The sequence below is a fragment of the Chelon labrosus genome (genome assembly GCF_963514085.1).
Source record: "Chelon labrosus genome assembly, chromosome: 10".
Classification (NCBI taxonomy): Eukaryota; Metazoa; Chordata; class Actinopteri; order Mugiliformes; family Mugilidae; genus Chelon; species Chelon labrosus.
Window position 1 is genome coordinate 28075268 of NC_140360.1, and position 72089 is coordinate 28147356.

General features: G+C 40.9%; 3 protein-coding genes across 4 annotated transcripts; 1 reads left to right on the forward strand and 2 right to left on the reverse strand.

Moving 5' to 3' along the window:
- Nucleotides 1–617: 617 nt before the first annotated feature.
- Nucleotides 618–11932, forward strand: nr1h5 (nuclear receptor subfamily 1, group H, member 5; the record flags this gene model as incomplete). Its single annotated transcript, XM_084553992.1, has 10 exons — nt 618–883; nt 6313–6711; nt 6794–6934; nt 7034–7158; nt 8273–8371; nt 8465–8561; nt 10811–10927; nt 11054–11155; nt 11234–11347; nt 11730–11932. The coding sequence occupies exons 1-10, from the start codon at nt 787–789 to the stop codon at nt 11930–11932; spliced, it is 1494 nt and encodes a 497-aa protein (XP_084410118.1). The 5' UTR covers nt 618–786.
- A 463-nt stretch (nt 11933–12395) lies between these two features.
- Nucleotides 12396–22072, reverse strand: brpf3b (bromodomain and PHD finger containing, 3b). The gene is made up of 13 exons (XM_084552982.1): nt 21517–22072; nt 18919–20474; nt 18513–18669; nt 18234–18365; nt 17930–18058; nt 17021–17333; nt 16434–16727; nt 15155–15751; nt 14592–14670; nt 14418–14506; nt 14222–14316; nt 13977–14131; nt 12396–13742 (listed from the first exon to the last, which is right to left on the reverse strand). Exons 2-13 carry the CDS (start codon nt 20448–20450, stop codon nt 13559–13561), a joined length of 3756 nt encoding a protein of 1251 aa, XP_084409108.1. The 5' UTR covers nt 20451–20474; nt 21517–22072; the 3' UTR covers nt 12396–13558.
- A 1282-nt stretch (nt 22073–23354) lies between these two features.
- On the reverse strand, nt 23355–37125 carry mapk13 (mitogen-activated protein kinase 13). 2 transcript variants are annotated; one of them, XM_084553182.1, is made up of 13 exons: nt 36932–37125; nt 36455–36630; nt 34141–34270; nt 33966–34024; nt 32951–33056; nt 32471–32500; nt 29946–29993; nt 29642–29756; nt 28973–29044; nt 28337–28416; nt 27149–27227; nt 26537–26710; nt 23355–24184 (listed from the first exon to the last, which is right to left on the reverse strand). In XM_084553182.1, the coding sequence occupies exons 2-13, from the start codon at nt 36565–36567 to the stop codon at nt 24099–24101; spliced, it is 1092 nt and encodes a 363-aa protein (XP_084409308.1). In that variant the 5' UTR covers nt 36568–36630; nt 36932–37125; the 3' UTR covers nt 23355–24098. The 2 variants fall into 2 exon arrangements, with proteins under 2 accessions (XP_084409308.1, XP_084409307.1); XM_084553181.1 differs by lacking the exon at nt 36932–37125 and having other exon boundaries at nt 36455–36795.
- Nucleotides 37126–72089: the final 34964 nt, after the last annotated feature.

Sequence of the window (72089 nt, forward strand, 5' to 3'; positions counted from 1 at the left end):
TTCAGGCCTCGACTCCTTTCGCTCTGCCCTGGCCTGCTTAGCTGTCTGTGGGGGAGGCGGTCCCAGAGGCTGCTGTCCAATATTAACCGAAACACAAACAGAGCAGTGGTAAACAAAGGGCAGAGTAAACACACTCCCAAAGCCTGGAGGACAAACATGGACATTCACAGCACACGTAGTAAATAAAAATAGTAGTTAGGTTTGTTTAAAATGGAGGGAGTTTAATCAGATGATTCCAACAAAACAGTTGGAATCATCCGATTAAACTCCCTCCATTATGCTGAAAAACAGTCCAGCTGTTGCACCCTGGGATACAAACCTCTGCATACACTCATATAGACGCACACCATGAGGGCCGAGTGTGTCTCACTCTGTTCATGAGGGAACAAGGTCACCATCTTCCCCTCTGTCTTCTGATCTATGAAGTCACAGCGAGGTCCAGCTGCTTGGACCACAGTCCCGTCCCTGTCCTTCCTGGGTGTCCCCGCTTTCCCTTTTGTCTATCCCCCTGGGAAGTTTAAGCCCTCCTCTAGCACATCATCAGCCACAGAGCATCAGCTGCGCTCTTCCTCTTTGCTTTTTAAAAATAGGCTGGGATATCAGCCTGGACAGCTAAGAGACCTGGACATATCCTGGGGATTGAGGAATGTCTCCGCACTTCCCAGATCCTTCATATCTGTGTGAATCCTCTGAGTAATTGTCTCCGTGTGTGTTTATGTCATTGTGTGTGTGTGTGTGTGAAGATAGAGCCCGTATTACTAGCTGGAGAAAGGATTTTCTGTCCAGATGAGAGAGTGGACTGAGTTGGAGATGAGCTTTTCAGCGGGGGGGTTTCTCTCCACCTCGGACGGTTTCTGCTCCACAGAGCAGCTCCAGTACTACGGTGAGTCCAGTCACTCTTCTGCCACTTCCTCTTCGGCCGCTTCTTCAATTTCTTTGCCATTATTTTCTCCTTTGACTTCTGCTTTTTTTTTTTTCCCCTTTTCTAAATTTCCAATTTAGATCAGCTTAGAATCATTCCTGATGCTTTATCTCACCTAAACGGATGGCTTGAGGCATAGGTGCATTTAAACCAACACTTAAATGTATGTGACTGCAGGAAAAACGGAATACTCAACTTTTAGTGTTCATGACTTTCGTGGTTTGAATGTGCCGAGTCATTTCATTTGCATACCCATTTCTGCATTTTCAGCCAGAGAAGAGATGAATTAAGTCAAATGATGTTGCGTAATCGTCATTAGGACACAATCCTGTAGAGCATCTTTCTCATTTATTTCACATCTTGTCTTTCCGTGCATGAATGATACTTCTGCTTCATTTCAGTGTAATAATTTGCATTTCATCTGTGTCATCAAACTGTGTCTTTAACTGTATCTGTATCAGGCCTGATTTGTTTTTGCTGAAAGCAGTTACTATGGAAATAGTTCACAGTTTTTTTGCGCTTCACCTGAGGAAATAAAATTTATATGTGTTAGGGGAGAAAATATGTCCAGCTATTATCTGTTGTGACCTCAGTCTCAACCAAAGCGCTCATCTTCTACCTGCTCTTGTATTTGTACACACTGTCACTTCTATTTTTTTTTACGATGACTGTACTTTGGCTGCCCTCAGTGCGCCGTGACTGTCTTCTCATTCATTCTGATGGCTGATGAATGAATGTGAGCCTTTGACATGGAAAATCCAGTTGTTGAGGAGGCTCAGCCGGCTCAGTGCATTCACGGCACGCTGGGAGGCTGAGCGTGCATCCAAGGATCTATTTATACTGACGCGTATCATCAACAGATCGTCCCTGTTGTCTCCCCTCCTGCTTAGGGGAGGAGGGGGAGTCGGAGGGGGCGCCACGGGGGGTAGTTTGCTGGTGTTGTTTAGCTCCCTAGTGTGCGTGGGATGGAAGGGAGGCTGAAGAGTGTTTAGACAGCGTTCAAATGGTTTACAAACAGAGCGGACCACTGCTCTGTCACACGCCAAGAGAGCAAGGACCCCCCCTCACTCCTCGTCATCCCATCGCCGGCACAGTCTGGTGAAGACAGGAAACATCTGGAGAATGAAAGAGGAGAGAGAAAGATGGAGTTAGTCCACTAAAATCCAAGACGCAGCAGCTTTCTTCATGTACCCTTATCTGTCATTACAGCTCTCTGTAGGTCAACATCTGTAGGTCAGTCAAGAGACTGGAGATTTATGACTGATGCATAGACATTCACTACTATAAGGAGAAGCTCAGCTCATGTGCAGGGTTAGGCGTCATTTACTCTTGCCTAAAATTAAATCATCTGGGCCAATCAAGAGTTGGTCCTGCTGGGCAGTGGAATAATTATAACTAAAGAAGAAATATAAGTCAGAGAGAAGTATTGTGGGTGCCAGACCTTTCCATTTCCTTTTAACTTCACTGGATCATTGAGGGCACAAGTGGCCAAATGCAGATTCATTTTGAAGAATTCATACATCAGGATCAGTTTACCCACCATGGGAAGTTGGAGCTGGCAAAGAAAGAGCAAACAAAGTAATGTGATGCAAGTAGAAGTTAATTTAATCAGTGTCTCTCCCTCATAGTTAATGCCAGACCAGCAGCATCCAGGGAGCTATTAGTATTGTTATTCATTGACATTATCTGCTTCACTTACCACCGTGTCCTCTTTCTCTTTCTTTTTATCTCTCCCAGAGGGATAATCTTCTTTTCATTTTGAATTGGGCGCTGTTGTCGTACTTAACTACTTTAAAGAGTAATACACATGTAATGGACTGAGTGTGCAGAGTTGTGTCAGATAAGGAGGTCATTAAAAACTTAGCACTGCTGTAATTTAAAGTTTCTCATTCCTTTGTTCCCCCCTCCCCCCACTAGCCTGGGACTCCACAAGCAAGGCAGGCTTTCAAGTCTGAAATAGTATCCCAAGCGGTGTCATCAGCAGTGCTGCTGTATTTCAGCCTTCAGATAGAACTCATGAGCTTGAGGTTGACATGGGAAGTCACATTCAATATGTCAGAAGGCAGCGAGGCTAACAGTATAGCAAGCTGGAAGAAATGTAAAAGTTTAATGAAAGCACGAGGCTATAGGGAATATCAGCATTGTCTCAGATCTATTATAAAATGAGTATTTTATTAACTTCCCATCCATTTCTGAAGACAGACTCTTGAACTTACTGAGCATTATGGAATGGGTCCATGGTCACCCCAACCATTACTGGAGGCCACTGGCCTGGCAAGACAGTCACAGTTGTTACGTATTAATTGGTGACTTTTAGAGTCTGGTTGGTGGACTAATTCACTGCAGATCACTGCAGCTTTATATTCAGATATGAGGGGAGCATCAGTCTTCTAACCTCAGATTGTCCACTTTACAGTTTTTATCACACCCACCGAAGGCTAATATCTGAATAGCATACCCTTCCTGTTACAGGTTGTTAGCTGGAAAAGCCTGCTCAGAAATCATATGAAGCACTGAAAATTGACATAAACCCAACACTGTACAAAAGCAGAACACAAAGAACACATTTTTGCATGAATATAGATTTCTATAAATGAATCAATTGCAGAAATCTGTCAGGGCAATCTGTGGCTCAGTAGGTAGAGCGCCAGTTGCGTGGCACTGGTGTGTGAATGTGTGTGTGTGCTTGTGTGAGTGAATGGGTAGATGTGTCTGTGACTGTAAAGCACTTTGAGTACCAATAGGTAGAAAAGGCCATTTACCAATTACCAATCAATTGCACATATGCTTAAACATAATCAGTCCTGCTTGTTGAGACATTCAGGAAGAGGTTAATACTGTCAAAAAGAATACATTTGAGCTTATCCTGGTGATAAATTGTCAACAGTCCCCCACTGCTTCCTGACACATGCTCCAAATAGGTGTTTCACTCAGTAGAAAAATAAAGATGTATGTTGATAATTCATATCAGCATGTGAAACTGGTAACATGCCATTTTGATTTTATTATGGGGCGTGTTTCAGTCGATACTCTGTAGTAGATAGTCTAACAACCAATCAGAGCCATTCAGTTCTAATCAAATTCAACCCCATGGGACTCAGATGACGTGTATGACTCATGTCGCTGTTACTCTACTGTTCATCCCCACATAAAGTCCACCCAAACTATTTGATTGACCCGGCAGATCGTTGCTTGGGCAAAATCATTTCCCAGAGGAGTGACTCCAGGCCAACTTTCTCCCATATGAAACTTGTGGTCAGGGAAGATTGTCTGGTTTACATTCTACCCTATAAGAGGGAGGGGGACCTGGTCTCCACTATCATCGTGATAAAAAATAATTCAGGACAGTCCTGATTTTGTCTGAGCTTTGTGACATTTCAGCAGTAGTTTATGACGGTCAGTTCAGATAGCAGCCCTGTGCTCACATACTCTTGGGTCCCAGAGGTAGTGACAGAGGGGGCTGTCAAACAGTGTATCCATTTTCACTGGGGTTATCTCAAGCTATATCAGGCACTAAAAGGTGCAAAACTGCAACTTTTGCTACTTTGATGTTGATGTTTTTTTCTGTTTTACCTGACCTCCTGTGATTTTCCCAACTTTATTGAAGTGTCATACTGAGCTACAACCATGGCTCGGTTTCCTGTCTCAGATACCATATTTTGCACATGTACAGACTGATATTAGTGTCAGATCTCATCTCTGTGCAACATATTTCACAGCTTAAGTTTCCATCTCCTGCTGTCCCAAGACTCCTGACAGTTGGGTGGGCTCTCTGTTTAATCAGTGCATAACAGATCCCACAGGAGTCTCGGTCATACTGGTCCAGCTGTACTTTAAGAGGCTGCCAGTGGTCCCACATGTTTTCTCAGAGGAAACTGGACTTGCAAAACACAAGCTGCCGACGGTTCAGGCCGACCCAACACTGGACGGCCATTACAGAGTGAACGAAGCATCCAGAAAAAGGGGGATCAAAAAATCCTAAATGGCACTGGGAGCTCTCAGCTGCATCCTGTTTCAGCAGCCTGAACAAGTTCACAAGGTCTCACTCTCAGCTTTTTATTGTATCCCCCAAGAGCCATAAAAAGGGTGAAGTCGCACGAGTCACGTAAAGTCACATTCCTATGACGCTCTTTGACGTTAGACAGCGTTAACTCTCTTTTTTCAGATGTTCATTCATGTTTTAGGCATGCAAGTGCAATCGGTTTCCCCACATTGTTTTTACTTATGGTATTGACAAGATATTTCATTTGGGGGAATGATACCTGCTACACCTCAAGGATCAAAGATCAAGTTTGTGTTTACAATAAAATGACCCATTAAACTAATTTAAAAGTCATAATTAAGATTTATGTACAATGATATAGACAATCATTATCCCTACATATGTTCAGCTATTAAGGTGTGCCTTAATAAAGCATCTCTGGAGGACAGATCGTGCAAAACAATCTTTCATTAATTTCTCTCACACTTCCTTTTCATGGCTCACTTATTTCACTTGAAGATACACTGATCAGCCACAACATGAGAAGTGACAGGAGAAGTAAATAACATTGACCATCTTGTGACAATCCAGTGCGACTTCTGCTGGGAAACCTTTGGACCTGTGGACATGTGGATGTTACTTAGACATGTAGCACCCACCTAGACCAGACCAGGCCCCCCCACCCCATAGCAATGACACTCCTTGATGGCAGCAGCCATCCCCAGCAGGATGCAGCCTGACACAGACACACACACAAAAACGGTTTAGGAACAACTAAAAAAAAAACATGAAGAACAGCACAAGGTGTTGACCTGGCCTCCAAATACACTAGATCCCAAACTGATCAAGTATCTGTGGGATGATCCACAGAGGCCCCTCCCCTCAACCCATAGGACCCAAAGGCCCCCACTAACAACATTCTGTTGCCAGACACCACAGGACACCCTCAGAAGGACCATGTCCATTCTCTGATGAGTCACAACTGTTTTGGAGGAACAAGGGAGGCCTACACAATATTAGGAAGGTGGTCATAATGTTATGCCTGATCGGTGTAGATGTCTTTAAAATGGGTCACATATAAAATGTTTTGTTTTTAAAAAATGTCCTGGCATTTACCACAATGGCTGGGAACTGTAGTCTTTTAAGGATGGAGGATACAGGTCTTTGTCTGGGACTAGTTTCTCCTGTACATTTGCTCTAGTAACTTTTTTTACACCTTTATATCTAAATAACAGGACTATCCGGACTATGAAAGTTAAGTGAGTCAAATCTGAGCAAAAATTGTGCATTACAGGGTTCAGTGTTATTGTACATTTAATGTTGTGTACTTCTACAGTAATTTATCATCTCATTCATTTTTTAAACTTCCCAAGCTCTGTCTCTAGACTTTCATCTTCTTCCTTTCCAGACATGCTGGCTGACCCTCTGGGCTATCCCCTGCAGGACCCTGACCTCCAGCTGCTCCCTTACAGCCAACAACAGTACAGTCCTGCCAACCTGCCCTTCTCCCTCTATGGCTCTCCGCCCTCCTCCACCCCATCTCCCTCCTCTTCCTCTTCCTCTTCGCAGCTCTGCCACCCTCCATATTACTACAACCCTCACTGTTTGGAGCCCCCCTGTGATCCCAGCCCCGAGCCCCACTGTGGAGGGTTGACTCAGGGGATCGAAGCGGTGGGACTGCCTCTTGGGCGGAGGTCGCGGATGGGGTCGGGAGGGAAGATCAGAGGTCAGGATGAGCTGTGTGTGGTGTGCGGAGATAAAGCCTCAGGGTATCACTACAACGCTCTTACCTGCGAGGGATGCAAAGGTATCTCTTTGACCACTCTTTAAAATTCTTTCTTATCTAGGTATTTAAGTTTCAGTGGTCCTTTTTCTACCTTTGGCCGTAGGTTTCTTCAGGCGCAGCGTGACTAAGAAGGCAGTGTATCACTGTAAGAGTGGTGGCGGGTGTGAGATGGACATGTACATGAGGAGGAAGTGCCAAGATTGCCGGCTGAGGAAGTGCCGTGCTGTGGGAATGCTGGCAGAGTGTAAGTGATATCTGGTTCAAATACATGAAATGAACATTATTAACAACAACAATGTAATCAAGAAACGGAATGTATGTTTATGCCTGAAATATGCTGCAGGCCTTCTGACCGAGGTGCAGTGCCAATCCAAACGACTGCGGAAAGGAGGTAAAGGCCGAGTGCAGGAGGAAGAGGAGAACACAGACAGTAGGAAAGTCAGCTCTACCAGCAGGATACCTGGACAGGTACTGGACAGCAGGACTGACTCTGCCTCAGCTTGACTGGATGCTTGACTGAGAGGATTGGTTTTTAGCCACTTGGGATGTGGATGGCTGAGATCAGTAGAGAGAGAAGGACTGTGTGCTCGGTTGGTTATATTGTTGGGTATTTGTTGCACATTTGGTCATTGTGATGGTGTTTGGCTAGTTAACTAAAGCACTAGATTGATAATGTGTCATAGAGATGGTGGGATGATTACTTTTTTGACTTTTGATCCTTTTTGAATCAGTGCCTGCAGACTACTATAACAGATTAGTCACATTAGCCGAATTACCCAACTTCCCACGGTATCAATAAAGTATCTGTCTCATTTATCCAGTTGTTTACCTAGACTTCTCCTCGCAGATGTTTTTGCGGTTTATTCTATCAGTTGCAGGATGTTTGAGAGACCGTTTCATAACATTCGATTTGTTCTGTTTGATCCATTCCTCAGTGGATTTGCTTGTCAAAAGTCTTGCAGAACTCCAAAATTCCATCGACAGGATCTGCAGGTTGGTGTCAGAGTGCACGTGCCTCCAATCAGAGAGAGATCACACAAATTTGACCCACATGATTGGTGCACCAAGAAAAAGGAACACTAGAGCCAAAGAACATAGAGGCAAAGACCAAACTCTCTGGAATAATTTGCTTCGGACAGACGAATTAAAGACTGAGCCCAGTCACAGTAGACATGTTTGGTTCAGAACAAGCGTTTCAAGAACCTAATTCCAACTGTGAAGCGTTACGTGTTGGGGCTGCATCACCAGCCTCATCTGCCCAAAAGGTAATGTTGAAGTGCCTCTTTTAACCTGATGATGATGATGATGAAGCACACTAGTAAATCTAGTGCTGTTGTCACATCCCAGATCTGAATGTTATGAAACAGTTGTGAGGGATTTAAACAAGTTGTATTTGCAACAAAACCCTCCAACAACTTGCAACTGAAAAGAAAATAAATAAATTGCAAATACTTCAGCAAGCAGAGCTGTAAGATGCTTATCTCAAAGCTCTGTCCGTCTTGTAGTTTTGCCACAGGGAAGTGGTATTTTTAATCTTTTAAATGATTTAACCCTCTGCTGTGTTAACCTCCATCTCCTCCAGGCTCTGTCGGCCAGTTTAACCCGAGAACAGAAGTACATTGTGGACAGGTTGGTGGAGGCTCATCGACTGTACCAAGCTCAGGACAGCAGCAGCTGTAGGGTAGGTCCCAGCATGGACACACTGCATGTACTCCCACACACAGGTGAACAGTTTTCACGTCCTGCTTAAATTGATTTCTGTGTCTGTGGTCAGGTGTTTGAGTGGCCGTGTGAGGAAGAAGGGGAAGGCCTGTCTGATGTTTTATCACCGCACATACAGAGGCTGCAGCAGTTTGCCAGGACAGTTCCAGGTAAGAACGATGATCACCTTCAGAGTCCATGATCTAGTTTTCTACCTTAAATTTTCATGGATAAGTGCAGGGATATTGTTTATTTCTGTTCCTGTTGATAAAACCCATGAGACGACCCCATTAGGTCCCTCTCGTAACTGTCCAGCTTTACTGTCCTTATTGTTGTGAGGTGCAATTTTTTTACTCAAGAATAGCCACAGTGCCTGATCACAGTACTGAAGGAACATGTTTTCTGTATACAGAGTAGGTGACAGATGGGTAGTGTATACTCATCCAGGAGTAATGGGTGTAGGAGCTGGGAGATAATGTGACCTGCAGATCTGTTGAACTCTGTTGTGCCATCACCATGGTGTGTTCATGGTGATGAACACTAGCTTCTCACAACTATGGAGCATAAGGGAAAAAGCTACATGATAACATTCAGTGTATCTGAATGAAAAGACAAGAGGAGTGGTCGTTCAGGTCAAAGAATACACATACAGCAAAAAATAAATAAATTAAATTCCTTTATTATTATTACTTAATTCAAATCAGTTCAGTTCAGTTCAGTTCTAATCACTTTATTTGTTCCCGAGGGGCAATTTAAAAGGCCGTATGTAGCTAGAAACATACACAATCACAATCAATAAACACACAAAGACAAAAAAACAGCATGTACACACAGTACAGCATACTACTGCTGAATACTGAATATTTAATTACTTAATAGTGACCAAGGGATTTCAGTGTATAGATTAGATTGGATTAGATAAATGTATAAACTGTTAATAAATAAATAAATGATATTAATTACGAGAAATAATGTTTCCTTCCATTACAATTTTAGATCATGTAAAAAATAGATTGTACAAATCTATTTAAATCATTTTATGCAATGTATAAAATTCTGATAAAATCAGAAGGAGTAAAAAAGTGCACTGTGCGGTGTGCAATAGTCACCAGCAGTGCTTGTACAGTCTTATGCAGATTGTTTCATTGATAGGAGTTAGTTATTAACAGTTGTGACTGAAGCACAGCTTAATGGACTGGTTTGGAGCATTTAAAGCTTGTGGAATGAAAGGATCTGAGTGTAAAAGGCCGGTACAGTAAATACATCCCATGGAGCTTTATTTATAACAATGTTGAACTAGTAAACATTTAATTTTTAATAAAGATCATTTAACAACACCACATGCTAAAGTAGCTTTTTCAGTCATTTACTGAACAACAGTACTTAGGAACTGATATTGCCCCCTCAAGCTGAATATCTCCCTGTAGGCATTTTGCATAACTGTCCACCAGTCTCTGCACGAGCTTGCTGAGGTTTTTGCAATTTATTGTTTTCAGTAGCAAGACGTTTGAGGATTTCTCTGCACCAGTGTCTGAAACTGTCTCGCTTTTGAACACTTTTGCATGCAATAATACTGATTCAAATCTGGGATTTGACCGCTCCATAACCTTCCATTAGTTCTATTTGAGCCATTTCTTGGTAGATTTGCTAGTGACTGATCATTCTGCACTCATCAAAGCACTCTTTGAGAAGTGTCCTGCAACTGAAGCAGTGAAGCAAACCCAGAACTATAGTATTGCCACAACAGTTAGGTTGTTCTCTTGAAAGGTTTTCTGTTACTGTGGACAATCTCTCTATCTTTGCACATACTGCATGTCTCCTCAGTCATCCAGGTCATAGTATATCCAAACAAAACAAGCTGAAACAAGGACAAACTGACTTGTGGGGTTTCTCATCCTTCTTCAGTTCTAAAAGACTGGTCTAAACCCCGCTCTCCACCAAACAAGTCAAGTTTCCCTAGTTTCAGCTTTTTTGGGGTTCTCTTTGGACAGCATACTTCTATGTAGGTCAAATTTGTGTAAGCTCCTTCTGATCTTTGATACCAGCAGTTTCAGAGTTACCTGTAGATCTTGTGATGAAATTTTGGTGATTGTTGGGTGTTTGTAGATTGCTTTTTCCATCAAACAGTCTGCTCTTGGGCTGTATTTGCTGGGGGAGTCAAGCTTGGAAAAAACACTTCTCTTTTCAAATTGGTTTAAATTTTTTAAATCCTTATGTGGAATTTGCTGGTAAATACCTGCTATCTCTAAGCACTGGTTCTAAGAGGATCAAGTGTTATTCTTATTCAAACATGTCACAGTTCCACCTATTATGATATATGCTGTCTGTAGCAAGCAGTTATTTTAGGGTTGTTCTGTCATGTATTTAACTTTTTCAGACATGTTGAAATGATAAAAACTAATACCCATGTTCTCCTCAGGTTTTGACCTCCTGGATTTCTCAGACCAGGGCACTCTCTTGTCCATCTCTTCGTTGGAGGCCATGTTCCTGCTCTCAGCTCAGCAGTTCTCCCACAATCCCACAAGCCCCAGTCCAGGTGAATAATCACCAGGAAAGGAATGAAAACAAGGAGGCACACATGAACTTTCACAGTACCTACACACACACGGCAGTGCACTTACTATTCAGATTTGAAATAATCTTTTATTTTTCTCCTTATCAGCCCTGCAGCTTTTCAGTATGTCGACGCACAACTGGCTCAGAAATGTTGAGTCAAAGGAAAACATCCACAGCAGGACGATGATCAGTCCAGGCGAGTTCATGCGTATGCAGACTGTAAAAGGTTGCAAAATAAATGGTTCAGTAAATGAGTGAGGCATGTCCCGTTTACTGTTGTGAACAGGAAGCAGCGATGACCTCTTCGGGCCGGTGCTTAACTTCTTCCACAGCATGGCGACGCTGCGGGTGACGGAGGCCGAGTACGCCCTGCTCACTGCCACGGCTCTGCTCTGCTCAGGTCAGAACAGGAATCTGTGCTCTGCCGTTTGTGGAAGTTTGGTCTGAAATGATAATGATCAGCTGTTCAGCGAAGACGGCAGTCAATCATTATCAACATATCTGGGGCTCTTCTGCAAGTTGTGACATCTCTGAATGATTCACTCAAAGGTCTGACTGTAGACTTTATCAGGGCTTGAACTGGCTGGCTCTGCTGCTTTCACGCTCAAAGTCTGACAGCACTGGGCCCCCTCAGACAACACTAACGCAACATTTTTTCACACAGTCGCTCTTTTTCTAGTCCAATGTGTCTGTCCACGTGTGGCTATAAACACAAAGGAACAGACCAGGTCTGGGTTTTAGCGTTGTCAACATGTCTCATTCTCTGTGTCCCTGACCCACAGACCGGGCGTCGCTGCAGGCAGCCAGCTGTGTCGAGAAAATGCAAGAGCTGATCCTGGACCTGTTGTCCAGGGTGTGTGGGGCCCAGGCTGGAGCTGCGCGAGGGGGCCCACAGCGGTTTGGCCGCCTGCTGGGCAGACTGACGGAGCTACGGACCCTCCGTCACAACTACCTCCTACTGATAAGACAGCAGCCTGGACACTGATGGAGGGGACATGCAGGGAAATAGCTCCATGTTTTGACTTCACGTTGAGGACTTACTTGTACAAACGCCATCTCAGAAATGCAATGTTTTTTTTTTTTTATTATTATTTTATATTGACTGGACAGTGCCATATCAACAAGTTAGAATCTGTTGAAAAAGTACTATAGAAATGTACTTTTTCTCAGTTTAGTCATTTTAAAATAGGAGCATTCCAAAGGTCTGAAATGTGCGCATGGGCTTCAATTTCTTAGAAATACTTTTTATACCTTTGTATACAGCTACCATGCACACTTAAATTCTCACTTTGCTCAGTAATGTTAAAATAAAGCAACAGGTGAAGACTGTGCTAACTGGAGTTCATCAGAAGTTTCCAATTGGAAATAACATCATCCTGATCTAGAAGTCATTTAAGTACGATCTGATTTTTGATTTTAGAAAAACAAAACACAAAAATTCAGGTAAGTATCCCAAATGTTGTTTAATAGAGAATCTATTTCCCAAAATGAGGAAATACTGGTTACAGACAAAATATTTGGTGAGCAGGTAAAATATGCAGGTAGAACAAGCTTATGAAGGTGTATCTTTCCATTTTATAAAATGGGCCTCTCTGTAATAAATAGGATCCTCTGGGGGGTCAGCAGTGAGTGGTGTTGGTTGGTCTTGAGTAAAATCAACATAAACCCAACACACAACATCGTCTGTTAAAATGTTGGCTGCATGTTCTTAAAATCTCACACCATTTCTTTTAAATAAGATTTAATCGTCAATTTTAACCAATATAGCTTTATTTCTATAGTTCTTTCTTCCATAAATAAATTATTTCTCTCTGTATCAAAAAGAGAATTCAAATATAAAGAACAACGGCTCATTGTGTTGTATGCTCCAAACACACATACATACACACACGTGCACATACACACACACAAACGCGCGCACACATACACACCACAATGAAATTACAAGCTAAATACACTGCAGCAAGTCAGGAATTATTTTATCTCCACAAATATACACAGCCTCGCTTTGCCCCTTGTGGCTTGATTGCAATACGCATTTAAAAACAACAACATTAAATTAAACAGAGTCTGATATTACACATACATATGTACACAAAGTGTGCCTTAATAATATACAAGTGTCTCTGTAAAAGATTAAAATGTAAAAAGCTATTGTATAAAAGATGGCAGTGATCCATTCATTAGTCTTCTGTGGTTCATATAAATACGTCAAATCTCTTTTCTGACAGTTTGATTCCTTGGCAGTAGCATTATACAAAATAGAGGGGAAAATCTTTTACATTTGATCCAGAAACACAGCTTCAACACATTAGGTGGCGTAAGCAGACGCCGGCTTAATGACTGCAGCGACACGGGACCAAAAGGTAACTTCATTCACATCTGGAGTTTCAACAATGACACAAAGGCAAACACCAGTGCTCTGAGTCAGACACTAGTGGTTTGGTAATGAAATACAGTCCAAGACTCTGTGCTGCCGCAACAACCTCCTCAGACCACAGTGTGAATATAAATTCAGTTGGCTGTAGGGCTCGGCCCAGCTGCAGCGTTAAGACCAGAGAGAAATGCATAGTGGCTGACTGTGGGTGCACACTGGGCTCACAGCTGCCCTCTACAGGTAGTTGGAGGCCACAAAGCCGTGGCTGTGGCTGACTCGGCTCTGGTGGATCATGGCGCGGTCATACGCCACCTGGACAGACTTGCGGATGCTGGACTTGCGGCCCTCCATTATGCGCAGCTTGTCAGCTGTGTCATCTACACCCAGGGGTGTCAACTTGTCACGTGGAAGCCACTGCCTACAAAAGACATGAGAATTTAGACTGTTAGAGTGTACTTTCAATGGCTTTTAGTTGCAATTATTTGTATTTTTATTCAAATTTCATTTCCAGTAAGTTTCAAAATTAAAAGGAAAAATAACCGATTTACCTTATTCTGCATCTTATTTTCACCATTATGATCTGTATCTGACCCCTGACCCCTGTGGATCTATCAAGAGCAGTGCATAAACTCTGAGCATGTCTGAAACTCACCATGTCCGCTTGTTGTCAAAGAAAAGCACCAGGTAGAGTCTGTCATTGGTCTCCTCCTGCCTCTGCTCCCCCAGATGGAGGACATCTTTGGGTGGGACAGGGATGGGCACCCCATTGTGCAGCAGGCCCTCCTCTGGCATCTCTGGGTCGATGATCTAAGTCACACGTTTCATCAGAGAATTTCAATCTACACCATCTCTGGCAGCTCATATTAAATTGTCATAATAGGACAAATATGCAATTACCAAAGCAGGATATGAGGGATATCCCCGACACTTGGCCCACACCAAGTCTAGAGGCTCCAGCTCTGTCTCATCCTCAGATGTTTGACTACTGTTGCCTTCAAAACAACAGCATACACTCAAATCATTTCATGAGTACGAAGAAAACAAACGGGACAATAATGCATTTTAGTTTTGGGAGAAAAGAGGAAGAAAGTACCAGTGTAATCTGAATCTCCATTGACTATCTCCAGGAAGGGAACTTTGGAAAGAGCCGGTTTACCAAGGCTCCGTTTGGGTGGTGACTTGCTGTAAGACAATGGTTTTGTATTGTCAGTATAATGTCAATCACCACCAAAACCAGAAAAACAAACACAGATACACCAAGTCTTACATTTCTTTGTGGAGGACTGGGCACGGGCTATAATCAGAGTCAGACCCACAGTCTTTGTGCTTGAAGCCGTTGGTCAGCCCTGAAAGGGAAAAAAAGATATCAGAACAGCTGCTGAAGTTACGAGAGCAGGAAGAAAACAAGTCAGACAAGAGAAAATCTAAGTAACAGCTATCTTTGTTCTGGTGTCAGTCACAATGAAAACAGCCCAGAGAACTGAAGCAAGCAAAAACTATTTTCTATGCGTGATCAGGAAGCTTTGTTCCCTCCAAGGAATGTAGAATTGCTGAAAGTTTCATTTAAAATATGTAATTAGTATTAGCTTGTATCCATGAGCACGGTGAAAACTGTTCTATTGCGAAAGCAAGAATCTCTTTACATTATTTGTATTCAGGATATTGAGACAATCTTCTGCTGGCTCATAACAAATGTACAGTCAGCACATTCAAAACCCCCATCAACATGTGATCATTGGCTTGACTGGTCATTTCTAAAACAACTCTCTGAGCAGAAGACTTTGGGCTAAAAAGCTGAGTTTAGTATCTGTAACTAAGTGTACTCCTCACCACTTTCCAGTGTATGATTTGGCGTCTTTTCCAGCTCACTATCTGAACACGTGCTTCGACTGGGTGTCCATGGTTCATTGAGAGTGGGAGGTCCTGGGCTTTTCTGTGGCGTCTTGGTTGGAGTGGATAAAAGGTTTGAGGATGGAGTGCTGACAGTGGAAGTGGGCGTTGTGGGGTTGTTACTCTCATCCTGCAGTCCTTTTCCATTCACCAAAGTACCGTCTCTCTCTCTGAACACCTTAGCTCCATTCTTTGCCTTCTTAAACAATACGGAGGTTCGTCGCCCGACTCCCCCAGTGGTGGGCCGTTGGGGGATGCCGACTTCTGGTAGGCCGTTAGTCACCGCCTGCCCTACACTGTGCAAACTGGGAGGTGGCGACACAGACCGCTCTTGTCTTTTAGTGCAATTAATGTTCTCTATGGCACGGTTTGAGAGGTCACTGTCCATCTTAAGGCGCTTGCAGGCCCAGCTGGGGGACCGGGGCTCCCCTGTGATTGGCCGCAGCGTTGGAGGCTCCAGAAGTGCGTCCCCCTGACGTGGAGGAGGAGCTGGTCCTGTAGGTTCCAGTGTCGGGGGTGATGTGGATTTGAGGTCTTCTGAAAAATGAGGAGATAAATGACATTCAGTTTCACTCAGCAGTTATTTTGGATGAATGTCCACTTAGTATGTAGTGTGATGTGGTGGTGTAGTATTCACGCTGGAAAATGGGGTCATTTCATCATGATTTACATTTCATTCAAACACTCTAACTACAGCCCAAAGGGAGTTGAGGCATCCGGTAGATATGAAGGTCCTTATCAAGACAAGTGAATAAAGAACTTTGCTCTCACAACTGTACACCGTCAACATGGTGGCATGGTAGTTTTTTATGACTCAAATCACAGGTGCGCTGCTGTGGTCTTCTACGGTGGAAAAAGACCGTTTGACTGGACTAGCCTGTAGTCAGAAGTGGGATGATATGGCATGACTGTACGTGGCCAATGGAGACTGGTGAGTCCATGAGAGTGATGCACAGAAGAGGTGCAGACACAGAGTGCACTGGGAGAGAGGAGTTGTGAGGCAGCCATGGCTAACAAGACTCTGTGGGCCCCTACTTACTAGACTGGAGACAGTGGGGTGGTTGGGGTTGGTGCGTGGGGGGGACCCTGGCTCAATTACCTGAGGACAATGTTCTGTTAGCTTATGTTCACAACTGGTCTCATTGTAAAAACTGGCTTTTAAAGGTTCATGCATTGGCAATTTCATACTGTTGAAACGTCACTGCTTTTCACTGCCCACCTTTGTCCGAAGACGAAAGGCCGTTTTCTGGCTTGCTTTCTTTCTCATCCTCTTCCTCGTCATCGTCGTCCTCGTCGTCTTCTTCTTTTAGACGTCCATTGTGAAGGCTGTTGCGGGGGTGTTGGCCCTGCCTGTAGCGAATGCTGTTGATCTCGCGACGAAGCAGGCGGATGCGTCGAGTTCGGGCGCCACTGCATCGCATGGATGTGACAAAGTCTAGCTTTTCAAGCAGCTCCTTCAGCTGTTCATCCACTGACATGTGAAGCCGGTTATCTGGATCCAGCACACTGTCAACTGAACATAGGAAGGTGTTAAGGAGTGAAGCTAGCATCAAGATAGAAACAAATTCTTTGGTACTTGGCCAGTGACACATGATACTGGAGTCAGAGAAACAACCATACAAGAAAAAGATGAAACCGTTATGTATCGCTAACCCTATTCCAATACAGCTAATGTGGTAAATCTCACACCTCCATCAAACCTACCACTTCCCACAGGAAAAAATCTTCTCAGATGAAATATTCACTAAATACATCCATAAATACTGGAGACATTTAAGTGTCTGGAGTACCACCACTGTGACTTACCATCTTCCCAGGTGCAGCTGTAAAAGTCTCTTTTCTGAGGTGACTCTGGGAGGTGCATGCCAGTGTCCAGGTCCAGTCCAGTGTTGGTGGCTTGACGTTGGGCGTGCCGCAGTATGGCCCCCCCAAGGTCTCGAAGACGTAGCGCTGACCGGTGGAACACTGTGTCCTTGGCGTTGTACAGGAGACAGTTTGACACCATCAGGTTGAAGTCGGCTTCCAGGTCAGCCACTGAGCGGTAGGCATGACTTTCCAGCTTGGAGCACATAGTGGAAAAGTCCATTGGCTGGGTAATAAACTCCAGGTAGTCTGGGACCTGAGGACAAGAAACTCCAAACTTATTAATGGGAACGGATGTACTTTGAAAAGTAAGATATAAAACATTTTATGTGTAAAAACTGCTGCACACAATATGTACAGAGGGCCTCAAGCCCTTTACTTTATTGCATCCTATAAATTTTGTGTGAGGTGCCATTTTGGGAAGACTGATTCAAGTTAATTGAGCATGCTACATGACTCACATTAGGAGCTATGTTTAGTTCACAAGTGGAACTTAATTAAGATTAGTTAACTTGTTGCCTTGAATGGCATCTTCTCCATAGCAACAGTAGCCAAGGCTTATAGGTTTTGTAATATTCAGAGCTGCTGTGCTGACCAAAATGACAAGACTTTTAAAAACTGACTGACTTTTAACAATTAAAATTCCAAAATGAAATGTATGAGACTATATGAGACTATATGGATTTTTCACTGATGGAGGACTAATGTATCTTCTATTGTCTGAGGTGCGATGTTTAAGAAACGGTGAGTATGTCATTAGCAGCACACCACTGGGTCTACCCTCTTCCCAGCACTATATAAACTGTGCATGTGCATCTGAAGTCAGCGTGAGAAACATAACAAATGTCTGACCTCCTTGATGTTGACTGGCTCTGCAAAAATCTGGGCGGTATCCTTCTCCTGTAGTTGGTCCAAAGTGGAGCGGAGCAGCATCAGCATCGGGGTCAGCTGCATTTCCAAGGCTGCTTGGTGAACTCTGACCTGCAGTACAAATCAGATGATATGTATGTGATGTAGAAGTTGCAACCACAAAGAATTCAGACATTCTTCTTCCAGAGCAAATTTAAGATATACAGAACCTTGACCTTCCAGCATCTCATCTGAATAAATGTGAACCCATCCAAGCCTATAAGCATGATTCTTCAGTGTACATTACCTGCTCCCGTTTGAGTTTCTCCCTCTTGCGGATGAGCTCCACCAGCAGTCTGGCTTTTTCAAGGTCATGCCGAAGCTTCTGCCAGTATCTCAGTGCTTCTCTTGCAGCAGAAATCTTCTCATCCACTTCAGGCTACAAAGTACAGCACATTTTAGAATTTGTGTAAACACTCTCAGAGACAATTGGATACACTGAATAAATCATCATAAAAATTGTAATCATCAGAGTACAGACATAGCTACAGAGTGCCAGGATTGTAGTTGTGTGTCCTGCCCTGACCTGTTCAGTGTTCCTTTGGGATTGGATGTTACAGTGCAAACGCCGGACCAGTGGCACACCATTCCTAGACTGACGCTTCAGTAACCAGTAGTTGTGCAGCCTCTGCATGAACTGGTTTTTCCTCTGCAAGAGTATTCCTTTGCAAATGATATTCAGTCTGTGAGGAAGAGGAAGACACAGATTTGTCAACATGACTGAGTTCAATTTGGCATCGACACTACTGAACAGTTTCTGTAACGGCAGACTTGTGCTTCTTTAAATTTGACAGTAAATCCAAAAATCCCAACAAACAAAAATCAGCAATATGATTCGATAAAAACCCTCTCTGTGAAATGTTTAGCAAAAAATATGTTTAGTATTTGTTAACCAATAACAGAAACAAATTCAAAATAAAACATAATCTAACCTGCTTGTTGGTATCTGCGGCACTGTCACTTGTGGTGAAGCATTTTGTTGCGCTGTTGGCTCTGTATTTTTCTTCCCTTTCTTTTTATCCGTCTTGGCCTCATCGTCAGACTTTCTGCCTTTTTTCGGTGTAGTTGGACCATCTGTATAGGCACTCCGACCTCTACTAGCCCTTCCTCTGCTGCCTACCACTCGTCCTTCACTCTCCTCATCTGACGCAGTCTCTTGTCCTGGTGGAGAATGAGCCTCACAGAACGCTGTCTTCTTAACGGAGAATGTGGTCCCGTTGGTGTTTGTTTCTCGCACAGGGTCTATCTTCATAAACAAGCCAGCCCGCTGAGCACATGTGACATGAAACGCAGTGTAACAATTGGCCTTGTGGCACTGAATAGAAGCACCGCGGCCCTTCTGCTTGCACAAGTAGCATGTCAGTTTCCAGCGTGCTGGGGGAATGTTATTTACCCCTTCCACTGGTTCCAGGAACACTGTGTTGGCAAAACAGACTTCGGGAATCCATATTGCACAGACAACATGTGCCCAGCGGCCATCACTCGTTTGTTTAAAAGCACCGCCACGGTTTGGGCACAGAACACAGTCAACAGGTTTCTGAGGGGACTGAAGGCAGCAGCGGCACAGCCACTGGCCCTCAGGGATGTAGGGCACTCCATAACACTCCTGGTGCACAGCCAGGTTACAGGAGTCACAAAAGAGAATGACGTTGCTGTTGAGACACTCGTCATCCAGGCACACGCAGCAGAAGGCATCGTCGTCAATAGTGCTCTGAGAGGGTGCCCGGCTGCGGGCTTCTCGATATGCCTCCTCCTCCAGCCTGTCCACCAGCAGCTCAAATGTGTCTTGCGAGACAGCTGAGTAACCCTCTGATGTCCGGCCAGCATTGACCATCTGCAGCCAGACAGTATCCTCTTCATCCATGTCATATTCCGCCTCAGCTTCTTGCTCCTCAGTTGAGCGTTCAATGTAACGATAATATGCAGCAGGCAGAGGATCTGCCTCAACTGGTGCAAAGGTTTCCAGCACACGAAACTTAGGTTCGGGGAGGGTCATGTGGTGATAATGTGATGTGTTTAGCTTTTCAGGCGATTGAGGGTTGGGGCAGGGGTTCTTGGAAGGTGGTGGCGACTTGACAGAAGAACATTTGGATTCTTTCCTGCGGCCCCGAGGCGTGACAGGTTTGCGGGGTGTTTGCGCACTGCTTGTGGGAGGTGATGACTGCTCGCTGTTCTCTTTGTTGCTGTTACACTCGCTAATGTCCTGTGCCATCATCTCATCTTCACTAATGACCTCCAAAGGCTCCAGGATAGAAATGCGGTGGAGCCTACCATCCAGTTCCACTTCCACCACCTTCTGTGCCTGGGCATATGTCAGGGTTTCTCTGCTTGGAGATGCTTTGAGGCTGTAAGGGGATGGTGATCGCTGTCGGGCGGCCCCACGCCCACCAACGGTCCCATGGGACTTTTTGACATCCTCACCATCCCCTTTGGCCACTTGGCCTTTTCGACGTGGTTTCCTCATGGGCCACCAATCACACTTTCCCTCCTGTTGGTTAAAAAGGAAATAACATGAGATAACTGCGGCGGCAAACTGTAAAAAAAAAAAAAAAAAAAAAGGGTCACTATAAAAATGTATATATAGATATTAGAATATTGATTTGAGGATGCAACACAAACTCTTTAATTTCTATCTCTCCCTAATAATAGAACACACATGGCAATTCCTAAAGTTACAAATATGATATTTTGCTATTGTTTATTACATAAACGTAAGTAATCACTACTACAATAAGGCAATAAGGCAATATTATTGCCTTAACAACACAGAAAAAAATAGAACCAAACAGTCCTAATGTCTTGACACATTAATCAATTAAAATACTGCAGTGTGTTGATATTGTGGATGCTCAGTATCACCAGTAGTGTAAACATTCCTTCACACACCTCAAATTTGGAAACGTTTGCCCACCAAATACATATAAATGGATAACTCGGTGCATTGACAGCTGATCAACTATCAAGGAGAGGGTTAGTTTTTGCTGTCCAAACAAACATGGTCAGTAAAGAAACTCAATATATGTATTTGAGTTTATATATTATGTTGGTGGCCGCTAGCAGGGATAGCCACAACACAGCGGTCACAGCCAATCAGCTTCCAGAATTGTTTGACTGATCCATCCCAGAACCAATCAGCTTCAAGAATATCAAGGTCTCACCAGATCAGTGTCCTTATTTCTGGAGTAAAATGTCAGCCATATTTACAGTTTTAAAACACTACTAAAAGCTTTACTACAGTTTAAATCTTAACACTAGTTGTGTATGGTTGAAGCAGCGGATTTCATGTTCTTCAGTCAGCAGTAATGTCATGGTAGTCTGACATGAAACTACCGTGAGAAGTAAATATATCAGCTAGCTAGCCTGCTAAGTTTGGGAGATGAGCAGTAGGCTACTAACGTTAGCTGAATTTTTATTTTTTAACGCTGACAAGATGCAAAAGATAATAAACTGTTGGTAGCTAACATGGAGATCAAAGTTCGAAAAGGTTCAATAACAAAGAAATGGAAGTAGGGCGACGAATTTAATCTTACCTATTATGGCAACTGGGTGAGAAGAGTAGCTCGACTGCCGGCGGTCTGAAGCCGCCTTTACAGTAATGGTTGCCTAGCCAGGCGCCTTACTTGCTATACTCCTGAAGCTAACAGCTATCGGTAGCCAGCCACAGTTCGCTGCTACAACCGGTGTATTTCGCTGTTTTGCAGCGCTTCCTTTTCTTCACAACACGGCTTTTGGAGGGCAAGCAGATAATTCTAAAGGCGTACTGGAAACAGCAGCCCTAAATGTGCATTAATAACCTGAGAAACAGCTGCTTGTCGACCCAATTTTGCGAGAAGGAGAATTACTAGCTCCCTTCGGCTAGTTGGCTAGCTATTTGGAGTCCAGGGTATGCTAAATCGATATTAGCCAAAGTAAAAACACAGTACTTCCGGAAACAGATTTCAAAATAAGGTCCCATCACTAGTTTGAAGACGTAAACATTTAACTCCAGTAACACTCAATATTATTACATTTGAGTGTGGCCGAATACAGTGATGATCTTGTTGTTGTTCATGCGAAACACACCCTAAAAATGTAGTTGCCATTCAAAGTGCTGTAGTCATCAATACAAAATTTTGTATTGATGACTACAGCACTTTGAATTACTGTTTGCCCAGTTTTGGACTCATAATGTTTAGGACCCACACAGTACAAAGATACTACAGTACTTCATGTGCATTCCTGTGTTGTAACTACATTTAATTATTTGTTCCTGTGGTGTCTTATTGATCCCTACCGTGACACAATGGCCATTTACTGGCAATATCTGATCTTCATACAATCAGCCAAATTGCATACAATGATCAACGTTCAAAATGATCTAAATGATATCAAACTATGTTATTTATTTATCTGGAATAAACTGTAAAAAAAAAAAAAAAATTGTAAAAATGAAATAGTTGGGCAGAATGAGTTAACGTGTATATCATTTTATTTTGAAAGGAAGGACCCCACTTCCACTGTTATGGTAACCTCTGGGCCACTTTGCAAACAGCACATTGATACAAGTTCAGCTTGGCCGTGTCCTGCCCCCTTGACGTCACGAGGCCATGATTTTCGCGCGCAAGCTTCTCATCATGGTCAGTGACAGATGAGTGTGATCTTTATGCATCTATGCAACAACTCACAATGTCTACACGGCTTTCTTTGGAGTGGAAATGTAACACATGTCCTGTTACTCCATGCACACAATCAGATACACGTACATGCATGCTCAAGAAGACTTTATTGTGCTGCATACAAACATATAGAAACCATCCCAGCTTAAGGGAAAAAGCAGTATTTCATATTTGTATTTGGGCAGCAATGTGTCCAGAGCAGGATTATATTTCAAATGAACGGACTGCTTAACCCTTAAGAATGGATCTTGCCTCATGCACATGAGAAAGCAGTCCTTAAATGTACCAGTCCAGTCGAGTACATTTTTATGCAATGTCATTCTACAAATTTGGTGTGGGCTAAAACAATTTGTATGTGTAGGATGAAGTGTGTATGATGAGACAGCATAGCAGACATTTCAGTAAGTATGGAACAAAAAAAGTGATCCACCATGATCATCATACACACTGTCATGGGCTCTTATTGTAGCAAGCAATTGTTACATATTGCACATTCACACAATAGGAGGTAATCTTTTGGAGCATCTATGGCAAAATTCCATCTTAACAGCCATAAACTACATAAATATGTTGGCAGCATATCCAAATGGTTTTTTTTTTTCCATCTCAAGACTGACCTAATTTTAATAAAGAGATAGGTTAGTTTAATCTACCTGATACAGCACAAGTTCCCTTTTGTACCAAAGAACAAAACAAAAAAAGAAACCGTCATGCACTGTCTTATTGTTTAATTGGAAAACAGTATTACAACAACACAATTCACTGATATTGAATGTGTAACACAAAGGTCAACCTACGTTTAGGAAACAATTAACCTGGCATAGCAGTCTGGGAACACACCATTGGGATGATATTATGAGGCGTGTTTCAACCGATACAGAGAGAAAAACAAATCCTCTGCGTCATCTAACTAATCAGAGCAACAAAGTAGGTGACATTAAGCGATTAAGGCATTCTCAACAAATGACTTTATTGCTCTTCAACCTGTTAAGTTATTTCGCTGTCAGTATCTTCTAAAATGCAGGCGATAGCAGCCTTTTAAAAGCCCGCCTTGTAAACAAAACCAACTCCATGGCGAACAGATGACCTGTAGGACTACATCGCAGTTAATCTTCTGTCTATCACTGCATAAATCCCACTGAAATGATTTGATTGGTCCGGCAGATCTGCTGGAGTATAATCAGTTCCCAACAGAGCGACTCAAGACAAATTTTCCTCCACAAAAAAATTGCAGAGAAATTGGTCTGACTTTCCAGGCTAGAAAACAATTGCACATTACTTAATAAAAAGATGGGATAGTTTTTAAAATAATCACTCTTCCTGAACATCTACTCTAAATCTAAACATGTCCAGAGTAAAATAAAATAAAAGTGAATCCAGGGTTGGACCATACAAGGGCACCATTGGTCATACATTGTGTAGGTTGGGGCATCGTTAGTTACATGACATTCATTGGGTCATGGAGACATAGTCAGAGTGTTTTTCCTCTTGGAGTCCCGCCGGGGGAATGGCACAAAGCTTTTTACTTCTTTGAAACATAACCCTATAGGAAAAAGAGAAAATTTTTTTTACTTTGTGTGCATGTCTGCAAACCCAATAATTATTTAAACAAAAAACTATTTAAGATATATTTGCACATCAACTTTAATTTATTTTCACATTAGCTGAAGCCTGGCAACACAATGTTTGTGTAGTTGTAAATCATCCAATGAGGCCAACATGGCAAAGAGGAAAGCAGATCATTTAAAAAGTGTGATGGTAATATGGTAATACTGTTGCACCGTTCACCTTGTCTGTAAGTTACTAATCATTCTCATATAATATAAAGAAAAAGCTGTCATCCAATATTCTGGTCTGTAACTATAACACATACACCATGTGAGCTTCATTATTGACTGCACATAAATGATGTATTTGCACCCCTCAGAATTTTCTACATTTCTGCATAAATATGCATCAGCAGATCAGCATCATCAGCAGATTTTCACACAAGTCCTAACAGTAGACAAAGAGAACCCAATCAAAACAAATGAAACAACAATATTATGCTTTCAGGTATCAGATAGGTGCAAAATTAAGTGTACCTCTAGGATTACATGTTTATTTCAAGGCCAAATTAGAGTCTATCTGTTCAGAAGCAGGGTTTCAATGTTAATACTATGGCGGTCCGCTCGGGTCTAATTTACTCTGCCATGGTCTCACAACGAATTGGAAATATTTTTGCAGGTTTCAAACAGCACTTGTTTTTCCTATTGCTCCCAAAAGCATCTCTCCCTCCCTCCCCTCCCCAAAACCGTCTTCCCCCAGACGCTCCACACACACAAGTCACTCACCTGTTCTGTACTGAATTTAAACTGACGGAGAAAATGGCTCGGAAACGACACGTAGCATGTGAAGCTATTTGTGTTGTTCATTTATAAAAATTGACATTACCAGCACTTGTTAAAATCTGATGTTTGTGCTATCGAGTTTAGACCATGGAAATGTTCAATTATTTAAATAGAGTTGGTCAAAACCCAGAGACTCCAGACGTAACGTGAACTAGCTTAACTTTATAAGAGCTAGCTAGCTAGCTAGAACATGGAATCAACAAATCCACCATCAGAAACATTATGAACAAATGGAGGAGATTTAGGAGGAGTATTACCCTCCACAGGAATGGTCGACCAACAAACATCACTCCAAAAGCAGGACGTATAATAGTCTGAGAGGTCACAAAGGAACCCAGGGTAACTTCTAAGAAACTAAAGGCCTCTCTCATCTTGACTAATGTTAATGTTCATGACTCCACCACAGGAGAACAAACATGGTGTGCATGGCAGAGTGGAAAGGACAAAGACACTCAAGAACATTTCTGCCAAGAAATCTTGAGGACTATTAGGAATCTGTCCACAAAATGTTTTGTGGACAGATGAGACCAATTATTTGGCTTAATGTCAAATCTATATTTCATTTGGGGTCATGTCTGGAAATGAAACAACATTGCATTCCAGCATCAAAACTTCATCCCGTCCATGAAACTTGGGCTGGTAATGTCCTTGTTTGGGCCTGTTTTGCTGCATCTGGGCCAGAACACCTTTATATTATTGATGAACCAATGAATTCTGAATTATACCAGCAAATTCTAAAAGAAAATGTCAGGATGTCTGTCCATGAGTTGCATCTGATGATAAACTGGGTCATGCAGCAAGACAACGAATCCAAGCTCACAAGTCGTTTTACAAAAAATTGTTTCATTTGTATGATTGGGTTCTCTTTGTCTAGTAGAATTTGTGATAAAATCTGCTGAAGTTTTAATAGGTGGTTTAGAAGCTATGGTGAAAGTGCAGACCCTACGCAGACAATGCGCAGACTGTAGCGTCATAGCTGACGTGCACCTCCCCAGAAATGTAACTACATGCCGCAGCGACACAGACCGCAAGAGCTGTGATTAGTCCACTTAGTAGTAGCGTGTTTCCGCTTTAGTATTTCTGGCTGCTTCTCCATCTCCGCAATTTTCAAATTGATTGTTTGGGATCAATACAGATGGAACACATCGAGGAAAGGACTCGTCTTCAAAGAAATTTCAGCAAAAGTTTCAGCCGCCATTGTTGAAAGTGAAGGAGAAAGTAGAAATAAAAATGAACCCGACTGGCAACAAAGACGCAGCACTGACTAGTGTTTGGGTGGTGTTTTTACAGTGTGAGCCCGATTGACGAGCGCACAAGTATAAATGGCTTGCATCGCCACAGGCTATGTGTGTAAGTTAAGGCGTCTATGTCCCTCAGTACTCCAGAGCAGCCTTAAGTCATTTTTAAGCAGAAATGTAGAAAACGCTGAGGGATGCAAATACTTTTAAGCAGCACTGTATATCATTACATTCTAATAGTGTTTGCTGATTGTTTTTGTTACTTACGCCTCCACTCATCCAGGGTCAGTGTTGCGTTGTCATGGCTGTCATCGTATGGCGTAGGCTCAGGTAAGTCATCTGGGTCCCGTAGGCTGTCGAAGTATGGGTGCTCTAGAGCTAGTTCGGCCGTGAGCCTCTCGTCTCCATCCAGAACCAGCATCTTCTCCAGCAGCTCAATTCCTAAAAATGGTCAGTGGTAAACAGAAAACAGCAACTTGATCAAATATAAAAGCCAGCAAACTGAAATATCCAGAGAATGCATGTAATATATTTATTGATGTTAGTCATATGGCAGGTTGGTGCAACCTTTTCAGAAGACGAAGATTAAATTCTGTTGATAATAGGCACTGCCAGAGGTATCACTAAGCGAATTTATCTTGTTTTTGACCTAGCTGACACTGACTTTTTATAACAGTAAATGGAACAGGGTACAAGCAAAGACATTATCATCATTCTGACAAAGAGAATAGCAAAACTGACATTACATCTGAAGAAAACAGACAACGATCTCCTGACCCCAATCTCTTATGATGGACTGGCACGGTAGACACTAGCAGAATGTGTCTTTTGTGGGATAGTGGGTGAAGAGTGGAAAAAAATGGAAGCGGTTGAACTCACCCTTCAAACTGGCTCTGGGAAACAACGTTGAGAAATCTTTTCTGGGATAGCGAGGGAGGGCCTTCACATAATTTTTGGCCTGTTTTTAGAGATCGAAATTATGCAGAATATTTAATAGTTTAATTTCAGTAGACACGGACGAAAATTGTTTAATTAACATGCATTTCAACTGATCCACTTCTTTGTATAATCTTAATCTATGTAAGGTAATGCCTACACTGAATACAACAGGAAAACAGTAGAGCCTGAGATGTATATATATCGACCCATACTATTGGGCGTTATCGGCCTATCAAAGATATATGGGTACTTGACTCCAGTGTTTACAATACTCTCAGCGGTACTGTCAACAGAATCCTATCACAGCTGAGCAGATGGTGGTGTGGAGTCATCTTTACGGTAAGTTACTAAATACTTCCAAAAATACATTACTGGAAAGTGACTAAACAATGACCCCATCATTTTCCCTTTTCAATATACTTCTCTAAAACTCCTTCCAAATATCCTGTTTTGTATAACAGATCCAGAGAATTTAAAAGGCCAACATACAATCAGCTGAAGAAATAATTTGACAAACACACTGAAATCACCAGCCTGTCAAAATGACAAATACTTAATGTAGATTCTGATTTAAAGAAATCAACAGAAGCCCACACTGAGCCACTCATGGTGTTGTAATGCCATCAGCAGATCAGGTCGCAACCTAGTGCACATAATATTCCACTCATTACACTGTGACCTTAACAAATGTCTTTGTTTTGCCCTAAGAAAATGCTAACATCTAACATCAATTTTTATGTCTTAACACTGCCTTCATTGATGCCCAGACTTTTCCTCTAGTGCCACCCTCAGGGCAGATTGTACATTTCACTACCGGCAAAAAATTCCAATATGACATTACTGTATAATGTAATATATGTACCTGAGAGGTTAATGCTGGTTTCACAGGTTTCAGTGAACGATTTAGTGCAATGTGGTTCAAGTGCTTTCAGAGAGGTGAAGCACTTTAAGTCTCACCTTGGGCCAAATCACTTAATGCTTGCTGTTTGCCTAGTTTTTGGAAATTTGTCAAGTTTAAGATTGTGAACATGAGCAAAACTTTGTCGACCAGTAAAAGAGAAAGCTGTCAAACTCTACTGTCATGACATACCTGCATGTTTATTACACACATACTGTAACTTGTCCTACCTCTGGCGTGTCCAGCTTCTGTATGAACTCTGGTCCAGGCACGCCTGTCACTTTCATGATCTGAGTCAGCTGGTCCATGTCTGATAGTAAATGGGTCACAGTCAAGGATTTTCAAACTTGTCCTGAGGGTTCAGTGAGTAAACACTGGCCTCAAAGCAGGCCCATAAAACAGAATATTAAAGTAAAATGAAAGCTGCTTGGTGAAACAGTTTTATTTGCTGACAGCCCTTATAAATCAGTAAAATGCATTGGAGCAAAAAAAAAAAAGGAAAAAAGAAAACAAAGGAAAATATGAAAGGGATATAATGTATGTGATATAGGGGGAAAAAACCCACACTGGATGTTGCCTCAGGAAACATGTTGCTATTAATAATTGTAATATACTGTTAATTGCCTTTTGTGGTCCATTTTATGCCTGATTTATTGCGCTCACTATCGGATAAAACCTTTGCTGTTTAATCAAGCAGCTTTCAATCTCCTTTATTGTTACGATGGTTTTATGAAGTGATATTAAACCTCAATAGTGTCATTTGAAACTCATGCAGTGTGTTTGCATCTCTGTATAATGAAACTCATTATTTAATGTCACACAAGCTTAAAAAGTTGAGCAAAAAGGCCAGGCAGATGAAAGGATACAGTCCTTCCCTTTGAAAAGAGTTTTTCCATTGATCATTTCTGCCATGATGCAGCCCACAGACCAGATGTCCACTAGAATAAACACCAAAGAGACATCAGTGAGAACACAAGCAGAACACACACACATCACTAAGAGTGTTTTAAGATTAGCTGAAAGCAGTAGAAATGAGGAAGGTGGCATTTGTATGCCAGAGCTTAGTTCCTATTCACAATAGAGAATCAATCTGTTATGCTGCACTATCTGGTGAGTAATTCCTATCCAGGGTGTAAACATGTCAGAGCTGCTTTCTGTGCTACATTCTTCTCTGTAGAAAATGTTTACAAAATGAAAAACAGCTTTCTCCTAAAGAAACATAAATCCTGGGAATGTCAGCTTCATTGCAGTGACAATCCTGTCATTGAGTCTCAGCACTATCAAGCTGCTGTCAGACCCATCTGTGTCAACTGCTAACAAATTATAGAAAAAAGGCTTATTTTTCAGGAAGACAACTGTGCAACTTCAAAACTGGGCTTCTAAAACCCGCTGACCTACAAAGTACCATTCAAGCTACATGTAAAGTGTGATGTTGGGATGTTTTCACACAACAAACACCAAACAGTTACACCACCAACTTCTCAGACGATAGCGAGGATGGAGGTAAGAATATGAAACAGCTACAATTGTCTTGCCAGTCTGGGTGTAGTGCATCCAGTTCAGAATGACCTCAGGCGCCCGGTACCAACGCGTCACCACGTAGCCTGTCATCTCAGCGTCAGTACTGCGAGCCAGCCCGAAGTCCAGGATCTGCATTGGCAGCAAAGAAACTCATCACAGTCTGGAACATGTTCACAATATCTGTACACATAACACAACGAGTTTCTACATTGCCATTCTTGGAGCCACAGAACATCACCTGGGGATTCCTATTATGTTTGATGCTGCAGCTGCTCTATAATTTAAGGTGTTTTTGGTGTGATCCTTAGAAGTACATACCTTCAGTTCACAGTCTTGATTAACAGCCAAATTTCCAGGCTTAAGATCCTGCAAAACAAAATGAGTTGAGTGACGGTTACTTAGCGCAGATGGTAATTAACAAGAAATTACAGTGATTGTGCCGCTAATAGCTTTAGTGTTTGTAGTTCCTGTGGTCTAACAAGGCTCACGCATTTGCCTCAATGCATGAATACTCCTTTTAAATGGAGATTCAGTGGTGTGACTCAACTACAAGCTGACCACACTGCACACCGCAGCATTTTAAATACTGAGTCAAATACTGAGACATAATGTGTGATGAAGTGTGCCACCATCAGCGAGTATTGATAACACCTTAAATGCTATGAGAAAGAGTAATAGCAGGCTAACACTCATTTCGGCACTATTTGCATAATGGATTACTATGTTAAGATTAAGTATCAAACATGTAAAAAATAAATAAAAATAAAAAAAATAAAAAAATCTGGATAAATGCTCAGGACAAATCTTTATCCCAGAGTAAATATTAACCTTGTTGTAATACAAGGAAAATATTAAATAATAAGCCGTGTGGAGTTAAATGCTGCACAAATTAGGACTATAAGCCTTCCCTGACAAGAATAAAAAATAATGTACTATGTCATTTTTGTCAGTATTCATATTTGTGTCTCTGGGAGTCCAGTAGATAAAACACACATTAACATCTGCCTGATGTAGGGCGTATCTCAACTTCTTTAATGCATTAAAGGGCTAATGTGTAGGATTACCGGGACCTATTAGAAGAAATTAAGTGTAGATAAAAATGTTTTCATTCTTGTATAATCACCTGTAACAAATGTACCATTGTGTTTTTATTAGCTCAGATTGAGGCCTTCATATCTTCATAGGGAGCAGGGAGTCTTCCAAAGAGCCCGCCATGTTTCTACACTAGCCCAAACCAGTCAGAGAGAGGGCCTTTTGATATTTGTTCATTGACATGGTGGCAACTGTTGGCTCTAAACGCTTACAAAGCGTAGTGTGAAGTAGAGGTGTTCAGGTGCAATCCTCACGCAACATCCCACTATAGTCTACAGACTGGTTCTTTAAGACCTGGGTTACTGTTTGAATTTTCCAACTATAAATACGTGCGTAATTTTGTTAGTAATAGATTAACGGTGAGGCAGAGGGCAAATATAAGCAAGCTTTAGTTCTCTGGATATGAGACACTTTTTTGGGATTCTTAAAACACAACAGGTCCCCTTATACTTGTTGCCAGACTAGAGACTTCTGCCAAATCAAAATGGCAAATTAAGACATTAGATAACAGCTTTTTAGCAATAAATCAGTGACACTGATGTTACTGATATTATTATAAACAGTAAACATCCATTTTAGTCACAGCAGGACCTTCACTGAATGTACCACACTTCTAAACACTACTAAACACCACACTAAAATCAGCAGCGATTTTATTGCAAATATGTCGTAGCGGTTGGCTGTATTTATGTCACAAAAACAATGTACACTGTTCCTTAAACGGTCTGACAAGCGTCTATAGACTCATTAAAAACTGATCCAACCAGTTCGTAAAGACGCCGCTCAGACACCTGAAGTGCACGAGCCACCAGCACTTAAATATTTATCATTTACATCTCCATTTACACGTGATGATTGAGACTGTCCCATCACCTGCACAAATGACACCGCAGCATAAAGATTTTAAGAACATTGATTATAAATATATTTCATGGCAAAATATGTACTTGCAACTGGACACACAGGGACGATCACTTTCATGGACACCAGTAATTAACTATAATGTTGTAGATATTAGGAGATTACTCATGATACAGGTTTAAATTGAAGAATCCTTCTATAAATGATGAAAGCTGGTTGATGTTTCCTTACCCAGATCAATTCATTTTACCTTCATGGTGAATCAAAACCTATATATAAAGCTATAGTCACTGGATCTGTTATTTGTCTTGGTATGAAGCAGCACAAGCTGAAGTATCAAAGATATCAAAGATACGGTCTGATACTAGATTTACTCAAAGAATGGTCTCATGTATCACCACTCATGGCTGTCCTGAGATAACTTCCTGCTCCTCACAGCAGATATAAGAGCTTTGAGTTGGCCGTCCAGAATGAGTTCTGGGTCAAGCAGGGATTAAGCGACCAAGGCAACTGGAATTCACCAAAAATAAGTGCTGGTATAACCCTACTCTACTTTCTCATGAACAAGTCTTGGCACTGCTGCTGAAAGGTGCGGCTTAGCGGTTCTAGACATGCAGACAGACATCAGGGGAGTTATCTCATCCTACCTGTTGGGACAGGGTTATCAATGACGAATTAAATAAACACTTCCAAATAACAGGACGATGCGCATGTCTCCAGTTTGAGACAGAAGAATGTGTAGTGCTGCACAAAGTACTACACACTTCATTATTCTCTTATTCCCTTCTCTTCCCTGCACAGATCTATTCATCAGTGACCAAAAAACAGCTCCCAAAACATTAGAACTCAAATCTCAGCTCTCTACAATGACATTTTCGACTTGTACTCACCCTGTGGATGATTCCAGCTTTATGGATGTACTGCAAAGACAGAAATTTAATAACACATTATTTATGGCATTTTGTGTGTATTTAATACACCTGTTTATATGACAGTTTCAATAAAATGTCTGGTTGCACTACAGGCTTGCCTGACAACGCAAACAAAGACAAAGACACTAAATTCAAGATAAAGCTTTGAGAGGAGTTAAAGCAGTAACCTACGGCATATTATTTTGTTATACTGAAGTGTATTACGTGCTTTGTTCCAAATGCTTCTACATTATTTCATAATTCTAATTTAAAAAATGACTAATTTAAGGCGCAGCAGGTTGGCACTCCACTGCACCCTTCAGTTTTTTTGCATGTAATTATTACAGTAGGATTCTGGCATTATTACCTTGGAACACATTCAGGGGCTATAATTATACTTCTCTTTGAATGTTATTTGCATGAATGAAAGAGTGGGAAAGGTTAAATTCTCTGGCTCACCCTGAGGCCACAGAGCATTTGGTAGACGAGAAACTGGACTTTGTCTTCAGAGAGTTGACCCCGCACCTTCGACAGGTCAGTAAACATGTAAGGCATCACCAGGTAGCTGAGAAAAAGAGTCGGAACGAGGCGATATTGAGACAGACAGTGAGATGATTATCTCTGTCAAACAGTCCCAGCGCAATAAAAGAGGGCAGATCACAAGGAAGGCACAAGAAAGATCCGCCCTTTTACTCGACAAACCATTACTTTTACTACTGTTCCTGCTCACACCCTGTTAATGCTCTAATCCCTGCCTTGTCCTATTTTCAATGAGGAGATTAGTGTGATTGTGTATGCTGAGATAATTCTCGATTTATGGTGTTATTCTTTCTACCAAAAACAAGCTTAATAATACTAATTCCCCATGTTACATGCATTGATATTTTTATTGATAAATGAGAAATTTTATTATTGTACTTCATCCAGTGTCTGTAAACCTTAATCACAGTTCACCGATAAAATGAAAATTTCTCTGGTGGAAAAATCAATAAGATTAAATTATGACAGAGAACCACAAAACTCACATCAAACTATTTCTTCTGTTCACTGTGTAATTATTTACAAAATTAATTAACCGTAAAGTGAATTATCTACTTTGGACGTCCCTGCCTGGTGCAGTTATTCAATTCTTCAACATTGATTTCATTAAAGGTACATAATACTAGAGTGATATTTGACAGTGTTTCCAGACGGAGGGCTCTGTCACTGGCATATTAGTACTTTTCCTGAAAAGCAAAAGTTCAAATACATTGTTAAAGTTTTCTTGAGTCATAAAATGTTGCAGAGGCATGTCACAGCATGTCAGAATAACCTGATCTGCTCCAAAGAAGAGCATGTAGGCTTCCAGCGCGGTAAAAAACAAAAACACACTGACAAAATTTCTTGTTCTCAGTCTTCTATGAGTTCTGCAGATAAGTCTTCAGACCATGCCTTAGCCAGAGGGGTTTGCTAATATGTTCAAAAAAATACTCACAAGTCCTGGAAGCCATCCAGGCCTGAGGCAGGAGTAAACACGTCAAGAAGTCCTATCACCTGGTTGGAATGAAAGAAGAAGGTGACAAATACAAAACATGGAGGAAATGACAGCACACAGTCATAAAAACAGTAATGAAAGTAAGCAGGAGAAGTACTGGGTTCAACCTACTCACATTTTCATGCTTCATGTGTTTGAGAAGTCGGAGCTCTCGGTAGGCCCTCTTAGCAAAGATCTCTGACTGGAAGGGCCTGTGGAGCTTCTTGATGGCCACTTTCTCTTTAGTCTTCTCATTTGTTGCTGAGCTGTGGTGAATGATAGCATAACAAGTCATTAGCTTGGTGCTGAGTCTGCATGTACTTTCTAGTTTCACTCCATTTTTTACACAAAGTAGTCAGAAAGCGACAGACAATGGGTGATTTTGTGGTTTCACTCTCAGCTAGAAGCTTTGCAAATGCTAAGCAAAGACATTCTGAGACAGAACTGTACTGTACGTGAGAATCTCTCTTTCTGACTGAGTGGTGGTCTGTTGTAGCCTGTAAATGTTTGGCTACTGGCAATGTGCACGTTTGCGATGATCTGCAGGGCACCAAATCGTAGGAGGAAAAGCTTGTTAGGCTATTTGGAGCCACATCCACCAACACACATTACACACATCCCTTGTGCACAGTGCAGTTGACAACAGTGATGCAGAAACGTAGGATAGTTGTACACGCAGCAGCTGATCAGTGCCAGACACACATCTACAATAAATGCAATCCATAAAACTGTGATTATGTTTCTGTTCATTATTTCTTTCTGAGACTGCAGTATCCCACAAGACATGCAATTTGGTTAAATTATAGTTAATAGCAATAGCACTTCATCAGATGGTGCTTCTTTTAAAGGTCAGCCATTTTAAACTTTGACAGATTATAACTCCCACATTACAGGGCTTAAAACCTTGGAAACATAATGTGCTGGCTGAAATAGGCAGATCTAGCAACAAGAGCTCAAAGGGATTTTTTTTTTCTCTTACGAAAGGACTCCTAATTTTCCCTGTAAATGGAATAAAAAACTAAAATGAAGCAAGGCTTTACGCCAAAAGCAAACCATAACTGATTTCATTCAGCATCGGTAAAACGTTAATATCTTTAATGTGGTTTGATGACAAGAAGAGTTTGTATTTATATTAAAACACATATTACACATGCTTGCTTTTTAAGCGTTGTTTTGCTGTAGACTAAATATCTTTTAAAAAGAGGTATGCATTGCAATTATCAGATTTGACAATCATTTATAGTGGTAATATTTTAGGTGGTAAAATGTGACATTTTCAGCTTTTAAGACATATATGGTATGTATGGTTGGGGGCAAGTTAATTCAGTTTATTCATCAACAGTTTTACTACAGCCTCACTGCAGCTCACTTTAGATTAGAGATAAGTCTAGGGGGGTGGTCTAGGGGGGTGGTACAGGTCTACCCCCCAGACCAGGCACCCCCACCCCATAGCAACGACACTACTTGACGGTAGCAGCCATCCCCAGCAGGATGCAGCCTGACACAGACACACACACAAAAACGCTTTAAGAACAACTAAAAGGTCAACACCTTGTGTTGTGTCGTGGTACATGTCTAAGTAACATCCACATGAATGCCAGGTCCAAAAGTTTCCCAGCAGAACATTGAATTGTCACGAGATGGACAATGATATTTTCTTCTGCTGTCAGTGGTTTTAATGTTGTGGCTGATCTGTGTCTATAATATTAAAGTGGACCACGTGAACGCTTCCCCCCAAAAAAAATTTTTTGTGATGCAATATTACCAATAAACTCTAACACATCAGTCACAATATCACAACTATAATACAAATGTATCAATCAATAAAAAGCATTAGATGACTTAAAGATTTAGTTTATCTCGTCTTAACAACATAGTAGCTAATAGGTAACCTTATGACTCAGCATCTCATCCCCTATATCTGTGTAGGTGTAAAATGTCATTCAATTTCTGTATCATATAAGTGTATAAGTTATGAACATGTAAATACACATCAGTGCACAGACCAAGAAAAATATATGTTTCGTGTATTTGCACAGATATTATTAAATGTGCAAATCAATCTTTTCTGTGGATTTCACCGTGTGTTACTGCACCTTACATGTACACATGTAAGTGGAAAGTGGCCATCTTTAATACAGAACTTCAAACTGCAACATCTCCTCGGTTACTGAACAGGTAAACACATGGTTGTTATGGGATCTAGGGGCTAAATGAGCACTCATGATCTTAGGATGTGTGATATCAAGATGCCAGGTGCTGACTACAGTGTTGACAGTGTGTTGGTGCACAGGATAGAAAGCAGGCCCACCATAGACGTACGAGTGCACATGCTAACGTCAATTTCTGCTGGGCTCAAAATGAGCTCCGTTTACACACAGCCCAGTCCCAGCTACGACACACATACACACACACTGCATGCAGCGTACAGTAAACGACAAGTCACTCACCAGACTGAGCCGTACGCCCCTGTGCCTATCTGTTTGAGACGCGTGTATTTCTCCGGGACTTCCCACACCGTGCTGTTGATTTCCTCGCGGTAATAATGTGGCTGAGCCTCCATGATGAAGAGGAGAAGGCGAAGCTACAGAAAAAACTTCTGCACCCTCCCTCTGTGCGCCTGTCACTTTATCAGAAGGTAAAGCAAACCACTGCTCAATTACGTGAGAATATACCCTACATCCTGCTTCCGGCAACGGCTTTCAAAATAAGATGCCGTAGGAGTTGCGCGAATAGCCAACGGCTAACATGTTAATGCTGTGAAAATGAACTGTAGTCGTCTCGTATGACTAGTTGCTGTTTGTTTTTTCATCCTGAATTGAATAAATGCTAAACATTTTCTGTATATGTATTATACCAGGACTTACGCTATGTTTTTAATTTTTTTGTTTTTCAGATTTTGTTTTACATAAAACACGGACTCCAACCTTTAAATTGAAGGCCAATCTCCAAACTTCCTGTCTGATCCTGTTGTGCACTTTACACAGCACCTTGGTTTCACGCTGTCTGTAAACAACAGTCTGTCTGTCCTTAAGATAAGTAGCCTGGAAAACTACTCATCATACATCCTTATGCAGGCTTCCATTTGCAGACAAATCTTTCATCGTCCAAAGTTCCACACACCCCGAGGAAAATCACTTAAACACTCCCCCAATGATGAGATTCAAAGAGTGAAAAATCCGACGGCTTGCTTGCTGAAACATGTCAACATGACTCGTTATGCTGCCACCCACACATGGTAGGTGTTAGTTGTTATGAATAATGGCTGTACGTTGCCAGAAGTTTATGAATCATGACAGCCTACAGCAGGGCATTCACACTTACAGGCATTGACAACATGTAGGCTACTCCCGTTTGGAAAATGGATTCATGAAGAAAAATATCAATTTTTGTTATACTGCCTTTTGCTACACAACAGTTCTCAATAAAACTCTGAAAATCCAGAAAATCAACAGATATCTACAACGTCAACAAGGTATGTCACATGGAGCTGCTCTGCTGCCACTTTGTAAAAGACAAACCTTTTGAATTTAGCGCTTCTGAATGGGATGTCATTTATTATCTCACAGTGATACTGACATATTTCACTTTTCAGTATTGTTCTTATCAGTTCTGCTTTTTCTCTGAACTTCTGTGGAGCTTTATCTATCTGTGTGTGAGATAACAATGTTGCCTCAGTTTCATGCGGGCTTTAAACTGAATCTCACAACAAATGCACATTATGTAAGAGTGTGTTTGGAACTGGGTGGGTGTTAGGGGGTTATATGAGTGGCTAAAAACGGCAAGGTGGATGACTTAGTGGTTACTTTGAAAGGGGAATTTGGATTTTTTGTATGTTTTGTATTATATAAAAAGTTTGTCCATTTGATGGGAGGTTGTGAACAATAGGATTCCTTTATGAAAAAATAAATAAATGCATGCAGTTTAATACAGTAAAACTAATTGATCTGTCCTGCTTGATTAGGATGAGTGAACACAACCCTCATATTTTGAGAGGAACATTTAAAGTGTTTACGGATAATGTGACTGTTTTTAAGTGGATGGTACAGAATTGCCATGACATATTTGTGATGGTTGAAAGGGTCATGGATTAATGGAAATGATTCAGCCGTTACTGTCAGCTGCTGAGCTTTCTTGCTTTCAGAACCCAATTATCGGCCTCCGTTTTGGAGCTAAAACATATACTGTAGTTCGAGACCTCATCACCACCAGGGTTAAACTTTTTGTTTTTGACATTTTCAGCATCCCAGGCTGCATGATGTGAAAAAATGAACAGCTGATGTTGTCTCCACCATGAAGTGAGAGTGTTGAGTTAGTCAGTGACAGACAGAAATGTGTAGGAAGTAGGAGTAAGAGTAAGAGTGTTGTGTGGTGGCATGTTGCATCAGTGTCTACCTAAAATATAAATCTAAATACAATACAATTCAGTTGAATTAAATGAAATTACATTTTATTTATATGGCAATGACAACCAAAATGGTCTCAAGATGCTTTACAGAACACAGAGCTTAAAACTGGCAGAGCAGGTACTAAGACAACAGTTGTGAGGAAATACTGGGTTTTCAGTGTCACTTTGGATAATAATATTTTGACAATATTACACAGATAAAATATGAACTGAAATGTGAAATATAGGGCTTATCCCAATCAAGTATAACAAGGTTCCTCACAGTAGTACTGGTGGCCAAGGTAATGCCATCCAGAGTGACTGGAAAGTGAATGTCTAAGGTGCTTAAGGTGAAATACAATGACTAAAAGACTGATGAGAAGGCTATTGGTATTGACTCTGGAGCAGCTAATCAACGAATCAGCAGATAACAGAAAAAGGTTTCCAACTTGGTACTTTATTACCTGTTGATCTGAACATCCACCATACATAGCCTGGTCTCTATGACACTATATGTACCATCATACAGGAGTTGTAGACTAGTATATAGACAATACAAATTACTCCACTGAGGGAAAAGAGAGAGTTACGCTTACAGCAGAGAGTCTGTAGTAGCGATACAGAGTGAACTCTAACCTCATCACAAAACAAAAGGAGATGCCATCTTGTGGCGCTATGTACCATTTGGTAACATACAAAACCTGGTTGTTACACCTTTATGTCTTCAAAGTATGCTTTGCACTTGATTAACAGTTACGTGTGGTTTCATGGATAAATACAGCTGGGTGTCATGTGCATAGCACTGGTAATTTATGCAGTGTTCCCTAATAATATTGCCTAAGGGAAGCATGTATAATGTGAAAAGAATTGGTCCTAGTACAAAACCATGTGGAACTCCTTAATTTACTTTTGTATAAGTGGAAGAATCATCACTGACATGTAGAAACTAGGAACGATCAGAATCGAGTCTTCCTTTAATCCTGATCACACTTTCAAGTCCCTGGAGGAAAATACTGTAATCAGTAGTGTCTGATGCAGAACTAAGATCTATCAGGACAAGTACTGAAATAAGAAATGAGGAGTTCATTATTAACTTCAACCAGTGCTGTTTCTGACTGACAATCTTTAAACAAACTGTTACCGTTGAAATGGTCAAACAACTGATTAGCAACAACTTTGTCTATTATTTATATCTGTCTATAGTTGGCTAAAACATCTGGTTCTAGAGTAGTTTTTTTTAATAAAGGCTTAATTAAAGCAGCCTTAAAAGACTGAGGCACATATTCTGTTACTAAAGATACACTGTCAGAGGAAATTATACGTCCTCTCACAGCAAGAGTCTGAATTTCAAGGTTAAGTTATAAACGAAAACTTTGGCCTATAGCTTGAGGGGATTATCCAATTTATTACGATGAATATGCACAATCCCATGATAATGTAACAGATATTAAGTTATAAATGTGTTATGAATTTAATTAGTGGGAGACCACCAACAAAACAAACAACTACTACTATTACAACTCCTTTGGTCTAGACCTCCAACGAATGTACCCTCATGTCCAGACTGAGGACCAAGAATAAAGCAATAATGCACCAAAGAACATTATAAACAATGCATACATAAACTCATGTTAATAACTATATTAGATTAGATTAGATAGATACTTTATTTATCCCATGGGAGATTCGGTGTCCAGTAGCTTCATTGCATAGAAACAGATATAAAAGATATTTAAGTTGTATAACAATATGGATATATAATGCTGTGTAAAAAATATGCAGTAGTGGCAGAAATTACCACAGTCAAGTTGTTTCCTCACAGGGAGGCGTTGTATAGTCTTATGGCCTGAAGAACAAACAACCTCTTCAACCTGTCCGTGCGACAGAGACTGAACTGAAGTGATGGTGGTGGTGGTATGAGGGATGGCTACAAGCCTCTTATCTGCAGCAGTGACTGTGGAAGGTGGGGGTGATCGTGAGGGTGAGGCGCTATTAAGTCTGGTGTCAGCTAGCTGAGCCAAAACAGAAAGAGCAGTAGAGGGGAGTCGTCAAACTGGTTGGCCCTCTCCTCATCCCTCTCTGCAGTGCTCTTCTTCTTGGAGCTAAAGTCAGTGATGGTCTTCATGCCGTCCCATACCTCTTTAGTGCAGCAATTCTTCAACTTTTGCTCCACCTTAGTTCGGTATTTCTCCTTTTCCTCTTTCAGCCGGACCTTGAGTTCCTGTTGCTGACCTCCTGGTTACCATCGTTATAAGCCCTCTTCTTCTATCTTTTAAGGATGGTGACCAGGATGGCCTTGATGTCGCTGGGGATCCAGGGCTTATTGTTGGGGAAGCAGCGCACAGTTCTGGTGGGAACGACAACATCCATACAGAAATTGATGTAGTTGGTGGTGCATCCAGTGATCCCCTGTAACTCCTTACTGTCGGCCTCCTGCAGCACTCCCCAGTCCGTGGTTTGGATGCAGTAGTTCAGAGATGCCTCTGCCTCAGTCGACTATTTTCTGAAGGCAGAGATAGATATCAAACTGGGTTAAAGATCATACATTTGAGAATTTCCGAAAGTTAAGTTTATTACAGTTGATTATTCTATGTAAGGTAGTAGGAACTGGAGCCAATTACAGAACACCCACAACATTCCAATCAAGAGACAGAGAGACAGAGATAATTTTGGATTTCGAATTAAACTGGACCATACAGCAGAAAGCTGAATCTCAGTTCATAAAACGCATGGAAGATCAGTGTTATAACTCTTGTGTATTCGGTTTCCAATAGATTTTCTCTTGTAAAGTAAAATTTAATTAATAATCTACTAATAGCTGGGGCCTATGATCTTCATGGACAATTTAGCACCTGGCACAGACTTAGCTCAATAATCTAACTGTAAAATTAACAGAAACTCTCCTTCTCATTGACCTTGGCCAAACTCTAGAAACTTTAAATATATTCTGGCAGACCCAGACTCCCTCTGTCCTTCAGCAGATGTACATTCAATTTATCAGATTCACCCTAGGCACATTATAAATAAGTCTGCATAGTTTGCATTGTTCTCTATAATTACTTTAAAAACTGTCTGCTGGCTAATGTATCCAAAATTTAGAAACTAAGTTTGACAGACATCTGTAGTCTATCTGCTGTTGCCAGTATTGATCATAAATCCACTTGTTCTTCTCTGTTTATTTGCATTTTGTCAATCTTTCGGGGTCATCTCCAAAAATAGTTTCCATCAACAGCTCAGAGAGAGGGCCACTGTCACTTCTTCTGGGTAAATGTCAGTGAAATGCCAAAGTCTCCAAGACACCATACGGAGGATTTTGATTAAGTTCTAGACAATAAAATGTATTGTAAATCATTATATAGACATAAAATTATGTACGGTTGATGCCAAAAGTGTGAGAGACATGTTGGTTACAGCAGAGCGAAGGAACTGTGTTATAAGTTTTGTCAAAAGGTAATCAGTTTGCATTCATAATATCACTTTTCTTCCGACTATAATGATTGTCATTCCATTTCTCAGTCATATATAACATGATGATTTAAGTAAAATGAGGCTATTTTTAGTTTAAACAAAAGGACTCATCCGATTTTCAATGGAGCATCACATGGTCTTCAAAGCTTAAAGCCTGTTTAGATATGAGCCATTGGTGGTGTCACGTGCTCCTGCCACAAAATGTCCCTGACTAATTGAAGCTTAGTTTGGCTGTGTGAGCAAAAGCAATATATATTTAGGAATCTTTGGAGGTCCAGGCCGTGGCTCAGTATTTTCTTGAATTTTCTAAATAAAGGCCACAAGATGGAGCTAGCATCTTTCAGAGGTCCACAGGTTGAATTGAAAGGTGGATTTAGGCTACTGAAACAGATCAGCAGACCACCACAGCTTTGTTTGGTCCTGGCAGTGTGCATTGTTTAAATCTGTCCATGCCTTATCTTGAAGGACAAAATAAAATCAAAGTCATGTGGACATTTGATTACTCAAAGCCTGCGCTGAACAGTTGTAGTCCATCATTTTCCATCAGTTTCATTTAGATGAGTTAGTTTTTGTGGATGCTGCTGTTCTCTTTCGGCAACTGCTGATGCAAACTAATGTTCACAAATGTAAAATGCATTCCTTCCTCTGTGGATTAATCCCAAGAAAGATCTTCAAAACACTGACTGCTTTCATGGATTGAATCATTGCTCTGCTTTAATAATTGGCAACAAAAACAAAGAGACTGAATGAGACAGTAGTTGATGACACATTTATTTATGTGAACATGTCACAGAGTATTATTTTAAAAGTAAAAGCCTCTGGGTGGTACATTGCATCAGCTGCTTTCATACGTAGCGTAGATTGGTAGAAAATAAGATAACTTGGCATGTCCTCTATTTTTGCTTGTGATGCAGATGCACTGGCGTGACTGGTGGTCTAAATGTGAACATGACAGAGTCAGACACAAACGGAAACATGTACTATACATATACATCATGACAAACACAAAAGCACACACACACACACTGACAGACTGCATCATCGTGCAGACACACTCTCTGAACCTGCGTGTTCTGTCCCTCTTTAGAGGGTTCAACCCATCTGCCAAAATCTCATCAAGCAAAATCTGACTTGACATTTTCCAACACTGAATCAGCAGCCAAAATAGGCTAGCATGTAGTTAGACCGACATAGGAAGTGAAAGGAGGAGAGCGAGGGGGGGTAAGCACCTTGTTTCACAAAAGGCCACAGCTAGAGGAAGACATCTCTTTGCCCCCCATGCTACCGGAGCACACGATGGCATTATCCTAATGAGTCTTTACATAGTAATTAAAGGTTCCCTACTGAATGATACTCTGTGTCGTTCTGTACCTAAGGAGAATTAATTATTAGTATCAATCAATGATGTTATCTGTGGGTGTTACTTGGTTAAAAAGGGAGACGGGCAGACAGTGGCATTTAGCCGTGATTAATGAAGTGACCTTCCCTACAGCCTTGGCTGAGATCTTGAAAAATCTATTCTATTTCAAAGTGACCTCCGGGAGTGGATGGCTGGTTGGAACACCCATACACTCAGCATCCAAATGCATCAAAACAACACACACATATACACCCTTCATCAGAGACTGACAGACACTAGACACTAGTCACAGATGCAAAAGTTAATGTCAGAGGACTGTGGTTCCTCGTATTCCTCGTGATTGAGGATTATCATCATTGAACTACAGTGAACTGATATTGTTCCCTAAAGACTTAGCTGTAGAAGTGGTGATGATAATGATATTAATGAGTGCCCAAAGACTTTTCAGAAATTTCCATATTTTGTCTCATGGGCCTCACTTGGTGGAGCATGACATTAACATTTTCACATTGGTACCATTCCCACTAGATCAGGACAAGCCAACTATGTAGGCTATGTTCATTCTTCACACTAGAAAACAGGACGGTAGAACTATGTTTTTAACATGATTTGAAGGTGGTAGCAGGTGCAGACTTTATTCATACAAAAAAGTACAAGAGAGTTAACTTAAATGACTACAGTTGATATACACACTGTAAGTATGGGCATCCCGAAAAAACATACATGTATATTTTATGGAGAACAAGGAACAGTTTAGCTTAAGTCTGTTAAGTCTAGTTTAATTGCAAACATGTATCATGTCATAAATGAATAGGTCCATGCTGTAAATGTGTGCACATGATGTTCTTACACAGTGCACAATTTAAATTACAGGAGATAATGAGGAACATATTAGACTTTCACAGCCACAGCACTTTCATAGCTACAAAACTCTTACATTATTTTTTATTATACCACAGGAGCTGTTTGGAGGAAATTGCTGGATGTTTTGCGCTTTTATTATATGCTATTTTCTGCATGTTTAAACTATACAACGATACAAACTGACAACGGCTGGAGAGAAGCTGAGGTAGAATTAGATAAAGTGACTGTGTTCAGAGAACACAATAAAAGAAATACAGTTCATATGGCAAGGACATGGGTAAACATAATGACGAACAACTGTTGTTTATACCTTAGTTTTAAACAATAATATAACATAGCTAAATAAGTAAAGTTAAAGCAACACTGATGCAAATACCAACCAAAATACTCCTGTCCCACTATCATATATTCAGGTATACTAAGAGTAGCCTCACACACATCCAAAACACCCACTTAGAACATGCTATCGTTTTAAAATGTATTAGTCTTATGGTACCCAACACATGTTATTAATATTTTGGGTGCAGTTAAAGCTTCTAATAAATATCTGAATTGTCTTTTTGGCATCAGAGCAAGGTGACTATTGTTACTATAATGAACTTGATTGATATATTCACTAGCCATTGCTCCCAGAAGAAAAATGGGCAATATTTTGAATTGTGTTTTGGCCACCTGGCAAATTTGCATCCAATAATAGCTCTCCTTTTAGCTCTGCTTTGGTCTATACCAAGTAATGAGGTAAACATCTGACTCTCTTGCAGCTAAATGCTCTATTAATTAAGTTGGAAAATGTTCAACAGCGAGTACTTTTTAGTGCATCAGAAATAACAAAAGCAGTTGCGGTTTGGAAAAGCAAAACAACAAGTCAAGTATCACTACAAGCAGTCCACCTGTTTCATTGTTATAAAAATATTCAGTAGTCCAGCATTCAGTCCTCTGTTTCAGATTACTGAACACGTTTTAAATGACCAGTATTGTAGCGCGATAAAGTAGTGCAATTAAATTTGGACTTGGCCATGGCCGCTTTCATTGAGGATCAATACTCCCATCATCTGTGATGATCAGTACCCAGATGATGGATGGTTTACAATGCCAAATGTGTCCATTCCATTCAGATAGCCACCTGGCTCCCCTTCCATCTCGCCCAACATCAGGTCAGCGCAGATCACTCTTTAATGAGGATGAAGAGGAAAATAAATCAGTTAAAATAACTCTCTGAGCCTTGCAGATGTTGCGTTTGTTTTTTTCACAAATTAACTTTTGCTAACAGATGGGTAACACATCTGCATGCACACAAACAATGCCATCAATAGCTAAACGGCTAAGCCTGGTGCATTGCCCAGACAATGACAGCTTCTAGTGCAATACAGGAAGTCCCTGTGGTGCCACTTTACAGAGCCTTGGAGGCATCCAAGTCATTGTGCCATGTTTTATCTCACCCACTCATTAATGATGGTCACTGGCCAGCACATGACAGACTTAAGCTTTTCCACTGTTTGTCTGCTGGCTGCCTCTGCTGGAAAGCCAGCCAATTCTAATAGTATACATGGCATGTAATTGCAGCATTTCTAGAGCATACGGCAATAATGGGCTATAGGAGGCTGTTACTTGGGTGACCCTCAGCATAATGGCCGAACATATAAAGTATTCAGGACATTGACTTTTCATTTATGAGTGTGAGACTGAGGGAAAAAAAAAGATATACTAATAATGAGCATTAGCCAGGCTAGTGTACTCATTTGTGAGAATGATGACCTAAATAGTGACAGAGGTTGTGGGGCTGTGTGAGTGAGGGGATGTATTAAGACAGTTGTCCATGTCTGGAAAACGTTTCTGTATCTGTATTCAACACGGTTTATATGGCTGTTTAATTTCAGCAACAATGTGATGTCATTTGTCTACTCTAAGAAGAAAAGAACAGCTCGTGCTGATCAATAAAATTTTACAATCAATCTTAAATTGCCCAGGTAGCCAATGAAGTGAAGCTAAAATGGAGTATTAGACTGTCTTCTCCACTTAGCAACACCAGGAAAGCAGCAGCAGGATAGTGGATAAACTGTAAACTGGATATAATCTGCTGGGTTCAACAGTTTTCCAGGGAGGAGTAATGAGGAAGAAGCATGGGCTGCAGTTTTAGCTGTGAGTGTAAGACAGAAAACCTCTGGTGTAGAAGTTATGGGCTACACAACAGCATGGTTTAACACGCTCCTCTAAACTTAAATAAGAAGATTTGTCTGGTTATGTTTGAACCCCATTCACAATTAAATTACATATATTAAGATATTAAGATTTAAGATAATTAACTGATAAGGATAATTTAAGTTTATAACAGGTAATTTTCATATATTTGGTCATAATTTAAAGCAGATACACTACCGGTCAAAAGTTTTAGAACACCCTAATTCTTCCAGTCATTTATTGCAATTCAAGTCGTGCAAGTCTAATGGATAGCTTGAAATGATACAAAGGTAAGTACTGAACAGCCAGAGGTTAAATAAAAAGGTTTGGTTACCCAAAACTGAAAAATAATGTATTTTTCAGAATTATACAAAAAGGCCTCTTTCAGGGAACACGAAGTGGGTTAACAATTTAAAGCTGTTCTGCAGCAATGAAGGTTGAATCAGCCTTGAAAGGTGGTGCTACTAATTCCTACAGGTGTTCCAACTTTTCTTCATTACTTACAACCCCCTCTGTCTGCATAAAAGCAGAGCTGGAACACACTGTGGTACCAGACCCTCATGAGCATCAGGTGAACAGTATTGTACTGCAGAAAGTAGTGTGTTGCTACAAAAATGGCGAGAAAAAGGCAATTAACAATGAAAGCGAGACAGACCATCATAACACTCCATGATGTGTAGGTCTTTCCTCCAGGAAAAGAAAGTCATGGTGTCAGTGAGTACAGTTTTCTTCACCATCAAAAGGCACTCAGAAACTGGGGGAAACTCTGACAGGAAGAGGTCTGGCAGACCCAAAGCCTCAACTGAATCAGAGGACAAGTTTCTGAGAGTTAACAGCTTGCATGATAGGCGGCTCACAGGACAACAGCTTCAAGCACAGCTTAATAATGGTCGTAGTAAGCAAGTCTCAGTTTCAACTGTGAAGAGAAGACTTGGAGCTGCAGGTTTGACAGGACGAGTTGCAGCAAGAAAGCCATTGCTAAGATGTCAGAATAAGACAAAGAGGCTCGCCTGGGCCATGAAACACCGCCATTGGACTACTGAAGACTGGATGAAGGTATTATGGACTGATGAATCAAAATTTCAAATCTTCGGTTCATCACCCAGGATCTTTGTACGCCGTCGAGTAGGCGAGAGGATGGTTCCACAGCGTGTGACATCAACTGTCAAACATGGAGGAGGAAGTGTGATGGTCTGGGGCTGTTTTGCTGGATCCAGGGTCAGTGACTTGTACAGAGTGAGAGGCACCCTGAACCAAAACGGCTACCACAGCATTCTGCAGCGCCATGCAATACCCTCTGGTATGCGCCTAGTTGGTCAGAGGTCCATCCTACAGCAAGATAATGACCCAAAACACAAGTCCAAGCTATGCCAGAACTACCTCAGGAAAAAAAGAACAAGATGGTAAGCTTGAAAACATGTAGTGGCCAGCACAGTCTCCAGACTTAAAACCCCATTGAGCTGGTTTGGGATGAACTGGACAGAAGAGTGAAAGCCAAGCAACCTACAAGTGCCACACATTTATGAGAACTTCTGCAACAGACTTGGGAAGAACTTTCTGAAGAATATTTGATTTCTATTGTAGAAAGAATGCCACGAATGTGTTCAGCTGTTATATCTGCCAAAGGTGGCTACTTTGATGAGTCAAAAGTTTAAAATACATTTTGGTCTATAAATTGATTCCATGATTTCTTTTTCGACTCAAATTGCGTATTTGTTCTATGCTTTCATTTCAGAGTGCAATGAGACACTAAACTGAATAATTTTCAGTAAAAAACTGGAAAAAGTATGGTGTTCTAAAACTTTTGACCGGTAGTGTATGATAACATTGTTGAGAGCACTATAAAACCTGGGAAAAAAAAAAACATGATCAGGCCAAGTCAGTTTTATTTATATTAAACAACCCACAGTAAATACAAAGAGAAAGAGAAGAGAAAGAAGAGTACCATTAGAAATCCTCATTCAAAACATGCAATGAAAAAGCAACTCTCACTGTGAACTAAATGCCAAAAAATAGACATTTTAAAACAAGATTTAAAAACAGGGGCTGCCTAACATGCAGAGGTAAGGTGACCCATCGATTGGTTCACACAGCATTGTGTACACTCGAAGCAGTGGGCAGCCACCTATGTGGCACCCAGGGAGCAGTTAAAGGGTTAGCTGCTTGCTCAAGGCACCTCAGCCTTACGGTATCAAAGCTGCTTCTCTAACCACTACTCCATGACTCTTAGGAGATCACACGGATAAGTTGGAGCCAGAACATTTAGTGATTTGTTGGCAAAAAGAATAGTCTTGAAATCAGTCCTAAAAAAGAGCCAGTGAAAGGAAGCCAGTATAGAGGAAGTGTTCTTGTAATAAGGCAAGCTGCAGCCCACCAACTGCAAACATGAGAGAGAGGCCAGCAGAAATGGCATAACCGATAACTGGAAAAACATTCAAACTGACCACTGAAAAGTTTAGAAAGTCCAAGGCCATTAAAGCTTTGAAGTATTTGAGAGAGGTGGTATTAAGAGTTAGTTACCTTCCATTTCAGTGGCATGTAAAGTTGAGTGTCGTCTGCATAACAATAGAACAAGATGTTGTGTTTACTAATTCTGGGCTCCTGTGAGGGATCGGTCACATATGAGGTGTGATCCAATCAAGACAACAGTTTACTAAGGAAATTTTGCCACAGTACTGCTCAAGAAAGAAGTTATGAACAAAGCAGTTCATAGTAATGTTACATTTTCACACCGTCAGGCTCTTTTGTTTTAAAAAATTAGAAAATAACTGACTGGGGCTGCACATGGCCTAATGTAGAACTCTGTAAGTACCTGTGCAGTATATGTGCAAAATATACAAAAAAGTAATGAAACGTATATAAATATCTCTTGGATTCTTTTTTTTTAGTTACAGTACCACAGTCAATTAATAAATGTGTTGATGTGAGTTTTTGTTTGTTTCATGGGTCCTGGCACATAGCAGACGGTGTAAAATTTCAATTCATTAAAAGCAAATGAACACCGTACAGTACAGCTGTAAACCAATTTAGTCTCCTCACAAACAAATGGCTCATTACGTTGACAAGTCTGCATTCAACTTAAGAAAAGCTGTTACACCCAGTGGTGAAACACAGCATCAGCATAACAACAGTTTAACATGTGTGTAAAATCAGCATTATTACTATACCAGGATACCTCATGTGTTTTAACGAGTTACAACTTTTCTGTAATATACTCTGATGTCACAGATGTTTCCTAAATAACGCAACATGCATCTGTGAGCAAATACAGAAAAAAATAAAATAGAATTTATTTAAGTCCACTTGAATTATATATTACAGACAACACTCTTTACACCATAAAGTCAGTTGTTCTTCTATTAAAATTCAGCGTTAGGGTTAGAATGACGCTAATGAGTTTCATCATCCTCAGGCAAGTGAAGCTTAATGTTTGACTGTAGAGGTAGTTTAATAATTGATCAAGTTGGATGAATACTATCTATAGACTGCTTCGAAAGAGAAGGTCATCAGAGTGTGTATTTCAGGTTTCATCTCTAAACACTAATTGTTCATTCTACCATGCTTGTACACTACCAGTTTTAGCCCTTTTCCCTTGTTCGCTGCCCTTTTCCAGAAGATGACTCCCTTTTCATCTACTCTGTTCAGTGAGTGGCAAAAAGGAACAGCACTGCTGATCACACATACACAGATGGGAATTAATGTGAAACAAAAAAATAATAAATGACATTCTGTGGCTTTTACTTTTCTTTATAAGTGATGTTTTATATTATTTATAATATTTTATATATATTTTTTTGCAATGCAGGGAGGATAGCGTGTGTGACTGATGCTCTGAATGGCACAGAGCTCCGCAAGGGACATGAAGAGAAAAAAAAGGGATAAATAAAGGTCAGCTTTGATAGAAACTTAACAGCCAGTAATTTTTTATTCTTCGAAATAAAAGAAATCAGCTCGCAATCATGTATTCTGAACATAAATGAAATAACCTACTGTGCCATGCTGTAAAACACTTTCTGTAATGTTAGTTTAGCCACCCCTTTTTTAGTGCCCCACCATTAATTAACAGCATTTTGAGCCATGGTGCATTACATGGTGCCTAACTGTCTTGGAAGACAAAAATGTAAAACCTCTCAAAAGTTTCTAGAGGTGTCAAGATCTATATCACTCCATGTCTCTGCCAGGGCTCCACAAAATATATGTTGACCTTGTCAAATCCTAATAGTCTATTGTTATAGCTACAAGCAATATACATGTTATAGCCCTATATTTATGTGGATATCATCAAATATTCATTGATTCATTGATTAGACATTCGCCAAGCATCATTCCTAATCCTGATTCCAGATATTCTGTGAAGTGTGGAAGGACTATAAAAATAATCGGCACAATAAGGGGATACAAAGAATTGCAGCGTTTAGTCTCAAAATGATTACCAACAGAATGATGATATGCATAAGACAATGTGAAGATTTCAAGGCATTTTCTTGAAATTCTGAAATTCTGAGTTTCTGAGTTTGCATTTGCATGAGACAGAGTCCATTAGCTTTCATTATACTTCTTGATTGATTGAAGTGTGTGGGCTTTTTTTCCCCAAAACTGAAAATTGGTTAAATGAACCACTGACTTCTTTCTACACCAAATACTTTATTTGTCATCCCAGTAAGTGGTGTTACAAACACATTAGAGGCGTCATATCCACATAGAAACATTTCACAGGGCAAGGCTGGCTGTGTATCACTGACAAATATGCAAGAGGCACCATTCCAACATGTTTTATCCGAAATCATCTGCTTTTTACCAAAAACTTTGTAGGATGTCTATAATTAGTGTAGAAACTCTAAGTGGTGAGTGGGCAGCCCGTGTGTTAGAGAGCATATGTCACAGTGTGTTAGTGTCCATACTAAAACGTGTTACTTACGCCTGTCATGGCTGTCCTAGCCGCCTATCAGACCAGCCGTGAGGTGACAGTGATGTGTCTTGTCTGTCCAGCTCAGTGACCCAGAAGACCTGTAACCTGTCAACACACACACACACACACACACACACACACACACACACACACACACCACACACCCACACACACACACACACACACACACACACGCCCACACACACACAAACAACATTTTCCCTGACTGACAAACACAGTAGAACACACAACTACAGCATGAGCTAGTTAAATTCCAAAGTGTTTGCATGGAGTCTTTTGTTGCCAAACAAACCTGTGTTAAAGTGTTATAATGTAAACTGACGGCTCACCTGTGCGTCACTCAGTTTTCACTTTATTTTGGTTCCAACCAATGCCTCCAGTCATCTGCCCTTGTTCCAGAAATTCTCATCATGACAGCAGACACAAACACAATCACCTGCCTGTACTCCATCACCATCCATTCTCATCCGCTTATCCAAAGTCAGGTTGTTGTGACAACGGGCTAAGCAGGGAATTCCTCTCCCCAGCAACGCATTTCAGTTCTGCCTTGGGGGATCCCAAGGCGCTCCGCGAGATATAATCCCTCATATATCTGACCAATCAAAAGCTAATGACTGATTCTAATAACAGGAATTAAGTGCTGAATTCTTCAGTTTAACTTTACCCTTTACAGGGCACTCACTGAAATACTTTCACTTCAAAATTTCGGCCCTAGACTGTTATTATAGGGCATAAGAAGACTTTAATTTTTCTGGTTCCTTGTCCTTAAAGGGGAACTACTATTTTTTACAACCCAGACCTTATTTTTTGGCATAAAATACGATAGTTTACTCACCTATATAACTTTTGTGTAATTTGTAGTCATTCGGGAGATAATTAGATCAGCGTATATCCATATAGTGGGAGTGACTGGGGCACCGAAATGTAGCCTCTAAATAACGTAATATCTGCCACTCGTTCATTTCACCAATATTTTGTTATCGTACGATAGTGCTATTTCCCATTGAGTCCAGAGTTAGCTGTTATCATCATCTGGGGTCTGTAGATTGACCTACAGACCCCGGATGATGTCTTCTGACCTGGATGATGTCATCTCGGAGCGTTGCGCACACCCGTGACGGTTGGCTTGTTTACCTGTAATTTGCTACTGCCATGGTTCATCCACAACTTCAGAATCGGAAAAATATTCAGCCATGTTGCAAAAAACTAGCAGTAGCAAATTACAGGTAAACAAGCCAACAATCGCAGGTGCGTGCGACGCTCAGAGATGACATCATCCAGGTCAGAAGACATCATCCGGGGTCTGTAGATTGATCTACAGATAACAGGTAACTCTGGACTCAATGGGGAATAGCACTAGCGAACGCTAAAAATATTATGTAAAAAAAATATTGGTGAAATGAACAAGTTTCGCTGCAGATAATGCGTTATTTAGAGGCTGCGTTTCAGTGCCCCAGTCACTCCCACTATATGGATACACGCTGATCTAATTATCTCCAGAACAACTGCAAATTACACAAAAGTTATATGGGTGAGTAAGCGATCTTATTTATGCCAGAAATAAGGTCCAGGTTATAAAAAACAGTAGTTCCCCTTTAAGTGGTAAAAAAAGGGTAAACATGTATTTAGACCATTAGAACATAAGTGCTGATTCAGGCACTTGTCAACATTATCACATTAGACAACATTAAGCCACTTCTTTGTGGTACCTAATAGAGCAGTAACGCTCAGCGTTCATGCAGAGGTGGACCTTGTAGACCACATTTGACCTGAGAATGTTGCCTTGACAGGGACGCAATTTAAAATGTGTGTGGAAGTTACCAAATATGGTTTCTTGCCTTATAAAGAGTTACATGAAACATTTCAGCTGCTGATGACTCTTTTTTCTCTATGAAAATAGTCAAAAACATTACCCCAACCTTAATCAAAATCACTTAATATCTTAAGTGATTAACCGTAAAATCCTAAGGCTGCAGTAATCAATGTTTTCTATCAATAATCATCAGATATATATAATGTGATAGTGAAAGTCTTGAAATGTCAAACCAAAGTCTCAGAATGAATGCTAATACTTCTCTACGTTTTCAGAATGTAACTGTTTACCATGTCAACCTTAGATACATTTATTCATCTGCTGTAACCGTTTGTCTTGTGAAGGGTCGCGGGGGAGCTCAAGCCTATCCCAGCTGTCATTGGGCAACAAGTGGGGCCTTAGATACATTGTCAGATAGTTTTTTTCAGTGTTTTTTTTTTTTCTTTTAACCCTCATCAAAATGATTTGTTTTGTGTCTGTTAGATGAATAAACTGATTCTCATGTACATCTTGTTCTTATGTGTGAAGCAACAGTAATAGCTGTGCCAACTATTTCAGTTATCTGTAATCACATAATTTAATTGCTGTGTTCACTATTTCCGCATTCCTTTCTGGAGCTGTAATTTGGTTTATCCCCTAATTCACCCCGATCTTATTTTAATCCTTTCGAGCTTCACTGTATCTAGCTATCTGGAATAACCTGTTCAAATAGGAGTCACTGAGGTCTCCTCTTATCTTCTTTCTTCTCCATCTCTCCTCTGTCCTTTGTGATGGACCTAGTCCATATCTCTGCCTTCCACCCTGCAGCACATGACCCAAGCAACACTCTCTCCGTCTTTCACCTCCTTCCTCATCTTCCTGTTTCTCATCTTCCCCTTTCTCTCATGCTCTCTCTCCTTTCTTGTGTGTTTGGGTCTCTCTCTCTGTCTCTGAGGTTCAGTGTGTTAGTGCCAGATGACCTGAAGCCACCCATGACTAGTGGTCCACATCTAAAACGATAAGGCAGGGGAACCCATCTCCTTTCCCTTTCCCCTTTTCCTTTCCTTTCATTTCCTTTCCTTTCCTTTCCTTTTCTTTCCTTTGTCCTGATTTGGGCTTAACCTCTCAGAAACACAGTCTTCTAAACACTGATTTTGAGATTTGAAAACATTAACAAATAAATATAATTTATTTCCAGTACTGGATCAAATAAAGATAGCTGAATTCGTCTAACTGAAATTGAGGTTTCTTTCCTTTTTGCAGCAATGTGTTTAATTATTCAGCATTACATTCATAATATAAATATGCCTGTGATTAACATTTTTGTTCATAGTCAGAGTCCTTCATCCTTTTACAAATGCTACATTATGAGGTAACTCAAAAAGTTTTTCTTAATCCTCTGTGACTGATCTGAAAACATATTCTTTTTTATATTTCAGCACTGATCTAGTTTTGGAGCGAGGGGGGCTCAACAGCTTTGCATGTCTGTGGCAATACCCATGTGAGTCTATGGGAGATCTATTTATTTTGTCTCCATATCAAACTGTACGACTTCTCATGCAACCTAATAGAGCGGTTTGCAAATGATTTTGGGAGAAATGGCCCGTGTCCCGATTGACTTTGACTGTAGCTTTTCAGGCCCGCGCTGGCTTCCAGAAACCCCAGAGAGTTTTGATTAACCACATCTGTTCCCACTCTTTATTGGAATTCATCACTGCAAACTCTTAGGTAATTAGAAAGACCGTCCTTCATGTCAAATCAAATACATGACTGATGGCTATTTGTAATCTTATGAGTGCATGTGTGTGTGTGTGTGTGTGTGTGTGTGTGTGTGTGTGTGTGTGTGTGTGTGAGCACGTTGGTACTATGCAATAGAAAAATCTGATTAATGATGCTCATCTCGGCCTCCCTTGGCTGTCCAAATGTAAACAGAGGACTCAACTGTTTGCTTGCAGTGTAATTAGTCAGCGGTGACAGGCTTTCTCTCTCTCTCTCTCTCTCTCTCTCGTTCTTCCTCGCTGTCTCTCTGCCCGTCTTGTCAACAGGACAGATACGCACCATGCTGTCAACAAGTCCGATAGCCAGCACCGGTGGAAAGGTTAAGATTTACATAAAATATAGCAACCTGCTTACACACACTCCACCTCAGACAGATTTCCCATTACTGTGCTTTTTTTTCTTATTCTATTCTTTCTGTGCTCCCTACGTTTATTATTTCTCTTTTCCAATGCAGTCTGTCGCTCTGAATGACTCTCACATACCGAGGCGAGAATGCATCCATGATTGAGTGCACATACATACACACCTGCACTCATAAACATCCCTCTTTGTTGGGCAGGTAGACAGGAGAATAACGATCATCTGTCACAGCCAAGGTAACGTAATTCTGGTGCACACTGTCCTACATAACATTATGTACAATATATATGTACCTTATTGTTTCATTCTGCAGGCACTGCTGACATTAAGTTATCCTTGTCAACAGCCAGAACAAAAGTGCTCCATGAAAGTCAGAAATGGATTCAGCAATAAAGGTTCCCTGAAGTCTGCAAATTCAAAGAGCAACATTTCCCAGAAAAGAAGAAGAAAAATGTACCCTGAGATAAATGTACTGTTAGCAGCGTATTGCCAGCGTCCAGAAAAATGTTTCTTAGCTACTGGATAAAAGCAGCCAACACACAAAGCCTAACAAATACACTTAAAAAAAGAAGAAGAAGAAAAAAAAAGAAAAGACAAGAGTAATTCTCAATTTGCATGAACTGTGGCTCTGATATAAGAATGAAAAGGTTGCATTTGGGTTCACGGGTCACCTTGTTTCACCAAAATGTCAACTTCACCATGTGTGAACACTGCTTGTTCTCCTATCTTGTGCATTTGTGTGCCTCTCTCTCTGAGGTCCAGTGTGTTAGTGCCAGAAGACCCGAAGCCACCCGTGACCAGTGGTCCACATCTAAAACGATAAGGCAGGAGAACCCATCTCCTTGCCTTTACCCCCTTTCCTTTCCTTTCCTTTCCTACAGTTAAAACTAAAAGTGGTATGTATTCTGATTGGTCTCAACCAGCCGACACACAAAACAACAACAAAAACACTTAAAAAAAAAAGAAAAAAAGACAAGGGATAAAAGTAACTCTCAATTTGCATGAACCCTGGCTCTGATAAAAGAGTGAAAAGGTTGCATTTGGTTTGACCGGTCACCTTGTTCCGCCAAAATGTCAACTTAAGCATGTGTGAACACAGCTAGTTCATTTTCACATTAAGCCAAACTTGCCCTTGACATTTTGAGATACACCGTGTATCCCCTTTAATGGGTGAGCCTCAGCATTGAGAGCTCCTTACCCGACAGTCACATAGGAATAAAGGCTTGCAGGCCTGCTGGAGAGGTCAAGCAAAGTGCAACTGACAATAGAATTGCCCACTCTGACATAATCTATAACAAAAGGTCTGCTGGAAGAACTAAATATCCAATAATGCATACGGTATATACACTCAATTCTTAAAGTTAAATCAAGACGGCGGTAAAAATGAAGAAAATGAAGAGGATAGGGTGGATTTTATTATGGCCTCATTGTCATTATACTTTTCACTTTGATATAGCTTTTCATGTGAATTAAGAAGCAGATTAAACTACCAAACAGCAGTGTAACAATAAAACACAATCACAATCTCCTATTCTCCCTTGTCAGAGAAATATGAAGAGATGACAAAACTGGACCAATAAAGGGACTAACTACAGCTGTGAGGTGTTGATAACAGAACCAGAATGTGGCACAAAACACACAAATTCTGTCTTGTGCCCACAACAGAGACGGCTGGCGATGTTGTTCTTGATTCCGAATGTGGTACCCTTCACCAAAATGTCTGTAATTCTACTCTCCCAGGGCCAGCAACAAATGTACTGAAAGAGCTTTGGGACTTCTGAAACCACAACTTGCTTTCAGTTCTATCTGACATACTGGAACTGGTAGAGTGGGCTTTAAGAGCTCAAAAATGCATTGTGGTCACGCTCAAAATAAGGCTCCTGAGCCTTTGTTTGTTCCAGAGATTACTCTGTTTTTCCTGGAATCATTTTTCTCAGGCGGAGGAAAACAAGATTATTAGAAGATGTTATGTATAGACTGTGAATAATAATCAGTAATGATCCAAGTAGGTCCTTTATCTGTATTTGTTTTTCCAGCACAAATGGAGCTAAAGAATTCAGATTGTTCTTCTGTCCAATAGAAAATGTTACTCTCTTTTCTAAATCCTCTGGAAATAAATGAATAAAGACATGAACAATATGAGGATGCACGTTCAAGAAATGCCAAAACTAAGTTCAATGTCCTTTCACAATGCATCATTCGCAAACTGAATAACCACTCAGAAAGAAAGTCAGAAATTAACAATAAATGATCAAGAATCAGTGGACAAATAATGAAACAATCATCTCATCTTCTGTAACCACTTGTCACGTGAAGGGTCGCGGGGGGACTGGAGCCTATCCCAGCTGTCATCTTGCGAGAGGCGGGGTACACCCTGGACAGGTCTCCAGTCTATCTCAGGGCTAACACAACCGTTCACACTCACATGCACACCTACGGCCAATTTAGAATCACCAATTAACCTAACCAGCATGTCTTTGGACGGTGTCAGGAAGCCAGTACCTGGAACCTTCTTGCTGTGAGGCATCAGTGCTAACCACCACGCCACTGTGCCGCCCAAACAATCATAATCAGGCTAAATATACTGAAAGCCAAACCTGTAAGAACTGTAAAAATGTTTGAAACTGGATAAAATATTTTCACATTATAAAGCTCCCAGATCAGATTAGATCACATGCAATCATATTAATGGGCAGTCATAAGGGTTACTTTGTCTAAATCATCGTCAGACTAAAAAAACTGATTCTCGAGACATGAAAAATCCTTGATCTGGAAGTAGGAATGTCAAACCAAAAGGAGAAATGTTAAAACCTAAGCTATAAAAAGACCTTGACTTGAACAACATTTCCGCAGATCTTGCGTTTGCCTATTCGCCAAGGACGCATCTTATAACATGTATAGAGTTCATACAGAGTGGTCCGTTCTTTGTGACACTTTGGCTCTGATAAACAGACTATATACAATTTCCTGTCTTCTCTGGTCTTCAGGGACGAGGCATTAGAAAGATTTCATCAGTGGAGGAGAAACTTTTTCCGATTTGAAAAAACTAAAAATACAGCTTAAGAAACTGATGCGTAAAAAATACTGCTTTCCATGTGCTTCAGTGTTTGGTGTTTGATCAACTGAAACTGAAACTGATTCCATAATTCACATAATGTGTTCACTTGCAATGCTGAAACAGTCTCTTTTTCAGTGGTGGCACGTAATTAAGTAAATTTATTTAATAACTATACTCAAATCTGAGCTTGCTGCATGTGTTTACTGGATGTAAATTAAAGGCCCTGCACAAACACACAGGTGTTTTCAATTAGACCTCTAGTCTGCTGTAAATTGGGTGGAGCTACACTGGGAATGCTAGGATATCACTGAATGCCAGTCAAACACAGCGTTTATTTAGCAAGTGTATTTGGCAACACGTGTAGTTAGACTGGTGGGTGAGCCAGGCCTTTAAGATTTCGTCTACGAAGTATACTTTTATAAATTAGAAAATATTACTATTGGCTAAACTGCACAACAGTATAATACGTAGTTTGCATTAGCTCCATTTTTACTAGCTACTACATAATACTTTAATGGTTATACTAGTATTTGCAGGACTTTTACTCTGTACTAATACTAAATTTCTATACCATATTATGCCAGCTACTTTCACTAAGTAAACCATCTAAATGCGAGCTGCTCCTTTCAGGCAGCAGCAGATTAGCTATGACGGATCCTCTGTTAACTACAAAAGAGAATATGTAACTTAAATTCATGAAGAGGCCAGGAAGGGGACTCCAAATAAATACTAATGTTATTAGTATGTTGGCCATTAATCATCCTTGTAATGTGCTTGTTAGTCATGCTCGTTAGGTTCATTGATGATTCTAAATTGGTCGTAGGTGTGCATGTGAGTGTGAATGGTTGTCTTTCTCTCTGTGTTAGCCCTGTGATAGACTGGAGATCTGTCCAGGGTGTACCCTGCCTCAAGCCCAATGACAGCTGGTATAGGCTCCAGTACTGAGTCGCTTCAAGGAGACAAATCCAAGGAGAGATCAAATCCAGGTAAACCCATGTTACAAAGACAGGTGGGCTTGTAGAGTTTCTCGATGATGTTTCGCCACTCGTTCAAGTAGCTTCTTCAGTTCGAAATGATTTGTGGGGTGTTGGGGTTTAAAAGGAAAGGAGGACGGGAGGGAGCAGGATAGCAAGTGACGTGAAAAATGACCTTTGTCTGCCAGCTTTTCTCATTTATCCTTGCCATGACAATCGCTAATAAAGTTAGCTTCAATGAGATGTTGCATAGATACACAATCTCACTGACTCCTCATACCTTTCATCTTTTTTTTCATTGGGACTCAAAGATTTCTATTTCATTTGACTGCGAGGGATTTGATGTAAAAAAAAAAAGGGGATGCACAGTACTAGTGTGGAGCTGATATGCTACTGTCAGGTGAACTGAAAGATCAGATACCAGGCAGTCAGAAAAGTTCACATCTGATATGCCACAGTCTGTTTTGTTATATTTATTTATGTAATCTTGTGTGCATGTAAACACAGCCAATGCTACAGCCCATTCTTTTTCCTAATATGACAAGCTGAAATGTTGTTAAGAAGTCTATTAGCAACAACACTTTTAAATGCAAAAAAGGGAGTTGGGGTTTAAATAGGAACATCTACCAGTGCTACTAGGATGCTTTAACAACTAGGTGTTTACCCTTAGTTGGCACAATGACTGGGGCTGGTGTCATACTTGTTATTGGTCATAGCCAAGAGGTTCCTGGATGAGTGGTGAAACCTCTTCAAGTAACTCTACAAGTCCAGTTGCACTTGTTTCAGATTGTTTTTTGTATATACCATGACCTGGATGACTGGCAACCTTCACAGACAACCCTTGTAAAAGTAAAATGTGAAAAGTGCAATGACTTGATCATCCTTACAGATGTAAGAACTGTGTAAGCAGTGAAGCATTTCACAGAGTGTGTATGTAAAGTTGGTTTCAAGTGTAAACCCTATGTAATTTGTCACTATGACTGTTTTATAACACTGATTAATATCAAGTAAACTTTTAAAGCATGTTTCAACTTTAACTCATCACATGGCAAATTTGACTTTGGTTCCAATGTCTTCCAGGCCTAAAAACCTTCCAACTTCCCGTCCCTTTGCCCACTGCCTCCTTTAAAAAATACTCAGACACCCTGCTGGCTCTGAAGCAGAGGAGGGAGAGCCGGCGCGAGCTGGCATTAGTCAACATTCTCTCTGAGATTTCTCCCCACTGATGCGCCACCCACTCCCATGAATGCCAAACAGTTCCTTTATTATCTCTGCATTTACATGATTTTTCGGGAGCAGCTTAAGCTTTATTCCTACCCCCCCATCCTACTCCTCCCATCCTTTCCACCCTTCTTTCTGCCTTTCCCTTTCTGCTCTATCAAAGTGCTGCATCATTACACTCAGGATAATCCTGATCCCTCGCCCCACCCTCCTCCTTCATGTCTCGAGCCTCACCCTTCAAATTTTTCTGTTTTACAGAATATTGAGTTGAAGGAGGAGGAGAAGGTAGTGGTGGAGGCGGGGGTGAGGTTGAAATGTCTTTTTCTTGTGCTACTGCAAAATGATGATGAAACCATATGGAGGCTGGTGGTGGTGAGGTTTGCAGGGAGGGAAATGGGGAGATGGTGGAGTTGTGGGGTGGGGGGGCAACACAGCAGCGTAAATGACTTCTTAGCAGTGCAGCGAGATGTGAAGGACAGACTGACGTGAGACGGTGTGGCGAGCAAACTAATGAGCTACACATTTCACGCAGAGAAAGAAAGGGGAAGGGGGGAGTGAGGGGAGGGCAGGGAGCGGGAGGAGAATCGGTGCAGGAGGGGCGAGATGATGACAGAGATAGAGAGATGAGAGGAAGAGGGAAAGAGAGGAGACAGGAGAAGACGGGAGAGAGACAGAAGAAGGAGGGAAGGATGAATGATGGAGAGAAAATGAAAGTCTTACATTTGCAAAGTTTGGAAACGAAAGAGGGAGAAAGGAGGAAAAGAAAGACTGGAAAGGAGGACGGGAGGGAGCAGGATAGCGAGTGACATGAAAAATGACCTTTCTCTGCCAGCTTTTCTCATTTATCCTTGCCATGACAATCGCTAATAAAGTTAGCTTCAATGAGATGTTGCATAGATACACAATCTCACTGACTCCTCATACCTTTCATCTTTTTTTTCATTGGTACTTTCAAAGATTTCTATTTCATTTGACTGCGAGGGATTTGATGCAAAAAAGGGGATGCACAGTATTAGTGTGGAGCTGATATGCGACTGTCAGATGAACTGAAAGATCAGATACCAGGCAGTCAGAAAAGTTCACATCTGATATGCCACAGACTGTTTTGTTATATTTGTTTATGTAATCAATACTACATTTGCTATCTAGGAGATGCTCTGAACCTACTGCCACAGAGACTTCTCCATTCTGACTGCCACAGTGAGCATTATTCTTAGCATGAGAATGAATCTTAGAAAACTTAATTTAACACTGGTTAGGTGACTAAAATTCCCAATAACAATAAGCCAGACCATAAAAGAATGTTGATGTGTAAAAACAGCATATGGTGACCTTACTCTCCAATAGGTTTCCAATCCATTATATGGTCACACAATTGTTAATAACCGCCAGCCATACACCCAGTGACACAAGCAGCAGGACATTTTGTTATTTTTGGTCTTGCATCCAGAAGAAAACTTCCTTCTCATCCCTCCTCCTCAGCATCCTGCTGTGCTAGTCTTTCAGTACCTGTTGTGATGTCTGTTGGAGGAGGCCTCTGGTCCTCAGTTTCTGAGTGCATGCTGGTATCCAGCTTGTCTGAGTTACTTCCAGTGTTTGTTCTGGTCCAATCCTCCCACCTCCTCCCAGTCCCTTCATGCATTCAAATTTAAAGCTCAGGGCACAGATAAAATGTGGTAAAAGAAAATACAAGGCTCTGCCTTGGAGGGTTTAGCCTTTGCTCGGTGGGATCTAACAGTGGGCCATAGCTTTACACTGAACAGTGTGGAGACTGTGCATTTTGTTGACCATGATGTGACTGAATGTAATCATGTAGGCTGTAGGAGAACAGAATATTAAGAAAGTAAAATAGTCGGTCCAATTCAATTCAATTCAATTTTATTTATATAGCGTCCATAACAGTACAAATTGTCTCAAGACACTTTAAAACATCTGGTCTGAAACCCAGCCTGAAACCCCCAGAGCAAGCCTGAAGGCGACGGTGGCAAGGAAAAATTCCCTTTTAAAAGCAAGAAACCTTGAGAAGAACCCAGCTCATATGGAAGGACCCATCTGCCTAAGGCCAGGCGGGCAGAAAAGAGAGAAAAAATAGAACAGCAGGAGGAAAAGAGATAAACATACATCTGTCATAGATACATACATCTGACTAAATCGTTCATGTAGAATCTGATGATGATACAAATACAACAAATAGCTGATGATGTTACATGACACTTTGAGAATGTAAGAGGAATCATAGGCAGGTTGGAGGATTGTTCATTCAGGTAGGAGTGGATAACTGCAGGAGGCCATGAAGACTGGACAGGTTGATGAGACCACGACAACAAATGTAGTATGGAGCTCCACAGGAATCGCACAACTCCAGGCCAGAGGGTCCAAAAAGGTTAACATTTAAATTTCTTCATTCTGCTAATGTGATCAGAGACAATTCTCAAAAAAAAAAAAAAAAAAAAAAAAGAAGCTTTAATCACTAATTATAATCCCTTAACTTTACTAGACTGAATGTTTGGAAATACATGAATGTAGGCAGTGTGGTGCATGAAGATTTTTGTGAACTGTGAACTGAACGCATCATTTTTCCAACTATGAGCGTAGACATTAGTTTCACTCAAACTGGACAGAAATAACAGCATTTACCCCTTTTAGGAAAAGAAAAGAAAAAAAGTTTTACGACAGTTGTCACTCAACGTGTGATTTACAGCATATAGCATGGCTGTTGCGGCAAAAAGAGAAGTCGCCTCCGGCACCGCACAAGCAGCTAATCCACACAAACATTTACGTTATTTCCTAGTATATACAGTCAATGGTTAAAAAAGCAGTACAAATCCTGGCGGGAAAAATATAACGGGCTGGGGATGAATGGGCAGGTCAGTCAAAGATTCTATTCAACAAGAATAGATGGGAGCTGCTCATTTAAAAAAAAATTTTTTTAAAAATGGATAAAATGAATGTGAACTATTCATTTTGGAGTCTATGAACTTAGAATTAAATAATGTTAACCATGAACTTGAACTAGTTCACTTTTATTTGTGTGAACTTACACAACACTGAATGTAGGCTTTGTATTTCCCAAGCCTCAGCTATAGTTTGTGTTTAGTGCTAATTAACAAATGAGAGTATGCCATCTTGTTAAACTAAGATGCCAGCAACAGTAATAATAAACACTGGACCTGCCAAAGATTAGCATGCTACCATAGACACTGTTATATCATACCGGGGTTAGGATTTCGCTCTGCGTCACAGTGCTGCCAATGGGGCTTTAGATTTTGAGACTTTCTTCAGTTAAATGCTGCACCCACTGCTGTAACCAAATGATCTATCATGTCTAGTTGGATTGTGTCATCTCATTTGGTGAACACAGTAACGATCTACTGAATGAAATATAATGTTAGAATGAGACCCAAGTAAAACTCTCCCTAAATGTAATATAAAAATAATATTCAAATATTCAAATATAAAAGTTGAGAGCTTAGATGACAAATTATGATATGCAGCAGAGCACCCATGGGTGTTCTCCAGACAGAACAGCACATTTTTTGACTCAGCAGTGGGTGACATGTTAAAATATACTGCTGTCTGAATAAAATCAGGCTCACATTTATCATCAGCGGAGCAGCTCTTGATTTTTGATTGTGGTGACGTCAAAGGTTGATGTCAACTCTCTCAGCTGTGCTCTGGTTGGGAGAGTTTGTTCATGCTTGTCACAAAGGGAATACAATGTTTTCATATATCAGCGTGCTTGTTTTCTTAAAGCCATGCCTTTTAATTGTCAGTGTAATAATGAAATGTAATTAAGATCTATGTGATTGTTTTTGCAGGGTCCCGTTACCATAGGTGCTGCTGCAGTGTAATTGGTTCATCCCAACCAGAGGTTAAAAAGGGCTAATGTGTGTATAATCAGCTTTTCCTCTCTCTCTGTCTCTATTTATCCCCCCACCCCTGCGCTATCCTGATATATTATGCTATTTAAGACTCCCTCTTTTCCTCTTTTAGTCGAGATAAGAGTTCATTTCCACTGCCTCTTCTGCTTCTCTCATTATTGTAAAAGTCCTTCTTTTCATGCCAAGGAGCCTGGCAGAGAAGCAAATTGCTTGTCCTGCTAATGCTTTATTGGGGGCTACTGGTGTGCACGTACTCCTCCAAACTCAGACGGACTCAGTCATTCTCTCAATCAATCACACGATCCCCTCAGTGCACCCTCCTATCTGGTGACCACTTGGGCTAAAAATGGACACACAGGCCTGAGTGAAAACACTCTTTAATAATTATTATCTTGATATGCAAATTTTATCATCAAATTGTGTTTTCTTCACATAGTAATACTCGAGTATTTTGATCACCTGATACAACTGTAGACGATAACAAAGGCAGTTATGACGTTGATCATATTAAAAATTTGGCATTGCTCTTTTCTTTGTCCACTTCTATCAGATTGTGCAGACTCTCCTATTTCTTTATAATTAGTTCAAAGACATCCCAGCAGATAATCTGTAAAAAAAAACTAAAAACGTTGACACTGAATTTTAATTAAGGCAAAACAATCCCAATGTGTCAAAAGCTTCACTGGAAGCATCTTTAGACAACCTACTCTGCCTGTTATCTCTCTATAATGCTTGGCTTCCATTAAAAAACATTTCACTGCATTTCAGCCTAATAGCTGTTCCTATATGTGTCACCTCATCGTTCAGGCTCACTCAGGTACGTCCTTCCAGCTCCCTGAGGTTTCGGAGCCACTGTTGTTTCTCAATTTTGGCAGCTGCATTCAGGGGGCCGTGACCTTCTCGTCTTGTTGAGCTGCAGAGAGATGGGTCACTTTGCAAGCTGTGTTTACAAGCCACACACTGCAGAAATTCACTCAGCGTACACTGGTGAAACATGCCAAATGTTATTCCAAATGTGTGTGTTAAATAAGGAAACAGGATTGTGTATCTTGAAAGGAGCCACAATGAAACAGAATGTAGCAGTAATAAATGAGACCTACAAGGACATTTAGTTCCAGGAGTCACCTGGGTTTTTGTTAGAGGGTGAGCTAGCTTTTCATCATCCAAACCACTGGCTGGATGGTTGCTCACTAGTGCAAAATAACTCATTTTTTTTATTTCCATATGGGGTGAATACAGAAAATATATGTCAGCATGTTGGAAGGCACTGTAGAGTTTTGGATCACTGCATCATCACTGGACACTGCATAAACTGCACATACAGTATAATCATTTTTTTGAAATGCAACTTACAAACAAAATTCTTAGTAGACAGCATGCACTGTTCACAGTTCACACAGACTGGAAGTCGACACTGTTCACACTTGAATGCACTCTGAATCATACATCACATAACCTCATGTAGACGAAAACACAGAACAATAGGAAGCTTGTCTGAGTCTGGAGGAAGAGGAAGACCTGACATGACTGCAGGGCTATAACCAGCATCTGACAGGAGGAGGTGAAGGAGCTCATCTAATTGACTATAAACAGCATCTCTGCACTCAGGGCTGCTGCTGTGGCCTCCAAGACGCAGCATTGATCTGATGGAGAACATTGTCTGTCTCTCACTTACCCTCTTTCTTCATTCATCTAGCCTCTGTTCCTCTTGCTTCATTTCCTTTCTCTCTCTTCTACCCAGTGCCCCTCCCGCCCTCGTTCTTTCATTTGGCTAATCACTTCTTCCTTCTATCTCCCTGGCTGCAGTTTCTTCCTTCCTCATCAACATATTTCACTACAAGGGATCCTAGCCAAGATAGATGATGATGAATGGTAAGGCAAACCAAACCTCTCTCCCTCCTTGTCTTTTTCTTCCTCCCTTTCTTCCTTTCTTTCATATGGTCTTGACTTTGTTTTCTTTGATGCACTTTTGAAGCTAATGAGAATGCGCCTTCGGGAGGGAGATGATGTGCTTTCAAATGATTAGGGCCAAAAGCTACTTCCTTGGCCATCGAACATCAATAGAACAAAGCCTGTCGGACACAAACAGGATTGAGACTGAAAAAGAAAAAACAAGAACGTTCTACTCAGAAGTCGGTTAAGAAGCCTCTTGTGGAAAACCAAGAGAGAGAGCTGTCGCCAACTTGTTAGAGCTTCCATTCCTCCAGTCTTCTTTGCTTCCGTATGATAATGATGGGATTCTGCTTGTATCTCTATTGGATTCAAGAGCTGTGGAGGATAAAGCTCTGTGAGTAGAGTGACATGTAGCTTTTGCCTTTGAAGGAGCGCAGATGAGGCCTTTTGGGAAATCCCCCAAGGACACAAGATGGACTCCCCTTGGTCTCAATTATACCAGCCTCTGCTTAGTACTACTTTGTTCCCTCACTACGGTCTCTATCTCTCTCTGCATGACATCGCTTCTTCTCTTGTAGCACTGCAGGACAGTTCTGTCCTTCACCTTTTGATCTAGGCCAGATCAAACACCACCTGTTCTTTGATGATAGCAGCGATGGTGGTGGTGCTAAGGATCTCAGGGCATTGCATCCTCTTCGCTTTATCGCTAGAATACCCTAACAACCTGTAGCAGCAGGCCTACAGGCACGCTGTTGATGGCTCACAGCAGGAGGCATCATAAGTAATGGCCGTCTGGCTGTGGTGATGCAAGATGTGGGTGTAGATTTTGCCGCCTGTTATGCTTCAAGGAGTATTTGAAGAGCTGCTCTGGTGGTGGTACATGTGATGTAGGTGGTGGAGCTAGGAGCGATGTGATACATTAGGAAGTGAAGATCAGACTAGTGCAACAATGTAAAAATGCCCAACCTGAACTTGTGGAAAACTTTCATGCGCATAGACTGATTTGAATTGTGGTTCATGTTTTGGTATAATGGAGTAGGTTAGAGTGTGTAAAATGGAGAAAGCAAACAAGTAGTAGAGCTGCCGCTAACAATGGCTCTACAGATAGATGTTAGTAGGACAGTGTTTCCACCACTGTGATCCAGACTGACATACAGTACATATCTCGAAAAACTCTGGATGGATTGACACAAAATTTGTACAGACTTTTCTGACTTTTCTGCCAGCGCCACCAACAGGTTGACACAAGTAGTTTTGATCCAAATTTTTCACCAGCCACTGGATGGATTCCAAAGAAATTTCATTCAGACACTGCTGTTACCCTCAGCATAGTTTATAATAACTTAAATAGCCTTGCTTTTATACCTATTGGTACTCAAAGCTACCCAGTGTCGGTGTCTTGCCCAAGGACACTTCGGCATGTGGCACATTCCGGGGATCGAACGCTAAGCCTCTGGTTCGTGGACAACCCGCTCTACCTACTAAGCCACAGCTGCCCCTTTAATGTACTGCGAGTGTTTCTGCATCTGTCTTTTGCTTGTCCATCACTTGCATGCCTCCAGGTACACCAGTTCCTACTTGGTTATTAAGACAGCATGGCAAGTGAGCATTCTTGGGCATCATTAACCAAGCTGTCTGCATCACTCCCTCCATAAATGGTGTTGTGTAATTTTGTCTTTTTTTTTTTTTATAATTCACTTTTTATTGCTTTTCTTTTTAACAGAACACAAGCAAACACTCGACCAATGCCAGGAGACAAAGAACAGAAACATGATTCCAGGCATACATTAGACAAGTCAAAGACCACACCAACAACAACCACAATAATAATAATAATAATAATAATAATAATAATAATAATGGAAAAAAAAAAAAAAAAAAAAAAAAAAAAAAAAAAGGAGATATTACTCACAGAGACATCACAGAGACATCATATATGGATCCCATATTTTCCTGCATTCTTCCTCCCTATTATTTAGCCTAGAAATTAAAGCTTCATAGCTGGCTATTTTGGTCATTTCTCCCACCCACTCATTAAATGGGACCTCATTTTTTGACTTCCAGTGCCTTAGAACAATCCTAGATCCCGTAGTAAGGGCCAATCTACACCAGAGAATTTGTTGAGATGATAACTCCACTCCCTCTGGTATTATGCCCAAAATGCATAAGGCAGGACTCGGTATTATCTCCATCCTTAATGCTTCACTGATGCATGAAGTTATTTTTCCCCAGAAATTTTGTGTCAATTCACATTCATACAACATATGTAACAGTGTTCCCCTACTTCTCTCACATCTCCAACAAATCTCTGATTCACAGAGCTTTAGTCTTGCCATCTTGCAAGGAGTCCAATAAACCCTATGTATAATTTTATATCTAATTAAGCGTGTCTGCATCTCTCTAGATATCTTATACCAGGACCCGGTTATTTCCTTCCACTTCTCCATCGCAATCTCACCCTGTAGATCTGCCTCCTATGCTCTCTTAAGGCCTTCCAGTTTTGGTGGGTGAGACTGTCTTATAAGACTATAATATCTCGAGGCCCCGCTTCTAACCCCCTGATCTCCCTGCATTAGTTTTTGTAGTTCTGTTAGGGGTAGTAGAGGGAGTTTTTGTTGTGCTGCCGTTATACAGCTTCTTAACTGCAAGTATTTCCAAAAATCTCTTTTAGGGATTTTGTATTTATTAGCCAGATGAGTGAAGCTCATTAAGTTATTGCCTTCAAAAACATCTCCAATATAAATGATCCCTGCTTCAACCCACGACTTCCAATACAGGGTTTTTTTGCCCACTTTCAGTAGGTTATTATGCCATAAAGATGATCTTCTAGTAAAAGAGGGGTTTAAGCCTGTGAGACGATGTGATGCTTGCCAGGTTTCTCTTGCAAATGATAACAATGGATTCTTTGAAGGAACTTCTCCTCCACTTTGTGAAATAAAAGCCTGTATAGGTATTGGTTCACTAAGTTCCCTTTCAATCCCGACCCAACTTGGAGCTTGGTCCTCTGTGGTATGTATTTTAGCCAGCTGCTTAAGAGAAAAGGCATAGTGATACCAGTCCATTCTTGGCAGGTTAAGACCTCCATCTTCCTTTGCAGCATACATTTTAATTCTATTCAGACGAGGTCTTTTACCTCCCCACAAAAAGGCAGCGACCGCTGTATTAAATCTTTTAAGTAGTAAGGGAGGGAGGTTCACAGGTAGTAGATATAAGATATAATTGAGTTGTGGAACTATCATCATTTTAAGAATGTTTATTTTTCCCAGCAATGATAACCCTAACTTATTCCAGTTTTGAAGAGTACCCTCAGTTTTCAGAAGTATGGGTAGGATGTTTTCTGTCATTATATCTTTTAAACCTGGTGTAAGCTTAATACCCAAATACACTAGTCCCGAAGGAAGCCATTTAAACTGCCAGTTTTGCTTTATGCTCGATGGGCAAGAACCAGACAGCGGCATTGCTTCTGATTTTCCCCAATTTATTTTGTAACCTGAGATATGGGAGAAAGCATCAATCACAGATAGGATTTGGGGGACAGCTATCACCGGATTTGAGGTCAATAACAGAATGTCATCTGCATACAAAAATAATTTATGTTCCATCTTTCCAGCTTGGATTCCTTTAATATTTGTGTTCTTTCTGATGGCAGCAGCTAGAGGTTCTAAAGCTAAGGCAAAAATTAGAGGGCTCAGGGGGCAGCCCTGTCTTGTACCCCGGTGCAGAAAGAAAGGTGGGGATATGTTCCCATTTGTTAACACTGAAGCCTTGGGGTTATTATATAAAAGTTTAACCCATTTTATAAATGAGGCGCCTAATCCGAACCTAGATAGTGTCCCAAACAGGTAACCCCACTCCACTCTGTCAAACGCTTTCTCAGCGTCGAGGGAAAACGCAACCATAGGCTCGGGGCTATTCCTTACTTGCCAAATTAAATGAAGTAATCTACGAACATTATCTGCTGAGGACCTTCCTCGGATAAAGCCAACTTGGTCTGTATGTATAAGACTGGGCAGGTGCGTCTCCAACCTTATGGCTAAAATCTTGGCCAATATTTTAGCATCTACATTTATTAAAGAAACTGGGCGATAACTTCCACATTGCTGGGCATCCTTCCCTTTTTTATGGATCAAAGTTATGATTGCCGATTGCATGCTTTCTGGCATCTTGCCCCTTTCAATTGCATCTTTAAAAACTATCACTAATCTTGGTGCTATCAGGTCCATGAATTCTTTATAAAAATCGGTCGGTAGCCCATCTTCCCCAGGGGACTTCCCAGAGCTCATTTTTTTTATGGCTTGTTGAACTTCATCTAATGTAATATCTCCCCCAATTTCTTTCTGTTTTTCCTCCGATAAAATCGGCAGATGCACTTGCGACAAAAAATTATCTATATCCTCTTGCTCTATTGTGCCTTGTGATGTGTATAATTTTTGGTAAAATACCCTAAATATCTCGTTGATTTCTCCTCTATCTGTTGCTAAGGTCCCTTTTTCATTCTCCACCGAGGTTATTAGAGTACGACTGTACTGCTGTTTTGCTCTCTGGGCCAGAAATCTGCCAGCTGCTTCACCTTGCTCATAGTATCTCTGTCTACACTGAAACATAGCATACTCCGCCTTTTTCTGTAAAATAGAATTTAGTTCTAATTTCCTTTTGTTTAACTGTGTAAACACAACTGGATCTACCTGGGAAGCATGTATTATTTCCAGATCTTTAATCTCTTTCTCCAGCTCGAGTAGTCGCATATTAGTTTGTTTTTTTAGATAAGAACTGTGTTGTATTAAGCGACCCCTCAAGCAGGCTTTAAATGCATCCCACTCTATACCTGGATTGGAAGTTGACCCTTCATTGAATTCCCAAAACTCAAGAATTTCCTTTCTAATAAAGTTACAGGATTTTTCATTTCGGAGCAGTGAGGTGTTAAGTCTCCAACGGCTTCTCGGGGTTTCTGATAAGGACGCAGTGCCTAACAATACTTCAACCGGGGCATGATCTGACAATACAATGTTACCAATTGAGGCCGTGATAGTTGTACTTACTAATTGTTTGGATATTAGGAAATAATCTATTCGCGAGTATGAAGCATGTGGGTTAGAGTAAAAGGTGTACTCCCTCTCCTGTGGGTGTAAGACCCTCCAAATATCAACCAGGCCCAGCTCCTCTTCCAAAACTTCGATGGCTACTTGTGATTTATGTACTGATTTAGTTGTATTAGCAACTTTTGATTTATCTAGGGTCGGGTCCCTCACCTGATTAAAATCCCCGCCGATAATAACATATGTATTCCCCATTTGTTTCACCACATTACATATGTCAACGAAAAAATCTGGGGAGTCTACATTTGGTGCATAGATATTGATAAGGGAGCATCTGCTGCCAAATAAATCTACACTGATCGCGACCCATCTGCCATCTCTATCTGAAATTTGCTTGTGAATAGTGATGTTTAAGTTTTTACGAAACAGTATGCAGACACCTCTCTGGTTAGATGAATAGGCACTGTAAAATATTTTACCAACCCAATCCCTTTGTAATTTGGTTGACTCTTCGTTATTCAGATGAGTCTCCTGTAAAAAGCAGATGTCCACCTTTTTTTGTTTCAAGTACAAAAGAAGTTTCTTCCTCTTAGTAGCCAGATTTGCCCCTTTAATATTCCATGATAGTAACTTTAGTACGTCTGCCATATTAACTTAGAACTTCTATTTTATCCTCTGCCATCTTATCCATCCTCGATATGAAGAATGACCCCAACCTGATGCTTCCCTGTATAAGAGATGTGCACATCTGCAGCAAAAAAAGGAGAAAAAGAAGAAAAGAAAAACACAAAAAACAAAACAAACAAAAAAAAAAAAAAAAAAAAAAAAAAAAAAAAAAAAAAAAAAAAAAAAAAAAAACCTGAAATACACATACGAGAACCCCGGGGGACAGGAGGTTCTCCAA

Bases quoted from the DNA above. Each gene is read 5' to 3' on its own strand.
- brpf3b (XM_084552982.1), bottom strand. From the start codon at position 20,450: ATGAGGAAACCACGTCGAAAAGGCCAAGTGGCCAAAGGGGATGGTGAG. The intron at 18,366-18,512 runs GTCAGGGCAGGA...TGTACTTTGTAG, and splicing joins CCCAAAGGAACACTGAACAG to CCTGAAGTGGATGAGAAGAT. The intron at 14,132-14,221 runs GTAATTGCATAT...CGTGTGACTTAG, and splicing joins ATCCCTCATATCCTGCTTTG to ATCATCGACCCAGAGATGCC.
- mapk13 (XM_084553182.1), bottom strand. From the start codon at position 36,567: ATGGAGGCTCAGCCACATTATTACCGCGAGGAAATCAACAGCACGGTG. The intron at 32,501-32,950 runs GTGAGCCAGAGA...CTGTCTTTGCAG, and splicing joins AAATGCTCTGTGGCCTCAGG to TACATCCATAAAGCTGGAAT. The intron at 29,994-32,470 runs GTGAGTACAAGT...TTTGTTTTGCAG, and splicing joins AAGCTGGAATCATCCACAGG to GATCTTAAGCCTGGAAATTT.